This window comes from Sphaerulina musiva, assembly GCF_000320565.1.
Source record: "Sphaerulina musiva SO2202 unplaced genomic scaffold SEPMUscaffold_2, whole genome shotgun sequence".
NCBI lineage: Eukaryota > Fungi > Ascomycota > Dothideomycetes > Mycosphaerellales > Mycosphaerellaceae > Sphaerulina > Sphaerulina musiva.
In genome coordinates this window covers 3,203,381-3,271,512 of record NW_016017384.1, presented here as the reverse complement: position 1 = coordinate 3,271,512, position 68,132 = coordinate 3,203,381, and the positions used below count along the sequence as shown (strand labels likewise).

Here is a 68,132-nt window from a genome sequence, read left to right as displayed (position 1 = left end):
GAGATTCTCACCCGAACCACGAGACCACCGCGGCTACTCTCCCAGTGTACGGGGTGCTACGAGAGACTATAGACTGCGCTCGCGCTCGCCTCTTGCTAGAAACGAAAGAGGAGTTGATCCCAGGACTGTCGACAACTGGAGACGACCGCAGCCTTCGCCAGCACCGCGTCCCGAATACCATGAGTCTGCCGTCAATTCTGGCACCACTTCGCGCAGATCGTCACCTCCTCCGATCCATCCCAGTAGGCTCAGTCACCTTCCAGCAGATGAGAGAGCTCCCCTGGGCAGAGGCTCTCCTCGCGATTCCTACGATCCCAGAGAGCCATACCGTGCTTCCGACCCAGAGCCTGCGCGTAATACGCCGCAGACGAGAGATGTAGGCTATGGTGATAGTGAGTACGAGAGAGAGCGAGAAGTTCCGCCACCGCGCGAACCACGCCGGGATGATGACGGGCCAGTTCCGGCGCGAGTACCGCCCACAGGCCCGAGTAGCCAGCGCGCTCCACAAACTGCAATGGCGCCTCCCACTGGCCCTGCTGCGACTGTTAGCGCTCCGTCTGGACCTCGTGGTACAGCTGCCCCACCATCTGGTCCACGCGGAGCACCGGCTATAAGAGGAGATTTCGCCTCTCGTGTGAGAGGTGGATTCAGTACGGAATTTACGCCTAGGGGCCGGGGCGGCTTTGGCACTGGCTTTCGAGGAGGCCGGGGCGGTGGATTTGGGCGAGGTGGACTGGACGCAGGGTTTGGGCGCGGCGGAGGAGACGCGGGATTCGGTCGGAGTGGCACCGAAAACGGATATGGCGCGTCTCGCAGCGTGAGTGAGCAGGTCTTCAGTCCCCCAACCGGGCCATCTGCAGCAATTGGCCAGCCCCCTTCTGGACCCAGAAATTCCTTCTCTGGAGCTCAGCCACCTGCGTTTCCTCGCCAAGCAAGCGCGAGCGCTATCAACCCATACCAGCGCACTCAACGCTTTGGCAGTATGACCAATACCAATGGCAGCAACAATGACACTGCCATGACAGATATTCCCACAGGACCTAAGGGTGCACGTCGTCTGACTGACGCTGTGGCTGTTACCCCCGCTGCGAATAGAGTTCATCCAGCTATCGCAGAGTTGCCAAAGGTCATTGAAGGTGGCCAGAGAGCTGAGCCTGCCGTTGATAGATCCAAGCTCAAGAAGCTGGAAGAGGACGCAGAGAGACTGAGGAGACAAGTGGAAGAAAAGGAGACGCGTAACAGGAAAAGCATGCGAGACTGGGACCGAGGACAACGAGAGATGGAAGTTGCTGGCCTGAGAAGCGAGTTGGCCGAGGAGGCTCTCAGGGCATTGAATGGGGAGGCGGAGGGTCAGGCAGCTTTCTAGTAGGCAGCTTGCTCGTACCTTGCCGTCATTCGTCGACTCTCTCAAGATTGCCTGAAGGACAGAGGGTGGGCTGGGCAGAAACACTGCGATGCATATGCTGGTGGCAAAATGCAAAAGTGACTAATGGAAAGGGCAGATGGTGTCGTCGTGGTGCATTCTTTCGGCTATGCAGATTCTACTACCTACTTACAGCTTGAGTAAATTAGTAAGTAGGTCCTGCCGAGGAAAAGAGTCTTGGGAGGTGATGATGTGGTATTCAAAAATGAAGAGATCAGAGGTTTCTGCATAGTAGGTACTAGTTAAGTTACTACAACTACTACCACCACTACAGCTACCACTATTACGATTTCTTTGATTTCTTTTCTGTTGTTTTTTCTTTTCTTTTCTGTTTTTACTCCTCTCTCGGGAATTCATCAGCAAGCTGCAAGCTCGCTTTGACATTCATACTCATCAATTCCTGAATGAGCAATTTCGCAGCATATGGCATCGTCATCCTCACGACGGATCGACTACTCGAGCAGCTCTGACACCAATTGTTGTAACCCATCATGCCACACGTTTGGCAGACGTCCACGTCGTGCGCGTCCGAGGAAATCATGAGTCTCTCGAGGAGCAATTGACTGGCTCCGTAGGCAATCAAACAATCACGTTCCATTTCTCCCAGGCGAAGTCCACCTTGTCGGGATCGACCTTCGGTGGGTTGACGGGTGAGGATGGCGCGAGGTCCTGTTGCTCGAGCGTGCATTTTGTCTTGGACCATGTGTTTGAGTTTTTGGTAGTAGATGGGGCCGAAGAAGACGTAAAATGGGAGACTCTCGCCGGTGATGCCGGATGTGAGACAGTCTTTTCCGGAATAGGAGAAGCCGTGTTTGATGAGGACTGCGCCCATGTCTTCGACTTTGCTGCCGCCAAAGGCGGTTCCGTATTCTTGTTTCCCTGCGAGCACGCCTGCTTTTCCAGAGACGAGCTCGAGCATTTTGCCGACTGTCATGCGGGAGGGAAAACCGTGGGGGTTCATGATGATGTCGGGTACGACGCCTTGATCCGAAAAGGGCATGTCTGCTTGTTCGGCGAGGAGACCGACGACACCCTTTTGGCCGTGGCGCGAAGAGAATTTGTCGCCGATTTCTGGGCGCCGCGTTTGACGGGTTTGGATTTTGAGGATGGTGTCGTTGCGGTCGTTGGCGGTGATGACGACTTTGTCGGCGTAGCAAGGATCGGGTGTTTTATAGGACATATGTGCTGGAGACCAGCGCTGCTGACTATTGGGGATGGTTTGAACTTGATTAATGGGTGCTTCTTTGAGCATGTACGTGTCGCCGTTATCGAGTTCGGATCCGACTTCGACCAAACCGTCTTTGCCAATCTTGCGATGTCGAGCATTATTCGGATCACGGTCGGCCAGACGATCGGTGTAGCCGTTTTGGTAGCTCTTCAGTGGCATGCTAACTTTCTTAAAGACCTGGCAGCGGCCAAAGCCGCGGTCGCAGGACGCCTTGTTGAGAACGAGAGCATCCTCGATATCGTACCCGGAGTATGACATGACTGCAACGACGGCGTTCTGTCCAGCAGGCAGCTTGTCATATTTAACCAACTCGATGGTCCGCGTCGTGACCATGGGCTTCTGTGGATATACCATGAGGTACAACAGCGTGTCGATGCGAGTAAACTGGTTGTAAGCAATAGCGCCGATGGCTTGCTTACCCATGGCGCACTAATGGGACACAAGTCAGCAGCTGTCTCAAGACACGTCGTGGGGGTAATGTTCGGTCAATCCATACCTGATATGTGTTACGAGGCGACTGGTTGTGGTGAGGATATGGGATCAAGCCGGCGACTGCACCTAATATAGTAAAAGGCTCAATTTCCAGATGTGTGTGACTATCGTTGATGTCTTTCTCGTAGACTGCTATATTCGAGTCATTCTCCTCATTGACGTCGAGATATTCAACAATACCGCGGGACAGGGCATCGTCGAAGGTCATTGTTCCTTTTCGCAGTGATTCAAGAAAGCGTGCTGTCACCTTGGATTTGGCTTTCTCCACGACTATCATCGGCCGACAAACGCGACCTTCATCAGTGGCAATGTGCACACCATTATGGTGATGGTTGATGAAGATGCTGACGAACTCGGAGATTCTGCCCATGCGTCGGAATTTTCGGAATCCAAGCAGAAATTGCTTGGGCTGCCTGGTCAGTGCCGCTGGCGTACCATTGATGAAGATGATGTATGCACCAGCACCGTATATCTCCGTGCCAGATGCTGAAGTAACATCCTCAGCTCCCAGCACGTACATCATTTTCCGTACTGGGCCTTCGTCGTCGGCAGTAGTAATGTGTGTCATGAGCGCCAGGTTCTTGACAAGACCGCATGCTTCTCCTTCCGGCGTATCTGATGTGCATAACATGCCGAACTGGGATGGCTGTAGAGCACGAGGTCCAGAAACCTTTCTAGTTTTCTCGAATTGTGAAGAGATTCGAGTCATCATGCCGAGAGCGCTGATGTAACTCAGTCTGCTGAGTACATGCGTCACGCCAGCGCGATCCATACGGAAACGCTTTAGTGTCCAATTACCGGTTGATATTGCACGCTCCATGCCACTGGTGATTCGAGACTCAATTTGCTCCACAATACGGACAGGATCGAACTCGGACGTGGGATTGTGCTTTTGAAGCATCTTGTCCATCGTCATCTGAATCTGTCGAATAGAATCCTTGAACAGGTCTTCAAACAGCAAGGATAACATTTGCCCGGCCAGCTCCAGACGCTTATTGCCCACGTAGTCGCGATCGTCGACCAATTTGGGATCGTTGATGGCCATGAGCACTCGTCTTGTCATGTGCGCAATGTAGAGCGCTTTCGGGCGGAAGTTGAGGCCCTCTACTTCGACATGCGGAATGATGGTACCTGCAAGCTTCTCCAGCGCCTGCTGCTTGGGTGTCTTGAACTCCTTGTGCTTGTTAATGAATCTATCGGGCTTGAGCCGAGCGGCAATGAAATCAAGGGCCTGTTCTTGAGTGAAGACACCTTCCAGCGCTGCCAACTCGAGATTGGGGGCAAACTCGTCCTGGTACTGAGCATCGTTTCCAGCGGCCAGTAGTAGAATCTCGTGATCGGACTGCACTCCCATGGCGCGCATAATGATCGCGACCGGGACGTCCTCGACCAGAGAGTTGTGCTTGAGGTAAAGATGACCCTTTTTGACCAGCACATAGGTCTTCGTCTTGATGTTGGCCGTATGGCTAGTGACCGAAGCCTGAATGACGCCCTTGAAAGATTCCACAATGACACGGTTCTTGCTCAGTTGCTCTTGAACGAGAATAACCTTCTCTTGGCCACGAACGATAAAGTAGCCTCCGGGATCCACGGCGCATTCGTTCAAAAAGGACATTTCTGACTCTGAGCGGCCATGCAGCACACATTTCGAACTCCGGAGCATCATAGGCACACGTCCGATAAGAACGTCGGTTTTCCTGACGTTTCCCGATTGCCTTGGATACACAAAATCCACGTATATTGGGGCCGAGTAAGTCATGTCTCGCAATCGGCACTCGTTAGGCGTGACTTCCGTCTGCACGTAGCCGGCACGGGCATCCTCAATACGCGAGGGCTTGCCAATGCGGATGTCGGTGAACCTGATCCATTTTTCGGCCTTGACTTGGGAGTGGATCATGGAGTTTGCCTGGACAATCTTTTTCATCTCCACGTCGATGAAATAATCGAAGGAGTCTGTGTGTTGCTTGATGAGTCCTTTGACTTGCAAAAAGGCCGGTAGAAGGTTCCATTTGTCGCGAGCGGTGTTGATGGGGTCGGTCAAGGACTTGTTGTAGTAGAATGGCCGCAGCAACGCATCGATGTCGTGCCCGCTGGCAGATTTCTTCGCGGGACGACTACTAGCATGACTGGAAGCAGCTTTCGCGGTCGGTGCCGCAGCAGCAGCGGTCGTGGATGCTGGTGGTCCATCATCTTGCGCTGGCTCCTTCACTGGTGCCGTCGTGGCCTTCTTCTTGGGTGGTGCTTTGGGCGCAGTGGCCTTCACGTATGAGGTCAGCTGGGCTCTTTTTCTATTTTGTGTATATTTTTTTTTTCTTCTCTTTCATTTCCAGTGGTGGAGGATGGGTGGTGGCGTCGATACTTTTGGGGCACTACTGCTACTGACCACTGTCGGTCCAGTAGTCTTCTTGGCTCTCGGAGGCATGATGACGCATCACCGAGACAGATGCTGGTGGCTTGCGTAGATGTATGTTGATGATCGCTCGAGCAGGCGTGAGAGTGAGGTGGTACCAGGTTTGATGTGCCGGTGAATTTGATATTTGACCGGGCTAAACCTGGTTGGGAGGTGGTCGCGCGACTCGCGCGTTATGGAGGCCTTGGAGCCTGATCTGTGGACAAATCGCTGGCAGGAGCGAAGCACCCAACTGCAAACTGCCACTGCCACTGCCGCTGCCAGCAACCAGCAGCCCGACCTCAATGCCTGACATCAGACACGTGCACGCACAGAATCAAATTCAAGTGCCAAGGCAAAAAAGCGCAGAGGAGTGTCAGTGGACACGCGAGAGTCAAGGGACAGGACGATCTCAAAGGACGATTCGGAATGACTAAGCATATGTGGTAGGCATCCGGATGACTAAGCACGTATGAGTCACAGCGCAGCGTGTGAGTTATAGCTCGGCGCGGAGTAACGTAGTTCCGGTTGACCTTACTTGCTATATAGACTTTTCCTACAATACCTACGATACCTATAATACCGAATATCTTTACTTCGACGTACCGACATGTATATATATACCTCTCTAATTGCTTCTATATACTTACACTAACACTATACTGCGAAAATTACTAGATTCGGCCTACAAATGCGCAAGATACGGCTCTTAGCTTATAAGTACTATAACGAACTACGAAATAATAGCTACGAACGACCCGAACGGCCTAAATAATACCTTATTTGTCGACGACGACGACGATACTAATACGAGCTTCTAGCTACTAGATCTATCTTTACTATTTACTATACTACCGAGCGGCTTCCGCCGTATTAAGACATTAGAAGAGCTATTCTCTAATCGACCTACTAATTAAGAGGAGGACAGTTACGATCTAGCGTAGAATAATACTAGTATACTTAATAAGTTACCTATACTAGACGCGCCGGACGATCCGATTAGTCTATAGATATAGCTATACTAAGGTAAGTATACCTCTAATACTATTACAATCGACGATACTATAGTCGACAACAACGCCGGCAACGCCGGTAACGCTAGTAACGCCGGTAACGCCGGTAACGCCGGCGCTAAGTTATTGCTACCTAAACACCCTACCTTATAGTAGCAGCCGGAGCCGGCCGCTATAGAAGTAACCGTCGACAAAGGACGTAGCGGCAAGAAGGTTAAGTTTTACTTACTATCTGTCTTCTATATAGAACTGCCGGTACTACGGTCCTATCTAACGTAGATTCTATATTCACTGCTTGCCGAGAGCCGTATACCGGCTATCCGCGAGTTTATCGATACTATAGATCTATACTATTATAAGTATCTATATACTAGTAAGATATTCCGAAATCCGGACTATTATAAGGCTAGGCTATAGGATTACGCGTTTAGACTTTAGGCCTCATTATAGGTACAACCTACCCTAGTAGGTATATAGGGTAGGTTAGGTATTGGCAATACCTAATAGGTATAGGTATTTAGCTAGGTAAACCCAACCTATCGGGTTAGGTACAAACCTAGTAGGTATTACGATACCTAGTAGGTATTGCGTACCTATTCGGTATTGATTTTTCGTAAACAGAAAGAAAAAGCCTAGAAACCGAGTACCCTAAGAGCAAGTTATTTGAACTAGGTATTAGAAAAGAAACTGTATATAAGCCCGATATAGATAAGAGGAGAAAGAGAGTAGTTAGATTGAATGAATAAATATAGAAGAATATATACGCTAGATTACAGCTTGTAATATTTTGAAACTTAAGTACTATAGTCGGTAAATATAGTCAGTAGGTAAACTTTATATAAGCTTAAACCAAGCTCGCTATAATCGTCTTATAGTATCCTAGAGGTACTCTTACGCAAGCTTGAAGCTTAGGCGTACCGATCGCCTTAGCTCCTCTACCCTATCTCCCTTATTATCGCTAATTGTATCTAAGTTACTAATCCGTTCTATAAGATCTTTTGTCTACTCTCGGTCTTTACTTAGAATCTCCTATAAAGTTAGAGTACTAATAAGCGCTTAAGTAGCCTCTATAGCCTTATAGGCGATAAGAACTCTAGTATTGTACTTATCGTCGCGGTAGCGGAAACAGGATACTATTAGTTTAGAGAATATTAATACGGAGTATTAGCGATTAAAACGACTTTAGTGTCGAGCGATACTGAAATCGCGCTTATATCTAACTCCGGCCGTAGGAATACAGAGAATATCCCGTACTATTAGTACGAGAGTAGGGTACTTAAGCTTAAGCGAAGACTATATCTTTAGTACCTCGAATAGATCCCCTTTATCTATATTAGCGTCTAGATAGTCGGCAAGCTCGTTACCCTTACGAGTGCTACGTCGTTAAGTTTAAGAAGACTCTATACTCCTACTAAGAGTAAAGTCGATCTAGCCCTTATACCGACTACTTCTACTACGTAACTCGTAGGTAGAAGTATTCGATAATAGACGATAGCTCTTCTCCTACTCTGTTCTTAGCTTACCCTTATAATACTCGTAGTAGCTTTTATCCCCGAAGTTATCGCGTACCTAGAACTTCCGCTTAAGGTAGGGGGTAAGGAGGATACTAATGCCGTAGTAATTGCTAAATCGATCCTAGGTATCTCGATAATATTTCTTAAGCTTAGCCTAAGTAGCCTCGTATACCTAATATACATCCTTCTTCTAAGGTATCCTCTTATTCTTAAGTCGCTTTATCGCCTCCTCTAGAATATCGAAAAGCTAGTTGTAGTATACGAGGACAAGGTAGATAGTCGGACCTTTCGTTGTTCCGATCGTTGCTATCGCCGCTACGAATAGTTTCGTAAGGTCGATAAGGTACTTAACCCTTTACTACTCTTCGGAATCGATACCTATATCTTTACTTAGGTCGAGTCGATCGATATAAGATTCGATAACTCTTTATAGTCTGCTAAAGCGATCGAGTATTAACGTTATTAAGGACTACCTTGTCTTTACGTCTTAAACGACCCTTAGGATCCGATCTTGAACGCTATTCTACCGACGGTACTTTACAAATAGCTCCTTCTTTTAAAGTATCTCTTTCTATAGGTCGATAAACTGCTCGAACCTTTAAGAGCTCGAGTTAATAAAGACGCAAAGTTTCCGGATCTAGGGATCGAAATTAGCGAAGGGAATCTCGAGTGCCGACTATAATTGCCGACTACGAGAGCCGACTACACTTTGAAAATAGGAAGGTTAATAGGCGATAGGCCGTAGAGACTAATCTTACCTTTAGAAGGAGGTAAGGTATACTATTAGCTTAAGGGCGGCTAATCTGCTTACTCTGTTTTCTCCTCCTCTATAATATCTGCCGATCTTTCTCGTAATTCTAGTATTCGGAAAGGTCGTTAGTCGGACAGAGCCCTAGGCGGTCGAAAAAGGCCTTTAAGGGAAGCTAGGCAGTATATACAAAGTAGGGAAATCGCTCGGGACGGCTAGCTCGATTATACTCCGCGATTGCCTTCTCCTTATCCTCTCCTATCTCCGAGTCGGGACTACTCTCCGTACCTTCCTCTAAGCTCGTTACTAGCCTCCTAGCCGTTATACTATACCTCTCTTAATAAGTATTAATCGCTAAAACACTATAGAATATTAGAAGGAAGTAGGAAGAGTAAAGCAAGTAGTCTTATATCGTATTGTATAGGGTCTTATTGTTCGAGGTATTGTCGTACGTAATTACAGTTAATCGGTACTTAATCTCGAACTCTTGTAAGATTTCGAATAGTATCTCCGTAAGGTAATTACTAGTATAACGGCTAGTAATATATAGAAAGTTAAGCATCCCTTCGTACTAGACCTAGTAGTCGTCAATCTAGTAGACCCGGATAGTAAGGAATAAGGTTTTTATACCTCTGGATTACTAGCTATTATACGTAATAGCTATCTTGAATCTACTAGTAAGATAGGTCTTAAGGGATTTAGTAGACTCTTGAACCTTAGTACCGAGTATCCTATAGTATATCGAGGCGGATTTGAACTAAATTGTCTTGACCTATCCTAGGAGTAGGGCTATATAAGTCTGTTTTACTAACGGTCGTTTAAAGAACTAGAATAGTAGACTATTGTCAATAATTATCTCGAAGGATAAGTATAGGAAATCGTCCGGTATATAGCCTAGGTCCCTTGTCTATCGCGGATTGCTTATAGTCTAGAGATAAAGTTTTAGTATAGTTACTTAGACGTAGTCGGTAGATATAGTCGGTAGGTATAGTCAGCAGGTCTGGTCGTCGGTAGTTAGTACTTACTTATCGATGCTTTGCGGTTACAAACATCTCCTTCGTAAACCCTTGCTTATCTTGTTTCTTCTAGTAGTTCGAGGAGTCTAGATACTTCTCGACAGACGTTATACCGGTATTTAGTATAGGATGTTTTAGTATAGCGTTATAGTACCTATATACGACTTTAGGTGTCGTATCTTCTTAAAGCATTCCCTCCTCTAGGAAATCCTATACCTAAGATATCCGAGACTTACTCCTCTAGGTAATTAGGGACCGATTAAATATAGTACGACCGTTCCGCTTTTTGAGCCGCTTCCTAGTATAGTTCTACTAGCGTACCTCGTACTACTTCTTAAAGTTCTCCTTATACTTAAACCTCTATAGCTAGTAGTTAGCCTTAATATCCTACTCCCCGATATAGTCCGGCTTAACGGAGAGTACTAGAGAGGAATCTAGATCTTCTTCTACTATAGTCGGCCGTCTTGTACGACGCTTACAAACCTCTGTTCTACGTCGGCGGTCCTCTAGTATTAGGCTCGGTAGGAGGTTCGTCGCGGAACTATATCGTTAGCGTAAGCGAGCGCTCGATCGTATAGAGGTAGTAGAAGAGCTTCCTAGCTACGAGGAGGATTCGAATCGGGAGCTTCCGACTCCTAGAGAGGAAGTAAAGGAAGACGAAAATATAGTATTTCAGACTCCGACGTCGTAAATCCGTTACGAGAGGATAGAGGAGAGGGAATATAGGAATTAAAAGGAGGGAAAGTAGGAATTTTAGAATCCTAGTACGCTACCCTATAGGGGTTGAGCGAATAGAATTCGCAGGCCTACTTCCGGCTACGAGCTAATCTATTAGATAGTCTGATTCTTACTACTAACCCTCCTACCCTTTCTTCTATCCCTCTTTGTCTTCTTGAAATAGGCGAGGCTCCTAGTCCTCCGAGTCTGAAATCTCGAACCCTCTAACAAAGTTGCGAATATAGAGTCCTTCGTAAGTACCTTCTCGATTCCCGAAGATACTAGGTATAGTTTATCTTCTCGTAGTAGTAGGAGTAGAAAGGCCTCTAGAGTAATCCTATTATACTCTTTAATATTGTACTCGATAAGGGCAGCTATTATCTTAGGCTAGAGAGTCTGTTCGCGGCTTAGAGTATTCTCCCTCTTATAGAGCTTATATACTATCTTCGCGAGGTGCTTCTCCCCTTTTAAGCTTACTAATAGAAGGAAACTATTAGCGGAGTAGTTATAATTTTCTAGTATTAGCTAGGAGGGTCTAGGAAGACTACTTAAATAAGCCCTTTAGGCTATAATATCCTAGGCAAGGATACTACGGCAGACTGCGCGCTCGATTAGGCTAAAAATCTCGTATAGTAGTAGGAGTCGTACTTCTCTAACGCAGATCTAGGATTATTAGAAAATGGTCGGTAGGTATAGTCGGTAGATAAGCTTACCTTTTTAGTCTCGCTATCGACAATTTGTAAAATCTGCTTTATAGCTACCTTGTTAGGGAGAACTAGACTCTCTAGAGCAACAAGTTTGTTCTAGAACTTCCGGATCGAGCGATACTATTAGTTATAAGCAGTCGCAAAAGTAGAAGAGGCTACCTAAAAGGCAAAAGTTCTAATAGAGTTCGCTATCTCCTTATCAATCTCTTTTAATAACAAAGGATTAAGAATCGTTTCTTAAGGAAGGCATTCGTTGCTAAGGCCCCTAAGTGCTTTATCGTATCGTTTACTAAGGGTAAGGGTATCCTATTCCTACTTAACCTAATCCTCCTTTTGAAATGTTATCTTTAATTTGCTTTTACTATCTCTAAGCTTAAGGAACCAGTTAGCTTTATCGATTTCGGCCTATTCGTCGGGTAAGAGAGCTAGATTAGTCTCTACTTACTTCTTAGTACTAGAGAAGTTAGCCTTTAATAGGAAGTAGGAATACCGACCGCAGATGCCGACTATAGACGCCGACTACAAAACTTACGCTTTCTAGTTATATTCTGCTATATATATCGATCTCTATTCCTTAACTAGGGCAGCTTAACGGTCCCTACTCAGCTCGCTAAACTCGCTAGACTACTTAATCTAAGCCTTCTTAAACCGTATAAACGATTTATTACGAGCCTTTCTGTATCGATCCTAAGCTCTCTTCTCTTCGTCTATAGCGGTAGTACGCTCGCGGTCCCGTAGGGTATTCGGCTTTAGAGAGTATTCTTTAAGTAACTTCGTAGCTGCCCCGAGCCTAGTACGCTTATTTTCTAGCGCCTCTAGCGTAACATTCTTCCGTTTCGGTATAGTAGTATCGGTACGGAGGTAGGTACGGACGTAGGTAGGGATATAGGTACGGAGGTAGGTACGGTACTAGTAGTACGTACGGTAGTACGTACGGAGGTAGATACGTAGGATAGAAGCGCTTTAAGAAATAAAATTTCTCTTATCTAAGAGATTTAAGGTTTAGGCAGTAGCCGGAACCCTATCCCGTAACCCCGAGCACCGACACTACCCTCTATAACAATATTATACTTCCGCGCCTATACTGACGCTCCTCTGCTACTACTATTATCGTCGATTTCCTAAGTGCCCCCCCCCTACCTAAATTTTATTTCGAATATAAGTTGTTGTCGCTTCATTCGCTATTACTAGGACAACTGCTATAGGGTATTATATATAAATACTATATTATCTAGAGAAATAGTTAGACTACTAGCTTCTTAAGGTATCGTAGTACTTTCTAGTAAAAAAGTAAAATCTCGTAGCTAGAGTAGAACGTATTCGGCAGACGTAGTCGGCGTATAAACTATATAACATAATATGAAATATACTAGTATAGATATATATAGAACCCCTGTCCTAATTACTAATTACCTTCCTACGCGATCCGATATACTCGAGAGATAAGCGGCTTAGCGATTTCCGGGTCTTCCTTATACCTACTAACTTATCCTCTCTTGCTTTTTTCTTATCCTATATATTCCTACTAAGTCGAAACTCTTAAAATGCCTAATATAGACATATAATCTCTCTCTTCCTACGTCTCTTCCTCTCTTCCTAACGACGACGACGACTAGGAAAGAAGAGATAGTCCGCGTTAAAAAGAAACGAAGGCTAAAGCACTCCCGAAGGCTGCCTACGATAGCAGAAGTAATAAGAGGACTCGACAGTAGTTAGATTAGACGGTTAAGCCGACGGAGGAGAGGCAGACGGAGGAGAGGCAGACGGAGGAGAGGTAGGTAGATAGAGGTATAGGTTAAGTTAATAATAATAAGACGAACGAAGATTTAGACCTGCCGACTAAGCGGCGTAGTCGAGACGGGGTAGTATCGGTTTAACCAAAGGGGCTATATGTTATCTATAATAGATTAGACCGACAGCTCTCTAATACAGCTTCCCCTCGACTAAGTCTCGCCGTAAGGAGACTAGGACGTACGAAAAAAGTAGTACAGAAGACCTATCCTAGTAATAAGAGACTACTAGGAAGTTAACGACTATAGAAAAAGCCTATTGTTCGAAAGGCGCCTAAAGCGAGAAGACGAACGAAGGCTAGTATAGCCGCTCTCCGAGAAATTAGGAAATACTAGAAGTCTACGGAGCTTTTAATACGCCGACTTCTATTCTTAAGGATTTGTCGAGAGATTACGATAGATTTGGCAACTAATACTAGCAATAGTATATACCGTTTTCAAGCTAAGGCTCTACTTTGCTTATAGGAAGTAACGGAAGCTTTTCTTATATAGGAGTTCGAAGTCTCTAATATACTAGCGATTTACGCAAAACGGGTAACCTTATAACAGAAGGATATAAAACTTTATCGCTAGATTCGGAAGCGCTTCGTAGGAGAAGCGAATTTAAGTACCGAGCTTTGATCTTATAGTAATACGCCGACTACGTCTACCGACTATATACTCCTAATATCGTTTTCGAGGCTAGTACTTAAAGAATTAGTACTAGATATATAAGATAACCCGAAAACGAGCTTCCGTAAGATGTTGTCTCCCGTACTAATTATATCTATATAAATCTCTAGGTCTCTTGTTTACGGGCTAGGCACTACTTATACGGTCGTTATATTAATATTTCCTATTTCCGGCGATCTTACTTTACTATTTCTCACTTCTATTGTCCAAAAACGGCAGGTGCCTACCCTACGTAGACAAAGAATCCCTCGCTTCTAATTAGTCGCGCCCCTAGACCCTGAATTCCGCCGCCTTCAAAGGTATTCCCTACTTCTAAAAAAACCTAACTTGCGACATTAACATTGGTTGTTAACCCCCCCCCCCCTCCCCCCCCGCCCCCTACCCGCTATAACCCCTCCTAGCCTCCGCCTACTGCTCTGTCTACTACTCTACCTACTACTCTGCCTACTGCTCTGCCTACTATACCGCCTGCTACTACTATCGTTATAGCGCCGTTACTCGTAGCGTACCGTAAGCTTTCAATCGCTAGAAAGGTACTACAAACATCTGGAAAGAGACTCCCTAGCGCAACGGGTAGGAAAGGGCTTCTATCCGTAGGTATAAAGAAAAATTAAAAAAAGAGAGGCAGTAAGTATACCTAGTCGGTAGACGTAGTCGGTATATATAGTCGGTATATACTAACATTTCTTTTAGAGGGAGCTTTGTAGGAGATCAAAAAATACTAGACGGAGGTTATAAACTATATCCTAAAGCTCGCGTTCGTACGTATCGTTAGGGATGCTATTATCCTTTTTACCGAAGACTACCTCCCTATACGGATCTAAGCGAGCGTACTCGGCATCCTCTAGGAACAGTACGAGAGTATAGTAACGAAAGTCTTTTCGTTAGCTAATCTTCTCGCTATCTACTATAAGCAAGTTATAGTAATAGCGAAAGATCTTGAATGTCTTCGTAGGCTGTTGAAGGAGTAGAATGTCTAGCTAGACAATTACGTAGTTGCTCCCTATAGCTCTAGCCTAGTTAACCCGAGTACGATATATAAGCCTCGATTAAAGACGAAGAAGACGAAATCGAAGCTAACTCTAAAGAAGCCGACTACGAAGAAGAGAAAGAAGACTCCCGCGTCCTTAAGCGAAGACGAGAGCTTAGATAATCCCGATAACCCTAGCGCTTAAACGGGTACTCAAACCGGTACTAGTAGCTAGACAGACGCCAACAATCAAGATCCTCCTAGTACCGATTAGGATAATAGCGACACCGGTAGCTAGACAGACGGGAACAATCAAGATCCTCCTAGTACCGATTAGGATAATAGCGACACCGGTAGTTAGATAGACGGTAACAATCAAGATCCTCCTAGTACCGATTAGGATAATGTAGATACTAGTAGCTAGACAGACGGGAACGATTAAGATCCTCCTAGCGCCGATTAGGATAATACAGATACTAGTAGCTAGATAGACGGAAACGATTAAGATCCTCCTAGCGCCGATTAGGATAATAGGGGTTTGAACGATTTAGACGGTAAGAAGCAGGCGACTATCGTAATTTCGAGCGGTAATAAGAGCTCGGAATACAATTTAGATACTAATCCTAGCGTTCAAACTAGTTATCCTCTAGCTAATAAGGAGAATGCTTAGGACGATAATACGGTACCCCTAACGATAGAGGATAAATATCTCTAGGCTCTCCTCGATTATGTTAATACTTAAGAAGAAGAAGACGAGGAGATAGCTTCCGAGAATTCAGATTTTCCTTTTAGGTAACTAGGTATACCGCTTAGTCAAGCAGATTTTCAGTATAGCGACGAGGATATAGGTACCTAGGATCAAGATATCTCGCTTAGCTAAGACTACAATCCTTTCGATTATCTAGATTTAGAGGAGACGGGTCCTAATTCTCTCTAGGAGAGTCGACTAGATATAGAGAGATATAATGGTTCTATAAGCGTAAGGGTATACGTAACAGAGGTCCGAGGTATAAAAGGTATAAACAATATACGGCTTGCTATCTAAGGCATAATAACTCTGCCCTTCCTTCCTAGAGGAGGGCCCTCGCTATATATACAAGCTATTCTATTGTCTACTCCTCGCTACCGGCACCGCCTCCTCTTAGGTAGCAGCCGATAACCGGTTCCCTTAGGAACCCTCTTGATTCAGAACGTCTCTAATCGGTAGGGCATCCCTTCTATACCGGATCGCCGGGGGTCCGCGAGGGCTTCCCGTCCTGCGCAGTACGCCCCGCCCGCCTCGCCGGGGGTTCGCTAGGGCTTCTCTGCCCTAGCGTATTACAGACGCCCCCTCTTAGAGCTAATGTCCCTAGCAGCGACAGGTTATTAGTCCCCTACGTATTCGCCCTACAAACGGGGGTAGACGTCTGCTCTTACCTAGGTACCGCGTAGAGCTAGCGTACACCTGCGGAATATCTATGCCTTAGTATTAGTAAACATTATATACAAATTCCCTCTTATGTTCGCGCTATCGCGAAGCGTCGCTAAGAATGTTTGCTTATAGTCGCGTCGCGAATTCCGTAGGTAGTAGTCGGGAGTACGCGGTAGTGTCGCTATAGAGATAGAATATTTCAATAGGTTCGTCGCGCGTTCTACGATCCTCTTATTCCTTTCCTATCAATAACCTACTACGTACCAACATCCTTACCCGCCTGCAACTCTATTACTACTACCGTATCCAGATAGCTATACTTCTACTTCTCGTTCTTCGTTTACTCTTATAGCCCCGTATTGTCCTTTAGTTTCCCTCGCCGGCTCCGCCGCTTTATTAGGCCCCTTCGACCTTTATAGCGTTTACCCGGGGGTACGTAACGATTCCTTTCTCCGCTGCGTATATAAAGGACGTAGTGCCTAATAACTAGGACTATAGCTAGTCGGACGCCGACTAAGACGAAACCGGGTACGTAGCTATATACCTGCGGTACGCAAAGTCGATCGCTATAGAGCGAGTGTATAATACGCCTGTACACTACGTATACGACAGCTACGCGAATAACAACAAAGTAGGATATAATAGTATAGGAAGGGTAAGTGTCCGTCCGCCTCGCTAGGGGTTCGCCTTACTAACGAGTTTGTATACAGACCGTACTAAGACTCTTAAACAAGGTAATCGCCGTCTAACGCTAGAAGGATGCCTATAATAAGATCTAGAGAGAGATTACAGCTAGTTACCCGGCAAGCTCTATAGAGGACGCGCGCGCCCTTATAGAGGGCGACGAGGAGTACTGTCGCTAGGTAGTACGCCTCTATCTTATAGCGCGAACCCTTAATAGAGAGATCTATACTATTGAGGTAGCGTGCTACCGTACGGGGACTACCGTAGGTAGGCCTACTCTCGCGCTACGGTCGACCTAAGACTACTAAGGCTTGCTGCTCTTAGAGCAATTGCGTTCGCTAGGACGCTATCCTATATAGGGACCCTTAGAACGCCTCTAAGGGTCGTTGGCGGTAAGTCTTTAACGACACTTCCCGTTCTCGGGAACTAGCTAACTATATCGTAGCGTCCCTCTACTACCGCGGCAGACGCCTTTAACTAGACGTATACGAGGTTCTACTAGGTAGTGCCTACCGTAGTATTACGCCTAGACGAAGCCCCGGCGGTTCCCTACGTATCGCCCCGTCCTTAAGCAACCCTACTAGTACCCCCTATAGGTCGGAGTTACCATCGGGGTAGTCGCCCTATAGTATATTCGTCTGACGATAAGGAGCTTCTAGCTACGGTACCGACGCCGGTAACCTCTCGTTAGCGCGGCGAGAAGGTACGCGAGGTTACCCTATCTCTAGAGCGGGGTCCCGTATTACTAGACTTTGTTCGGGAGGCCCTTCCTAGCCTACGTCGACCTAAGGCTAGTATCGTTCCCGTATCGACTAACGATACGCCCTCTCGTCCGCGTAGCGGTCCTACGGCGACTACTCGTCCTACTGCTCGTCCGGCGGTCTCTGTCCGAGACTTACTAGCGCGTACCCCGGCGACTCGTCGCTAACTAGTAGCTCGCGAGACCCCTCGCCGTTCGACGGCCGGTCGTATAGTACCTCGTACGCTATACAGTAGTCGTACTTTAAACACTATATACTCTCTATTACCCGGCTATATAGCTAGGTACGATTTTAATACCCTAGAGGGGATCGCCGTAGCTACCTTAGACCGGGTACTATATCTACGCCGGATACCTAGCCGTCCTGCTCCGATATTACCGTCGTCGCGCTTAATCCGGAGAACTCCCCGATTATTCCGCTATAGCGGTCGCCCTATTAAGAACCCTTAGCTAATACGTCGGTTCGATAATAGATACGACGAGGAGGATGTTAGCGATAACTAGGAGATAGAGGACGCGCCGCCGCTAGAGGTAGAGGCCCTATAGGATAGGGACCTCCTTATAACGGGCGCCCTCCGAAGTGAATCCCCGGCGCCCGTAGCACTATCGGTTACTATCGCGCCGCCCGTTCTAGCCTCTCCTCGCGTCTCTAGGGCGCCGTTATTTCGAGGCTTCTCGCCCTTACCTACAGAGCGCGAGGCTTCTCGAAGCCTATTACGCCTAGTATTATATCCGGCGATTCCCTTTCGCTTTACTAACCCTCTTTCTCGAGAGTCTGTCCGCGCCTCTCCCTTAGCGACTATACTACTATTGCGTCTGTTACCTCCCGCCGCCTTCAGAACCGCGCCGTCGTCGCTAACTCGTCGGCAATTAAGCCCGACGGCCGAAACTTACCCTAGCCCGCCTTTGTTTATATCGCCTCGCCGCGAGGTTAAGTCCTCTCTCGACCCGGAGGAGTAGGGTCGGGATATCGACCTTAGCGGGGACTAGATTCCTAATATCGATCCGCGGTCGATATCGAATATAGGTTATAACGGGTTAGTAGCTATCCTAAGGGACATTCGTCGCTTTCTTCTAGACGCGGAAGTCCCGGTACTACTACGTAAGATTTATCGGTTGCCTCTATACCGGGCCCGCTAATAGGCTATAATATAGGCAGATTACGGGTTCTAGCGAGAGGAATACCTAAACAATTACAAGTTCGGAGGTCTTGTTCGGTACGCGGCGCCTAAGGCCTCGGAGGGTACCCGGGACCCTACGCCGGTACTAGTAAGCGACTACGCTATAGCCGAAGCGCCTTCGGCAGAGGGTAGCGTCGGTAGTTCGCGTATAAGGAGCGGAATATTTAGCATATTTAGTAGGAGGTAGCCGGGGGTCTACTAGGGTTATAATAGTTTGTCTTATACTATATACTTTTCTTTTATCTGCTACTTGCTCCCTTAGGGGATGCCTGCGATAATCTCTACTTATCTAGTAGCTCGTTTATGTTTTCGAAGTTGTCCTTAGGTTCCTAAGTATTAAAGTCCTTATCGTACCCTTTCTACCTAAGTCGGTATTCCGTCTCTCTCTTCCTTTTCCTTTCGTCTACTATCTTGTCTACTTCCTATACTTCGGTACTATCGGCGGCGATATCGGGGGACGCTACGTTCGCTAGCGGAGCGCCGGGCCTTTCGTAGAAGGGTCGTAGGAGGAAGATATAGAACACCGGGTATATATAGTAGGTGTTTAGTAGGATTAGTCGGTATGCCTACTAGCTGTCGCCGACTACCTTATTAACCCGGAATAGGCCTAGGAATTTGAAGGACAGCTTCTTACTAGACTAAGTCAGTTTTAAGTTCTTTGTACTTAGGAGTACTAGATCTCCCTTAGCGAAAGTCTATAGAGTATAGTAGTCGTTATACTAGCGCTACTGTCGCTTCTGCGCTTACTGTATACGAGTCGCCGCTTCCGCTCGTACCCGCTCTAGCAGCTAGACTTTGTCCGATACTACCGGCGCCTCCCCTTTATAGTAGACGTCTATATCTAATACGGACTACCGGGGATGTTTCCTATATACTATTATAAACGGCGTCTCGCCGGTAGTCGCGTATACCGTATTGTTGTATACGAATTCCGCGTATAGTAGGAGGGACGCCTAGTCGTCCTGTCTATTAGACGTAAATATCCGAAGGTAAGCTTCTATCGTCTAATTCTAGCGTTCCGTCTACCTGTCTGTTTAGGGATAGTATACAGTGCTTAGCCGTTGTTTTATCTAGTATTAGTAACAAATCTCGGTCTAGAATGCCGAGGTAAAGAGTATACCTCGGTCGCTAACGATTCCCTTAGGGAGTCCGAATTTAGTACCTATATATATTATAAACACTTTAGCAAAGTCCCTTACGGTCTACGTTTCTTAGGCTAGAATGTATAATAACATCTTCGACAGCCTGTCGACAATAACTAAGATAGAGTCGTACGTTACCCTACGGTATTTCGCTAGGGATAGCTTAGTAATAAAATCTAGAGAGATCTCCTCCTATATATTTCCTAGTACCGGAAGCGATTTCAGCTCCCCTAATAGCATCGTCCTAGGTGCCTTAGCCTTTTAGTATATATCGTATATCTTGTAGTATTCTCTTATATCCTATCGGAGCTCCGGCTAATACAACGAGCGGTAGACTAACTTTAGCGTCTTATCTTCGCCGAAGTGTCTAGCGAGGGCGGAGTTATAGAAGTTAGCTATAATTTCTACTCGGACGGCCGGCTTATTTAGGACGTAAAGCCTCCCTTAGTACTATAGTAGGTTCTTGTTATCGAACATCTAGGGGTCTAGCTTACCGTAGCGGGTTCGCTAGGCATCCTTCTACTCGTTCCTCTTATAGGCGACGAACTCGTCCTATTACTACAGCGAGGCTACGAGACTTCTAAAGAGTTGCCCTACGTCGCCGCTTGCAGTCTAGCTCGCAAGTAGAACCCTTACTATTAAGCGTAGTATATAGTATATATATTTACTAGTACTAGCGACCGGAGTTATATCGCGTAACAGCGCCGGGAGTTCGCTAGGCGTATCCGAAATTTCGGTCGTAGACTCCTCGCTACTTGCTATACTAACCTTACCGTTATAGATTTATATAGCTATTACCGCGACACTTAGGTCGGCCAATTTGAGCTTGTACTAGAGGGTTAGTAGCAATTAATTGACTACGTCGTTCTCGGTCTAATAGTCCGCTCGTCTCGAGGGGCTATCTACTAGGTTAGTCTTCTCCGGCCGGTAGTATATCTTAAAGTCGAATTAGCCTAGATATACCGCCTATCGGGCTTATCGCCCGTTTAGCTTCTATACTGTCTAGATACCCCTTAGATTGTTGTAATCGGTATATACCTAAAGCGGGATATATACGTCTGCGAAGAAGTGTCTCTAGACCTTAAAGCTATAGACGACCGCGAGGAGCTCTTAGTCGTACGTTTCGTAGTTTCGCTCCGCCGGCGACATCTTTCTTAACGTAAAGGCGATAGGGTGCTACCGGTCGTTATAGAGCTACGTTAGGATCCCGTATAGGCCGTAGTCGGATACGTCGGTTTCTAGTCGTAGGGGCTTCGCCGGGTCGTAGTAGCGGAGTATAGGGGCGGAAGTGAACATCTGTTTCAATACCTAAAACGCCGCCTCCCCGGCCTCTGTCTACTAAAATTCGCCTTTCTTTAGGAGGTCAGTTATTAGGGCTATTACCTTCGCGTACCTAGCTATAAAGCGGCGGTAGAAGTTAGCGAACCTAAGGAATAACTGCAGTTCCCTTAGGTTAGTCGGCGAGGGCTACTTAGTAATAGTAGCGACCTTCTCGGGGTCGGTATATACGCCCTTACGGTTTACTCGGAATCTAAGGAACGATACCTCGCTTTACGTAAAGGTACACTTCTTTAGGTTAACGAACAATTCCGCCTGTTCTAGCCTAGCGAGTACCCGGCGAACTGCCTCCTAGTACTTTTCGATATTATCGTAGTAGGTATAGATAAGGATGTTATCTAGGTACACTACTAGGATATTATCGAGTAGCCTAGCGAGGGCCCGGTTAACGTACGCCTAAAATGTAGCTAGGGCGTTAGTTAGCCCGAAGGGTATTACCTTATACTCGAAGTGCCTGTATCGCGTTCTGAAAGCGGTCTTCTATTTATCGCCTTCGCGGATACGGATTCGGTAGTACGCGTCCTTAAGATCTAGAGAGGTAAAGTACTTAGCGCTAGTAAGGCGCGTAAGGCTTTCGTCGATAAGGGGAAGCGGGTATTAGTCCTTAATAGTAATCGAATTCAAGGCGCGGTAGTCGACGTATAATCGTAAGGTCCTGTCCTTCTTTAGTACGAACAGTAGCGGAGCCCCGGCGGGGCTAGTACTATATACAATCCGTCCCTACTCTAACTCCTTACGGAGGTATTCCTAGAGGACTTCTAGCTCCTACTAGGAGAGATAGTAGAGGGATCCGAAGGGCGGTTCCTTACTATCTATTAGTTCGATAGTATAGTCAGTTACCTTATAGGCCGGAAGGATCGCTACGGAGTCGTTGTTGAATATATAGCGATATCCTTCTAATACAGCGGGCAGGGAGACTTGTTTTGCCTCGCCTTAGTTAATCGCGTAAATCTAGAAGGTCGAGCCCTAACCTCCCTAGGGGTTCGCTAGGCATAACTACCCTACTATATAGATAGGAGAGGAGTCTTTCTTCGATTCGCGCTTCAACCTCTTTAGGGAGACCCTCTCGAAGCTAGAGATTATAAGTCCCTATCGCTATATACCGGGACCGTTCTAGATATCGATGCCTAGGGTCTTTAAGGAATGCCGGCCTAGGAGGATAGAAGGTCCGTCCTAGTCGATACCGTAGGCGAGAATCTTCGTAGTTCGGGTGTCTATACTAGAGTCGCTAAGTTTTAACTAGAACTCGTAGGCGCCGTAGTAGTAGGTTTCGTAGGTCGACAGCTATCTAAGTAACGGGAGTTAGGCCTCGATTCGGGGTAGGCCTATTTCTACCGCTACCTTCTAGCTAATCGTAGTTACCTAGGCGTACGTATCGAGGGCGACCTGTATAGGTTTTATACCTTCGCTAGTAATAACAGTTCCTACTGTTTCGACAATGTCTCTAGATTTAATAGGTTAGGGCCCCGTTGCGTCCTAAGTGTTCGCGACGAGCCTAATTAGTTTTTTAGCTAGACGGGGGTCTAGTTAGGATTACCGCGCTTTAACGGGCAGTCTAGGCGAATATAACCTATCTTGCTATACTCGTAGCACTTTAGTCCCGAGTAATCCCCTTTGTCTAGAGCGGCTTTCGCGGCTACGCCCGATTTTAGGGCTTTAGCTGCGTTAGTATACGACTCTCTAGCATCCCCCCGGCGATCTCGATCTTTAGATTGCCGTCGTTGTTTCTAGTAATAGTTCTATAGTAAATATACTTATATATAGCTCGGTTTACATTACTAGACGTATAGACAACCGCAAATCCTTTACTAAACGTAGGCCTCGTTATAGGTTAGGTTAGGTATAGGTTAGGTACAACCTAACGTTAATACCCAACCCCGCAAATAAGGTAGGTACCTAGCTTATAAGCTAGGTACAACCTAACGGAAAAAACCTAATAGGTATACCTAATAGGTATTGCGATAGGTATTACGTAAAACCTCTTCTAGATATAGAATAAACATAGTAAGCGCTTCTAGAACAGTAATAAGCCTCGTATATACCGTACTGCCTAAACTCGCTAACAATAGCTGCCGACTATACCTACCGACTACGAGAATTAGGAAAAAGCAAATTAATTCAGGAGTTTACAGTAAGTACTTCGATATCTCCTTCTATAGCTAATAATACCTGCCGACTATACCTACCGACTACGAAAATTAGAAAAACCAAATTACTTCAGATCTTAGGCTTATAGTAAATACTTCAACATCTCCTTCTCTAGCCTAGCTAGAACGCGTATCTAGTGTTTAAACCGACTTTCGGTTACTATATACTACTGCCTTACTCTCTAGGCCTTATGTATCTCTATTCTTCGCTAGGCCGCTTAGAAAGCCGGCTCCGTCCTTATTAATAATAGGGTCCTTAAACAAGTAGCTCTAAGGATAAAGCGAGCTGAAATTTCTGTCTCTAGTCTATCTCGTTCGGTAATAGGCTCTTCTATAAGTATACTTAGTATCTTGTCGATACTTCCCCTAGCTACGAATTCTTACGTACCCTAATTATTCGCTTAATCTATAGCTACCGTATACGCTGCCCTTGCTATATCCTCTAATTCTGTTATCTCCTCGTTAAACTCCTACTACGACTCCTCTTCTTTATCCTCTCTCTTATAACACGCTAGGGCAGAGAAGCTCTAGCGAACCCCCGGCGAGGCGGGCGGGGCGTGCCGCGCGGGACGGGAAGCCCTCGCGGACCCCCGGCGATCTAGTATAGAAGGGATGCCCTACCGATCGGAGACGTTCTAAATCAAGAGGGTTCCTAAGGGAACCGGTTATCGGCTGCTGCCTAAGAGGAGGCGGTGCCGGTAGCGAGGAGTAGACAATAGAATAGCTTATATATATAGCGAGGGCCCTCCTCTAGGAAGGAAGGGCAGAGTTATTATACCTTAGATAGCAAGCCGTATATTATTTATACCTTTTATACCTCGGACCTCTGTTACGTATACCCTTACGCTTACAGAACTATTATATAATAACTCTCGTATCTTAACTATAAGGGAAAGGTCCGAACAATAGTAGGAGGACGTTCTACTAGACAGAATCCTAGCGACTCGCCGGGGAACCCCTCTGTACTAGAATAGGCCTCTACTAAACGATCTTCCTCTACGGATGTCGAAGTAGGACGAGTTTAGGAACTGCTCGACTAGGAGGAATCTATAGAAGCTCTTGCTAGTATCTAGCTAGAAGACGCGAACGATTCCGAGCTAGAAATTATTATCGAACGCGAGGAGCTAAGCGACCTTTAGAAAGACATCGCCCGCCTATAGGCGGAAAAGGAACGTCTGCTACTAATCTAAGAAGTAGCTAACCTCTAGAGTAGCCGCGGTTATAAGCGGTATACTATAGAAACCGATATTGCCCTCCTTCCTAAACGCTCGGTAAAAGCCCCTAGCGAATACGAGGGGAGGTCCTTAAAAGAATATAGCGACTTCGTAATATCGTACGAAGTCGTATTCCTCTAGAATCTACGATCCTTCTAACGGGAAGCTAAGAAGTATACCTAGGCAATATAGTACCTCTCTAAGGGGTATACTCCGAGGGACCGCTAGTATATATACTAGTAGCGGATAACCGAGGCCGAGCGTAAGGATACGACTTAGGATAACTTTAAGCAGTTCCTACTTAACCTCCTAGACGATCCTAACGCTCGACTGCTTTAGGCTTACCTAGACTATATGTCTGCTAAACAATATACTAACTAGTCTCTAAGGGAGTTCCTAATATATCTAGAGACTCTCGAGGTATAGCTAGAACGGTATACTCTAGAGTAGTAGCTATACTAGTTCTTCGCCCGGTTGTACCCGGAGACCCGCCGACGGATCGTCGATTATAATTCTATCCCTAAAACACGGGACGAGTTAGTTAACCTAGCGACCTAGATCGAGAAGAACTACCCGAGGACCTAAGGCGGTAAAGGGCAGACTAGTAGTAATAAGCCAATTCGACGATTATATAGGTAATAGCAACGACGAATTACTTACTCTACGCGTCCGTAACGCGAGAAACGTACGATAGCGGGGGTACGGTTAGAACTACCGACTAGGTTACGTATAAGTAAGGTAAGGCACGACGGTTAAACAGTAGTAGCTAATTGTTAATTTACTCGACTATATATACGAATTAGCGCTAAATCCATCCGTTTACACTGTCTACGAGATACGTATACCTAGCTTCGGTAAAGCTATAGCGTATACTGCGTAGTATCGACTTACGAACGAATTATATAGTACTATATACTAATAGCTCTTGCTTTACGAACTCTAACTCAATCGCAAACGTTACTATAACCTAGCTAAGGGTAATACGTTTAGTAGCTCCGGCGACGCCGATACCGTTATTAACGTATTGCTTAGTATTCTCGTTACTTCCGGATTCGAATATAAAGGCCGTTAGTCGTTTACTACTAATCTATAGACTAGTAGTACTACGTAGGTATTACTTAAGCAGCTTGTTTACTAGTAGTAACGTATAGCGCGCTTTACTATACGATTCGTACTAGATTATAGCTTCTAGGTAGACGCTACGTTTAGTACTAATCGTACCGGCCTATTACTCGGCGTATTTATAGGGGTTACTAATACCGGACGGTTATTTCCGATATATTATTTACTAATAAAGTCAGAGAGTAAAGAGGATTAGCTGTTTATACTACTTGTTGTATTTAACAACTATCTACGTAACTGTCGACTTAATAAAGTAATTATCTTAGATACCGGAGCCGGCCTTGTCGCGGCTATTCCGGAGTTACTATTTTAGCGCTGTATTCAGTAATTCTGTTAATAGTACGCGGCTTAAAACCTTTACAAGCGTATCGATAAGGGTACTGTACGCGTAGTATATACTAAGGCCGCCGATAGTAAGGTACGCTAGGCTACTATTGTAGCTACTAACGACGAACCGACCGTACCGACTAAATCTACTATACGAATCGACGCGCTAAGACGTATACGAGCTCGTAAACTAGGCTATACTACCGAGTAGAAGACGGAATTAAAAGCGCTTATATAGCTATAGCTATAAGCGGATATAGCCGAAGCCGCCGAATCCCGATAAACTTAAGGCAGCTATTCTCGACGGATTGACTATAGAGGATACCGAATATTTCTGTAATACCTACGTCGTTATTAAGCAGCGACTAGTAACGTATTATATTAAGTATCTACCGAATAATAGGGCTCGCTCGTTATAGCGCGCGGAAGGCGGCAATCGTAGTATAAAGGGGTATCTACCGCCGTACTTGTTACTAGAATAGTACGTTAAAGGTATTAAGCAGTATCTGGATAAGCTGTTTAATAATTTAGAACGGTTAGAAGAAAACACATATATTAGGTTACCCCTATAGGCCGTAGCGGCTAATAATCTCGGTTATTTCGTATAACTTAATAGCTAAGTAACGATATAGACAATCGATAGGCTACTTACTTTATAGTATAACGCTCTCGGTATTAAACGTACAGTAGACAAGGCCAATTATACGCGCTCGGTAGTAATAGTAGAGCCGTATCCGACACGCGATTACTATATAGATTATAGTAAAGTTGAATAGTACAGACTACTATATACTTATATACTACTACCTACGGTAATTAAACGGAAGGCAATTGCTCGTAGTATACTATACCCTCGTTACTTTGCGCGCAATCGTTCCGTTTACGCTAGTAACGCCGTCTAGTAGATACCGAACTAGTAGAATTAATACAACGCTATAACGGATAGACTATAGAAGGTATTACTATAACGTACGGACAGTTATAATCGTATATAGGCTTCTATACTACGCTAGTTAAGTTGCTTACTATTACTACGAGCCGCAGACTATAATACCTATATAGACAAGCTCGAAGCGTTTGAAGCCGTTTACTTAACTAGTATATAGACTACTTAACGCGACCGTTTACTACTAGAAGCGATTCTATTTATAGTACCTATAAAGCCGGCTTAGTATCTACTACTACTACAGTTACCGAAGCGTAGTAATAAGACGACTAATAGGCTTATAACGAGTATAGAGGTAGCTAGTAAAGATATAGTATTAGCTAAGAAGGCTACTACCGTTACGTTACGCTCCGAATTCGTAGCTTAGTAGCGTACTATTGTAGCCGACGTACTATAGACGGCCGAAAGTAATAAGTTAGCAGCGGTTAATACTACTAAGCTAGTATATAGCTATAGCTATAGACATAGACGTAGATAGCCGTATAGCCGAGGCCGCGGCCGCAGTATTATATATAGTGAATCTAACGACTTAGGGTTATATAACGGGCCCTATATAGTCGAGACTAAGAGTAACGGAACTAGGGGTCGTTAAACGCGCTTTATAGGCCGTAAAGTAGTAGATTATACAGTGTTGAATAGTGCTTTACGTAGGTAGTTAATATATATATATATAAGTGATGTTCAGCCGGAGCTTACGTTGATCCGCGCCGAAGCTTAGTCATCCGGATGCCCACCACACGTGCTTAGTCATTCCGAATCGTCCTTTGAGATCGTCCTGTCCCTTGACTCTCGCAGTGGACACCACACCTCAGTACCTACCTCCCTCCCACAGTAGGACCCCGTTTCACTGCAGGTACCGAGCCTGACGGGCGGGCACCTTCAGAACTCTACGCCGCTCTCGTGGCTTGCGGACCACATCCTTCGAATGGTAGCGAATCGCAACATTGAACGGGGTGACTCAAAAGCAGACAAGGCCCTTGCAGACCGCTCTTTACCTTCACTTTCTTCAAATGACCTGTACCTTGGTTGTCCAGCCCGCAAGGCGCAAGGGAGAGGGATGGGCACTCGTCATATCGATTCAACGCAGCAGGCTACCACGAGCACTTTGTTGTCTGTTGAGAGGCTATATGGGGGATTAGTGCCTCAATGCTAGAGCTAAAGGAGGTAGATGCTACTGCCGGCGGCTAAGAGACAGCAGCTCGCGGCCACGTTTGCGCACTGGGGCACCCTTTGTGACATGGGGCCATAGGCACAGGCTGACCTCGTCTGTGAAACTGTGAAACAGCGAGACACGCCATTCGTTTGCATGGAAGCGTCTGGTCTCTGCAGACGCGAGCCAGGATGTGGTGGCGGCTATCCCCCAGGCAGTTAGCCGTGCTAGTACTACTCAGACGGGGAAGCTGATGGAGCCCGAGAGAGGGTCCGCATCATCAACAGCTGTGAGGCTGTGAGCTGTAGCCTGTAGGAGGTAGGTGAGGTGGTCGGTGGCCTGTCGCCTGTGAGGAGGCCACGGCAACACAAGCCAGGCCGGCGGGGGTCACATAATCAACACGCATTGGCACCCACTTCCCAGCGCGCTCGAGAGGTTGGCCGCTGTGCTGGACAGAACTGGGATAGCAATGGGATGGCGATTGGAGGGAGGGATGGGGTGAATGGATGGATGGAGGGATGGAGGGAGCCTCCACGTCCCGGTGGCGGCGGTGGTCGTGCTGCTGGTTGATTTCGGGAGAGTCGAATTTGGCTCGTGGGCTTCTCTGTCCATCCACCACGGCCGGCTTCTTCTCCTCCGCTATTCTAGGTACGGACGGACCACGACCGACCAGAAGGACACCCCGCTACCTCCCACCTAGCACACTATTCTAGCGCCATTATTCTACTACACTACTACGGGGTCTTGAGTTCTGAGCGCTGCATACCGTACCTCTTTTGTCTTCTTTACCGACCTAACTTACCACCCGACCTCCTCTTGTCTTGCAACTTCGCAGCAAGCAGCTTCGAATGTCTGTCCCTCCAGCCTAACAAACTACATTCTTTGTGCCCGTCTTTTCCCGATCCCTCGCACTGCTTGCTCTCGCAAAAAGGGCAGCTGCCAGCCCGAGTCCGACCCTTTGACGCATTGCAAAGGTACGCTGACAAACGTCGTCGAGCTGTGCTGCTCCGCTCTGCAACGAGCCCTCCTGGCCACGGAGCAGGATCCCATGCTGACCCCTAGCCTGTACAGATGGCGTATTATCGCGGAGCGCAATCGCCCCGTGACGAGCAGCAGCAGTACACCACCAACCCACTGTCTCCGCCGTCCCAGCGCAATCCCAATCGATGGTCGGCGAACATGGCGACCACCAACGACGTGCGTGGAGCGTTGACGAGGAGGTTCACCACAAATACAGTGCCCACGCTGTCGCCGATCGGGCAGCAGCGAAGGCAGGCTGCCGGGGACACGCATACGGTAAGTCCAGACGAGCCCCACGACATGATGGAGCGAGCATGAACGGCACAGCGGTTGAAGAGCGTGGGAAAGGCGACAGATGGGAGGCAAAGAGGATAGATATCTTGTGTCACATGGCTGGTATGCGAACAGCTCGGGGTGCAGCACCACTCTGCCATTTGCCGGCCCACTTTCCGCGAAACCCACTGGTTGTGCCACATGCCGGATGTCGAGGCACCCATTCTTGATAGGGGTTTCGAAGGGAAAAAGTGCATTTGAGAAGCGGGCTGTGTTTGCAATCCTCTGTTCTACTGTTGGGTCCTGCGTTTGGTCCAAGAAACAGCAGCTAATTAGACGTGCAGACCACCACATCGCAGAACAGGATGACTCCAGTAAGACCTCCCTACACTTCATTTGCCTCCTGTCTGGCAGCGTGCGCGCAAAGGCGGATGTGACCATGTGCCTTGCGCTGTAGTTCACAGTCTTGGGCTGCATAGAAAGAAGAGCGTGCGTGCTCATATGTGTCTGGTCGTCTTGTGGCCGAGTCCGCAAGGCTGCTGGCTCAGAACGTGTCTGGTGTTGCAAATAGGCCATGCAGTGTGCTAATTATTGAGGCACAGTCTGAACGTGCAGCACGCCATTATGAGACGCTGCTTCAAGCTCAGCGCAAGATCCAGGAAGAGCTCGAGAAAGTCGATGCTGATACCCGCCGTGAGGTTGATGAGAATATTCGCCACGAGCATTCAGTTACACAGCTCTTCGCGCAGAGCGAGCCGACGACACCGCCCGAGTACCAGAACGCCTTCCCCAACAATCTTTCGCGGCCAAACCGCTATTCAGCGGCGAGCTTGATGTCGCCACCAGGCACAGGCATCACCACGAGATCAAACAGAGCGAGCACTCATCTCACATCGCCCCCTGCCGGCTTCGCACGACCATACACAGCCAACAACAATCCTAGTCTGCCATCGCAATCTGTGCCTGGTTCACGACGACAATCGGACGACGAAGACGACAATGACTTCGTCTACGGTTTCGATAGCACGATACGTCGTGCTGGCGCAAAGTGAGTGCATTGTTGTTATTCCATCTACTTCTCACCTGTTCACCGCCTTGCTCGCGTCACATATGTATATCATGCACGTGCCTCATTCACTTCCCTTATTGTTGCATCGTCAATTGCACAATAGGCATTGACGCCACGCCTTGACAATCACGACAATTGTAACAAGCAGCTTCCTGCCATTGTCGCACACCGCTTCGTGGCATACTTAAACACTCTTCTTTTTACTGAACGAACTGAACTGACCTTCATCACCACAGTCCGAACCGCAACTCCATGCCAATCACTTCGTACGACCGCAGCAAGCGCAACACAACCGACCTCGTCTTCGGCCCTCTCAACACCACTGGTTTCCTCTTTCACGACGACGACAAGCTCACTTCATTGTCTCAGTCTAACCAAACCTCACCACCTGACAGCAAGACCTACCTGCAGGTACAGCATACTGCTGACGGCTTTCCGAAACTCATCAGGCGTGAAGAAAACGGCGATTTGTCGTTCTCTCCTGTTTCTGCAGCCCTTGATCTCGCTTCAACTACCTCAGAAGCAGATCCGCCGCAGGTTGCCGACCGTGCAACGCTCAATCGTCACCGTATCTCCTTGCCACCGAGTGCTTTGAGTGGCACTTCGGGTATTGCTCCACTAAACAGCATCTTGGCCAACGCAAACGACAGTCGCCCCTCAAACAACCGTCGCTCAATGGAGGTCACTTTCGCTGCTGAGACGAAGCGCCCAGCGCTCCTGGCCACACCACCTCGGGGTCTGACAAACGGTTCCCTCATGCCTCAGTCATCCTACTCCACCAATGACATTCCGACGCTCAAGAGCATCAACGGCGACTCTCACGATGGTGGCGTTTCCATTCTGTCTCCCCAGAACCAGCAAGCCAATCTTGCCAACGTGAACGCCGCCTCGCCCAAGCAAAACCATGCTGCTGCACTTCAGAGCCTCTTGTCCTCTCCTCATCGCCAGAACCACGATTACTCCCTCATGCTCTCTCAAGACGACAACCACAACAACGACTTCAACCATCATCAACCAGCGCTCCACGCCGGTGCTGCTCCCTTCAACGTCGCTTCCGACCACGGTTCTGCTGCGGCCTACACTAGCCCAAATATGACACCATATGCTCCGGCATACTATGGCGGCTACACCATGCAGATGATGGGCAACGGGTTCGCCAACATGAACATCAGTGGTGGCAATGGCTTCAACAACTCTCAAGCTCCATGGCCAAACCAGTTCAACAGCAGCCCATACGCTCAACAGCAAGGTGTCTACGGCGGCTTCCAACAGTTTCCGCCTAACGGGCAAGCTGGCGCAGGCGCTGGTCGCTTTGAGAACAGCAACAACCACAACAACCCTCGCAACACGCAGCAGCAGCGCAAGCAGGTCGCCGAAGAAGCTCAGGCAAAGTACAATTCCATCAAGGTTGAGCAGCTCACTGGCGAGATCTACAATCTGTGCAAGGACCAGCATGGCTGCCGCTTCTTGCAGAGAAAGTTAGAGGAGCGCAACGAGAAGACCGTGCAGGTCATTTTCGATGAGGTCAAAGAGCATATGATCGAGCTTATGGTCGATCCATTCGGCAACTACTTGTGCCAGAAGCTGCTTGAGAGCGCCAATGACAACCAGCGCACCATCTTGATTGAGAATGCATCGCCATCCATGACCAAGATCGCTCTCAACCAGCACGGCACTCGCGCACTTCAGAAGATGATTGAGTATATCTCCACTCCAGAGCAGATTCAGCTCATCGTGAAGGCACTCGGCAACGACGTCGTCGTCCTCATTCAAGACCTCAATGGCAACCACGTTATTCAGAAGTGCCTGAACCACCTCTCGTCGATCGACGCTTCCTTCATCTTCGAGGCTGTCGGCGCTCACTGCATCACTGTGGGCACTCATCGTCACGGCTGCTGTGTGCTCCAGCGTTGCATCGATCACGCTGATGGTCTGCAAAAGGGTCAGATGGTCGATCACGTCATCCGCAATGCATATGCTCTCGTGCAAGACCCATTCGGCAACTATGTCGTCCAGTACATTCTCGACCTGTCCGAGCCGTGCTTCACCGAGCCCCTTTGCCGTGCTTTCTACGGCGAGGTCCCGGCCCTGTCCCGGCAGAAGTTCAGCTCCAACGTGATTGAGAAGTGCATTCGATGCTCGAGCAATGAGACGCGTCGCGAACTCATCCGCGAGCTCATGGTCCCGCAAGTGCTCGAGAAACTCCTTCGTGATGGCTTCGCCAACTATGTTGTTCAGACCGCCATGGAGTTCTCCGACGACGAGCTCAAGCCGACGCTGTACGAGAATGTTCGCATGATCATCCCAGGCATCCGCAACACTCCTCACGGTCGTCGCATTGCCAGCAAGATCCAAGAGTATGATAGTCGCATGGCCAATGGCAACACGTCCATCCTCTCTCCTCTCGAGTCTGGTACGGTGCCTTCCACCAGCGGTCCATACAACTCCGCCCAGCACACTCCCAACCGCCAGAACCGTCAAGGTATGATTGGTGCTCCGGTGCAGTGGGCCAACAGTGGCGCTGCATTCGGCTCTGGCGGCTTCGATGTCGGCAACTTTGGTGCCAATGGCTACCCCAGCGACACTATGACCTCTCCAACTGCTCAGCGCGGCCCTCAGAATCCATATTCCAGCTACGCCAACGGCTTTGGCGCTGCCGCTTTCGTCTCTCCCGGCGCTCAGCAGCCATACGGCCACTTTTAGGCAAACATCCTTCCAAACTTTCGAGTTTGACCATCACTGTAACACTATCGCGGCGCGATCGATCTTGGTCACTCTTGGACATGTGCAGACTGTTACCTGAAACAGTCAGGATATCTCAGCACTTGCACTCTCTCACACACACGCACACTCACACGCACACACTCACACGTCATCTTCTCAGCATCAGCTACGACACTTGACACGGCCGGCATGTAATTTACGCGACAGAGGTGTGACACATTTTGTTTTCTCTACCCTTTTACTTCAACAACAGATCTGACACCCGGCGTGGTCGTCAGTGGCTCCCATCCAGCATTTTCCACCCAAGATTTTGCATGCAGACGGCGCGCTGCGGACATCTCACTGATGCTCCTGTACCACTACCGACCACATTGCATCATCTTCGGCGCAGTCTTTCTGAGTTTCCCGAGGACCTTTCGATACTACTACTTCCTTACTACTTTTTTCATTTGTTCGCAACGACATAAGGGGGCGGGCGGGGGGTTAGCAGCATCATACGAACACACTTCATGGCACGATACGAGATGACATTTAGCCTGTAACAAAAAAGAAACCAGCTTGCATAACCAAGCCCGGAGGCTACGAATCGTTGGCTTTTGGTATATGGCACGAGATGGGCCGTCACGAGAGCGAACTTTTGGGTAGGTAGCGCACATGGCAATTTTTGGCTAGCTTGTATGATAGTTGCATCAAAAATATAAGCTGGCTCTATGGTCTTTTCCTATTTCTTCTTCTTCTTCTTCTTCTTTTGTTTATATTACTCGTCTTGTTCCTTTTCTTTTTGGTGAAAAAAATAAGAAAAAAATAAAATAAAAGGGTATTGGTGATGGTTGTGGAACTTCACAGGGACAAAGGAAGGTGTGAAGATTGGACAATGGTGGGCGCGCGCAGGTTGTGCCTTGCATGGCTCACCAAGCACATTCCTCGTCAACTCGTTCGTTCACTTTCTGAGGTCAGTTCTCATCAATCGCGCGCATCTTTTCTCGTAACCTGAAATCTTCCAAAGTCTCATTTCATTCACTGATGAGGTAGGGTACGAGTCATACATAGGGCATCGCACTCTCTTCATCGTATATTTTTGGTTGGTCGGCAAACAGACACAGACACACACACACACACACACACATACCTTTGACTACCTAACCAAACTGACTGTACCTTTCGATCCGGAATCAACACACAACTTTCTCTCTGTCTGTCTCTCGACGATGACCAGCAATCCCCATCCCGAACCCGATTCTAGCAACACCACCACCACCACCGCAACATAAGGAAGGAAACAACAAACAAGAGGAAGGAACGACCAACGCACTGCCTCCATAATACTGCGCACAACCGCAACAACATCATCACCACCACTCCAAACCCACCAAACGAAGCAGACAAACAAGACAGACAACTCCAACTCCAACCTCAACCCACACCATGTGCTTCCAATCCCCCCCAACCTACACCGGCTGCGGCTGTCCACGCCTCTCCCGGCCCATTCGATCATGTTCTCTCGTCTGCTCCGTTTCCACTCTCCATCCTCCTCCAACATCATCGTCTTCTCAGCAACAACAGCAACAGCAACAGCAACAACAACAACGAAAGCGCCAAGACGACAGCGACGGAGAAGAATCGGAATTTTGTGAAACCATCTGGGAATTCGAAGAAACCCCTCAGACGCGAGTTTGTGCGAAACATGTGCAAGAGTTGAGACGAGGGTCGGCAGCGTTGATGAGGGAGGTTATGAAGGGGGAGGAAGGGGGGATTTGGTGATGATGATGGAGTTTCTGGTTGGGGATGATAAGAAGGTAGTAGAATGGAAAGAAGGAAGGAAGGAACTGGATAGCGGAATGCTCTTGTCATTGAGTCATATATCTCAAGCCAGCGAGCGAGCGGGTCCACAACTCTTGACGATGAAGACGAAGACGACGACGACGAAGACGACGGGGCGAGAAAGAGAGGAAGAGAGAGGGAAGGCGGGAGAGAGAGAGAAACAGAGGACCACACACATAAGATTACCCATGCATGACGAGACTGCGAGGGAGCGATCCTTCTCGCGCTGAGGTATAAAACGGGTTGTGGACAAGAAGAAAAAGAAGAAGACAAAGAAGGAGTCAGTCGTTCGAGTCAGGCAGGTCTTGACTACCTAGGATGGCAGAAATGTACGCTCGCTCCAATGCTCTGTCTACCTACCTTACCTGATAGATCTTGGTCTCCCCTCCCCCCTCCACCCCTCATGGTCTGAGGAAGGTAGGTTGCCTGCCTAGTCGAGAGGCGCAAATATCGGCCGAGTGAATGAAGTGGTAGCTAGCTAGCCACTGCAGGTATTCTACATCTTTCACGATTCAAGAAACTGTGAATATTAAGGTAGTCGAAGGAAGCTATAGTTGTGCATGCATTGGCGATTTTTCATTCAAAACGAGACACAAAAGAAAAAAAAGTTTCATATACGGAAAAAGAGCTAGTTAGCTAGCTGCATTCAAATTCACCTAGCAGAACCACCCCCGGACCCCCTCACTTAAAAAGTCCATCCATCAGTAATCACAATCTTTCTCCCAGCCCCAACCCCAACATACCACCTCACATCGGCTTATCCAACTCCAAATCCTCATAATACGCATCATTATTCGGCTCACGTCCCAAAAAGTCCGTAATCATTTGCATCAAATCCCCACTTCCTCCCGGCTCCAAAATCAATTTCCGGAATTTTCCTCCCGCCTCGGCGCTAAACGGGTCCGCTTTGAATGCAGTATAAAAGAGATCTTTGCCGTAGATGCGACTCCAGTGGTAGGCGTAATAGGCGCCTTGGTAGGAACTCATGATGTGATGAAAAGTAGATTCCTGGTGAAAACAAAAAAAAACAGACAGGTCAGCTGGTGGTGATGGGAATTATACAACAACAAGGAGGATGTTGCCACTTACTTTATGACCCCAATGGAAACCTTCACCCAACGCCTCTGGTCCCTCGATTTTGATGATGTCGAGGAAGAGCTTGTTGTATATCTCTGTGGGGTCCAGATTCGCAGCATCTTCGTGCGTCGGCAATTCATGGAGCTTCAAGTCATAGTCTGCAAAGAAGACTTGTAGGAGCTCGGCGTAGCTGGTGTATGCATTACGTGCCTTGAGGATTTCGTCGATCAAGTCGTCCGGTAGCTGCTCTGGTGGCTGAACGGCATTGGTATCGTTCTGCTGCTTCTGCCAGGCAGCTTTGCTTTCGTCGGACAAGTATGACCAGTGCTTGCTGAGTTGCTTCAGAACAGCCCTCTCATAGGCCCAATTCTCCATCATCTGAGAGGGCATCTCGTAGAAGTCCGGAGGCGTACTGCTGGGCCCATGCAACCGACCATAGGTGACACGGGACGTCAACTGATGCATGCAGTGTCCGAGTTCATGGAGGATAGCCTCCACGTCGCCACGGTCGAAGAGGGAAGGAGTATCTGTGGCAGACTCCTTGATGTTGGTGACGAGCACCGCTAGCCTAAATGTACATCAAAAGTCAGCAATGATCGCGAGGTCAGCATACCATCGACTCTGAACGGAAGAAAAAAAGAGGAGAGCGATTGCTTCCCACAACAACGTACGGATAGTGGCGAGAGCCGTCCTTGGTCACAAAGCCCGGTTCCATAGATAGTGAGTATTCATCGGGAGCCTTGCCTTCCCGCTGGTAGAGGTCGAGATACAGATAGCCAACAAACTCGCCCTCGTCACGCTTGGTCTGGGTGCTGTAACTATCGTCATTCCACACCGCATAGATCTCCACATCTTCTTGCCACGTGATGTCTTCTCCTTTGCCAGTCGGAGACAGGTCGTCTCGATCCTTCCCTTCAATTTTGACAAAGTGCAGATGAAACAGGCCAGCATAGAGGTCTAGGAGTGCCTTTATGGTCGAGAGTGCAGGAAAGTACTGCTTGATTTTGTCCTTGTCAACCTGGTATTCTTGTTCCGTCGACATGGTCTGATAGAAGTTGCTATCCCACAGGAAAAAGTGGTCTGCATTGCCGGTGTCGTTCTTTTTCAGCTCCTTCAAATGATCGAGCTTCTTCAACCAATAGGGAGTCACTTTTGCTTGAACGTCATCCAGAAGTTTGTGCACAGCCTCGGGTGTTTGGGCCAAATTTGACGCGATGACGCTCGCAGCGAAATTGGCGTCTCCCAGCAACCGCGCGAGTTCGTCGCGGAGGCCAGCTGCTTTCTTGAGTCGCTCCGGGTTGTCGGGGGCTCGATTCGCGCTCGCGATTGTCAAGGCCTTTCGAGTAGTCTCATTCGTGCAATGAGTCGATATCGCGAGCAGGTCGGAGTCGATCTGAAAATCCACCTTCAATTTTCCTTCATTCTCCCCCGTTCCCTTCTCCAGAGTACTGAGGGTATCGTCTCTCGTTCCATTTAGCTCGTCCTTCGTAAACCATAGCACCGTTTTGTCGTCAACCAGTGCCTGCGCGAAGGCGTCCTGGAGATCTTCCAACTCGTTGCTGGCATTCTGGTACCGGTCTCGTTTCTCCCCTTTCTCCACAGCCAGCCCGGTTCCTGCAAACTGGCCCCAGAAGGACCCCAGTAAATTGCGCGACTCGAGGGACAGATTCGTGTCGTTGACTTGTTTGTAGTAGGTCGCGTTGACGCGTTCGAAGAGATCCTCGTTCAGATAGGTCGCCTGTGTGATGTCGCCGATCTGTCCGGTGACATTATCAGCGGCATCCCTCAGCTCTGGCTTCTGAGAAACATAGGTGTATAATCCAACGTTGGACAAGAATAGTGTGTCCTGGTCCTCATGCTGCATGTATGGCACGACGGTGTTCTCAAAGGTCGCATCCTCCGGCTTCACATTCGTGATGATGTCTTGGACAACGCTATCCTCCCTCGACTGCACACCTGCCACGATCTCCTGCAAGGACTCGGCCGTGTCGTTGAAGATACGCGGTGCTTGAGGAGGTCTCTTGGCGCCCGAGCTGAGCGTATCGGATTGCCTGAGCACGAGAGAAGCAGCATCGGTAAGCGAGGCGAGCAGGACGGTCAAGAGCACCATCATGCGCAGCCATGGGATGAACTGTGGCGGCGGCGCCGCCGCCGCGTGCTGGTGCATTGCAAAGAAGGGCTTGCCAACACGCAGGAAGAGGAGTCAGGCCCGTCGACGGCGGTCACATCCAGATATTAATAAATAGAATGCCCCCTAAGGTAGGTAAGTAGGACACTGTGGTCTGTAGGTGTACTGTATAGACACGGGCACAGTGGCACTGCAGCGTGCCAGCGCCCTCTCATCCAGGCCTCGCATGGTGTTGGAACCACACACCACACTAGTGCCCAATTGAGAAGATTGATGGAATACCAATCAATAAGTGGATTAATTGAGGTCCGAGGTCTGACCTCTCAAGAAAAGAAAGGAGGGGGGTGGGTATTCCCAACTCTATATACAAACGCCAAGGAATCAGTGGCCCCTGTTATCCATATGACTCATATCACATGATGCCAGGGCACCCATGTCCTTTTGTCCAAACACACCTCCCTCAGCTTGATTACATAAGAAAAGCTGAAATACCAGACATGGTGACCGTCCATCTCAATCCAATAATCGACCATGCCCACTTACCTGAGCCCCAGGCTCGTCCGGAATGACTGGAATGACCCCTTTGGGAGGTTCTTTGTGAAGCTATCAGCTCGTTGCTTGGCAGTCCCAATCCATTCTACGGTCAATCGTCCTGCCATAGTTTCCTGCCTTACCCAGTGTTGATAGATATCCACATGTCTCAAAGCCGTATTGAGTAAACCATACTTGTGATTGGCGATATCCACTGCTCGTTGGTTGTCACAGAAAACCTTGGTTCTACCTATAGTTCCATCCTTGACAGGCTCCCCAGATAGCTTATTTCTAGGTGGAGGTGGAAATACCTTGTCAAATTCAGAGAAAAGTCGAGTCCACCAGTACCCATTACCTGCAATTGATGAGAGTGCTAGCAACTCTGCCTCTGCGGTTAATTTGGTAACTGTCTTCTGCTTAGTTGCTTGCCAATCAATAGCACCACTATACATCATCATCAAGAATCCCTGTGAACTCTTCCTGTCCGGGTTGTTACCAAATGAAGCATCCACATACAGCTCCATCTTAGGCTTGTCCCTATGGAAGTGCAACTTCATGTCCTTGGTACTATAGAGGTAGGCAATCAGGTGATTGGCAGCTTCTATATAAGCTTGGCTTGGATTCTTCAGAAATTGAGAAAGAGTAGCATGTGCCTTTGCCATATCCGGCCTTGCCAAAACAGCTGCATGACCAATTGAACCAACCTTCATCTAATATCCTTTGATAAAGTCAGGCCTGGCTGTATCAGTAGCAGGTTCCAGGTTTCCAGTAGGAAGTGGTGTATCTGGGAATCGAGTCCTCTTATGAACACCAAATTTGATACCAATCTTTGTTAGGTAGGCAGACTGGCACATAGTCAGGGTTTCCTAGTCTAGTAATTCCAGGACTTCTGTGCCCAGAAAGAAGGATAGCTCTTTCTAAGTAACCTCAAAGTTGGAAAGCAGGTACTGGTTGAACAGGATGGCTTGATCCTCCCTGTCCCTCTCATAAATCAACCTGATATCATCCACATAGAATATCATAAGCAGGTAGAGATCCATGTTCACTATCAGACAGTCAATTCCAGGAACCAGCTCAAAGCTATAGTCTTCCATCCTCATAACAAACAGGTCATACCACAGGCGAGGTGATTCAGCCAATCCATAGAGTGCTTTCTCAAGGATAAAGCAGGCATCTGGTCCAAATCCATACTCCTCTATCCCTTCAGGGATTGAACAATACACAGTGTAAGGAATAGTAGCATTTGGGAAGGCATTCACCACATCCTATTGCCGGGTTTTCAGATTCCTTGCAAAGGCCAGGGCAGTGATAGCCCTAAATACCTTGTAACCAAGTGTGGCAGCATAGGTTTCATGGGTTGATAGCAATTGAAGATCCCTACGGACACAGAGTCTGGCCTTGTACCTAAGAATCTCACTAGTTGATAGGTCTGTTTTGTAGGCAAATACCCAAACCAATAGTACTTTGTAGCCCTTGTAACCAAAGAATACCCTGAATGTCCTCTTGCCCATAAGCTTTCCAGCTTCATCAAATGCTGCTTGCCTGAACTGTTGGTGATAGACATGCCTTTCCATCTCTTTCCAGTTGGCAGGGGGTAACAGTGAACTCGTTACTTAATAAGGATCCTTGAGGTTGGGTAGAGTATAGGCTTGGAGTGAAGCTACAGCAGCAGAACTCAGTTCATCCAACCGTCCAATTCTATAGTCGATCCATCGTCCATAGTTGTCCACACTATACCAATAGGTACTTTCTTCCACCTCCCCATCTAAGGCAGGGTACTAATAAGAGACCGAAAAAGCGGAGGGTAATAAAGAAGCGGGTGTACCCGGTGAGGCCCCCGGGGCCTGACTATTATCTCTAGCAGGTGTTTCTGGCGGCGTTAGGTATAATGACTCCTGTTCCTATTGTAGCCCTTCACCTCCCTACTGTTTACTACCTCCCTAAGGTTGGACAGCAAAAGTCGGAATATTTGTAGCCAGGAAAGGGTCATCCATAGAACCATCAGAATTTGGCTCTTCAGGCATTGAGATTGAGTCAATCACAGTCTGGTAAATAGCAGCAGGAACCAACTCTCCAAGTGTCTGCCCATTAATATCCAGCGGATTGTATCTCTTATTATCCTTGAAGACCACATCTCTTGTCCTGATCACCTTATTGAGTAAAGGAATCCAGATCCAAAAAATATTGGTAGAGGCATACCCAATCAGGTACCCAATATGAGCTCTCTCTTCTATCTTGTCTCTCTTGGCAATGTCTCTACGAAGAGCGAAGGCCTTGCAACCAATAGGGTAGAGATAGCCAAGGAAGGGCTTCTTAGTTGTAACTTTCTCAAATGGAGTCATCCAATTGAGTTTGGCAGTAGGGGTCCTGTTGAGTAGGTAAACAGCTGAATCCATAAGCTATAGCCAGAGTGTCTTTAGTAGTCGACCATCAATCCTGAGAGTCCTGGATTTGGTAACAATCTCTCTTCCAGCAACCTCACTTGCTCTATTCTGAGCAGGGGTACCAGTAGCAGTAGGTAGAGTATTGATCCCCTGCCTGGTAATGGCTTTGCCAGCATCCTTTCCTATAGTTGCTTCCATATCACAGCGAACTAGGATAGTTTTGGCACCAAAGGACACTTCCATCTTCTTGAAATGTCCTGGAAATTTGGCAATTGCTTGTGGCTTAGTTGCCACAGGATCACCAACATAATAGCCCTCCTGGTCATAGTACCAGTAGCTGTAAAACTTGAAGACCAATCCATTTGGTCCAGGGAGAGAAGGGGTCATATCAATGAGATCCTATGAACAGACAGCCATCTTGGCATTCTCTGCCTCAGGCAGCACCTCTCTATGCTTGTCTTTCCTCCTTAAAATCACTGCTTTGGCCTTGGCCAGCAAGCAGGTATCACAGGTAACACTGTTCAAAACCTCTTAGCCATAGTCTGGGCTAGGTTTCATCTCAATTACCTAGCAACCCTCAGTTGCAGGTTCCAAGTTCTCAATAGCCCTCACAGATAGATGGCCTAGCAACTGATGCTATTAATTAGCTGTTGCTGTCAAAGGTAGGAGTAGTTGGTAACTGGATTGTACAGCAGCAGTAAATCCAGTAGGTGACGTTGAGGCAGGTGAGGTTGACTTCCCCGCATTCTCAGAGTGTGGGGTGCATATTGACTTCACCTCCTCAATTCCAGTGGTTCCAGCAACACTCTCTGTTGCAGGTAACCTTTCAATAATCCAGTGACCGTGTCTGTCGTCACTATGTTCAGGGGTAAGGTATACCCAGAGCCTGGGTTCCTCATAAGGTTGGCCAGTAATCAATCTATCAGGCCAGTTTCTGGTGTTATAGTAAATCCCCTTTTTGTTAAGGATTTGTAGTAAGACCAAGCTTGTGAAGAATCCCGGAATGAGCCTTGCCTTAAGAAGAGTAAGCTTCCTAGTAACTCCATTACCTATATCCAGATTGATAGTAGCATCAACAATTGCCTCAGGTTAGTACCTCTTGTCCCTAGATATCACTGTATCAGAGGAGGTTGGTAACTCAGACCTAACGATCCTTGCCCTTATAGACTCATTGATAATGTGAACATTGGCACCGCCGTCCAGAATCACAGCGTTGTGAAGGCGGGTGTAGTAGCCAATTGAACCAACAGATGCTTCAGGGGTCGATTCTAGGGTAGCAGCGGCAGCAGTGTCCTCGCTTTCTGCGGTCATACCTGACTTGTTCTTAGCTTCTTTGTCCTTCGACCCTTGACCTTAAGCAGCGTTGTAAGCTTGAATTGCTTTGTCCACTCTCTCTTTCAGGTTCTTGTCCTCCTTGAATCTCTTCTCAATCTTCTTCTTTGTATCATCTCTTAGCTTCTATGCCTCAGGCCTCGGGTACTCGGCATTAAGGTAGTAGCATTCCTTCCACATGTGGTTCCTACCACAGAGACATAGTTTGCTTGGTCTTGAAGATAAGGATCGGTTTGAGGACGAAGATGATTCGGTTGCAGCGGCGGTTGAGATGCTGGCGACGGTAGTTCTGTGCTTGCTCTTGAATTTGGTGTCTCTATTATACTGAAAGTAGGACTGCTAGGCTCTCAATTCTGAATGGAGAGTTGTCACCTCCCCATCATTCTGCTTATCAAGCAGCCTCCCTATCCTTGTAGCCATATAGTCTCTATACATTGGAGCCATAGAAGACAACCATACCTGGGTAGATTCATTGTCTGCTTGCTGGCCAACAGCATCTCTCTTTCCATACCAAACGAACCAAAGGTGCATATAGTCATAAATGGACTTTCCATATAGTGGGTAAGAAAGGGTTTCCAACTCTTTCTTCAACAACTGAGTAGCAGCCAGGGTGTTGGGTTTAGTATATTCTAAGAGAGTCTTGAGTGTCTGCCTAATTGTCTCACAATTAATCACCCTATATTGAAGGTCTGCAGAGAGAGACTAGTTAATAATTAATTCAATCTTCTAGTACCCCCTTTGCTTGAGTTCCCATGCATCCTTATTATACCTATACTTGAATTGGGCCAGACTAAGAGCTGTTGGGGTAACATCAGTGGGTAGAGCCGCAAAGTCAAAGACAGGTTGTCCTTTAAGCTATATTGGGTTTTCTGGATCTGGCTTAGCTATCTCTAGGTTGATATCAGCCTATATCTGGAGCTTTACTGCCTCTCTCTTAATATAAGTGATCTACACATTCCAGTCCTACCAGGTGCGCAGCTTGGCAATCGACGTCGTCGTTGATAATAAGGGTTCAGGGGAATCAGCCATAGTGTCTTCGTTGAATTCGTCAAACCACTCTTGATGCCCAGGACACGAGCTACTAGGTGTTTCTTCAACCTCTTGAAACTCAGGGCTCGGGGATCGGTCGATTGTAAGCTGATCTGATAGGCTCTCTTCTCTTTGTCTAGATGAACGGGTTTAGGCCGGCATTCAAGTGATAGTGTGCGGTCCTTGGTTGTTGTCTTGATACAGCGGAATTTAACCAATCTTAGGTGATTCTAGGAGATATCAGGTAACTCTGAATATCCAGTAACCAACTGATTCCTTTGATTGATCAAGCAGAGCTAGCCGGGCTCATAACTGTTGGAACCACACACCACACTAGTGCCCAATTGAGAAGATTGATAGAATACCAATCAATAAGTGGATTAATTGAGGTCCGAGGTCTGACCTCTCAAGAAAAGAAAGGAGGGGGGTGGGTATTCCCAACTCTACATACAAACGCCAAGGAATCAGTGGCCCCTGTTATCCATATGACTCATATCACATGATGCCAGGGCACCCATGTCCTTTTGTCCAAACACATGGCCATACCAGGCCCATACCTGGACAGGCTGAAGCGAGCAGGAGGGCTTGAATGCAGTCTCAGCATCCTGTTGGTCAATTTCATGATATATTGACGATGCAATGGAAATGGACAAATCTGCTATTCCCAGTCGGACAAGGAGTCCAGGACGAGGGTGAGGTAGATAGAGGTCGAGAGGTCTGGGGTGAGAGATCGCTGACCTTGCCTTCCGGTCTCCCGCTGTGGTGCTGCTTCTCCATCCTATTGGACGATGTCTTGTGATTCAAGTGAAAGCGTCAAAAGCAATTTACAGTAGGAGGTACTGTACAGTAGACTTGCTAGGGGCCGCTAGGGCAGGGTGTATGAAGACTAATGAAGTGAACTATCTCGGTCTATCTACCCTACTACCTGTACCTTTTAGGTGAAGAGACCTTTACTATTACGGTCGACTGTACTCCCATAATAAACATAAACGAAAACTACAGTAAGATACCTACGTCACATTGCTCTCCCCCCATCTTCCACACACATGGTCCCATGGACACCCATCAATATCGACAGCAACCGCAGTAGACGAGTAAAACAGCCTCAAGTTTCAACCCCAGCAAACATAAAACAAGAAAAGCAAACATAAAACAAGAAAAGCAAACATAAAACAAGAAAAACCCCCCCCCCCCGAAAGAAATGACCGTCCTCTCCCCCATCCGCTCCAGCCTTTTTCGTATCCACCACCACCAATACCGCCTTCTCATCCACCAGCACCAGCAGCAGCAGCATCCACAGCGATTCACCCGCCAAAGGTCCTTCTCCTCCCACGCACCCCTCCACGCGCGAAACAGGATCTACCCGGTCCGGATCCGCAACGAATCCGAACTCCACACTCTCATTCTCAGCAGCGCCAGCAGCCGCATTCCCCTCCTAACCCTCTGGATGACCACCTGGGACGCCCACAGCGACACCATCTCGTCACTGATCAAAACTCTGCTCGAAACTGAAGGAGTCGGCGAAGACCAAGGTAGTGTCAGTTATGTGGAAGTGGAAATGGATAGTCCGGATTTAGGAGGGGTGTCTGCGGGAATTGCGCAGAGGTATTTGATTACTGCGATTCCCACTTTGTTGGCTTTTGATCGTCAGGAGCCTCAGGTCGAGACTAAGGTGAGTCGGGTGGAGGATTTGAAGAGTGAGGAGTTTTTGAGGTCGTGGATTGAGAGGGAGGCGGCGAGGCATGGGAAGGGGGGCGCTGGAGGGAGGTTGGGGGGTTTGTTTGGGAGGTGATGATGGTGATGATACGATAAGTGATATGTGCGCGTTGTGTGTGGAGCTGGATCTCCCATGACATTGTGCTCCTGTGTTAATATGAATGATCATATGAGACCACCACCGCTACTACAGGGCATGAAGTCCCGTAAAGAATTCGTGTAATTTCAAAGTGGACTGTAAAGGTTTTGAAGTCGTGGATATTGTAGTTGAAACAATACAGGACTTCAATCATGCATTCAAATCATAGGAAGATACGCCCTTCACCCAGAGCTTTCTCAATGCCTTTTTCTTTTCTTAATTCCCTCATGATTCCCCACCACACCTCATGCCCCTTCTGATGTTTTTCTGCCAGGAAACTCCACGCTAATCACAAATCACGATGCTTTTTGTATTTCCTCCTCTCTTGACTTCTACGAATTCTCCTGTGCAAAATCCTGCAAATACTTGGCCAACTTCTCCGCCGCAGACACCGGCACAGCATTATAATTACTGATGCGAATTCCACCCACGCTGCGATGGCCTTTCAAACCCAGCAGACCTCTGTTCTCTGCACCTTTCAAAAACGCCTTTTCGGCATCTGCATCGCCCCCTTTGACGCGGAAACAGAGGTTCATTCTGCTGCGGACACTCTTGTCGGGTACGACCTGATAGACTTTCTCGTTGCTGTCGAGCGTGTGGTATAGGAGTTGGGCTTTCTGGTTGCTTTCCTGGGCTTGGCCTGCAATACGTTGTTGTTGTTGGCCGTCTTGTTCGGATTGGGGATGAAGTTGCAGTAATCGTTGCATGACCTGTCCTGCGATCCAGACGTCGAAGATTGGTAAGGTGTTGTATAGACTGTTGTTTTTCGCAATGGTGGGATAGTCAAAGACAATGGGTCCAATGGGTAAACCCAGCTTGCGAAGCAGTTCCGGTTTGGCGTATTCTGCGTGAGGGGGTAAGAACGCATTGGAGACGATTGCGATGGTCACACCGGTGGTTCCAATGTTCTTCTGTGCTCCGCCAAAGATGACTGCGTGTTTTCGTACGTCGACTGGGCGTGACAGGAAGTTACTGCTCAGATCAGCAACGAGGTTAGTTCCAGTTGGCGTGGATTGGAATTCAACTCCATCGACAGTTTCGTTGTCGCAGTAGTACGTCAAGGCTGGTTCGGAGGAAGAGGAGGCAGTCCAAGTGGATGAATCAGGAATGACACCAAATTTACCCTCGCGAGATTTCCGTGCATCTGTCACGATGTTCACATATTCGCCTCCCACGAGTCGAGCAGCTTCTTGGGAGGCTTTCAGCGACCAGGATCCGGTGACGAAGTAGTCCAGCTTCAGCTGACTTTGGACAATCTGCTTCAACTTCTCCTCGTCGCCATTGACAGCCTTGAGTTGCTTGGCGACCCATACGCTGACGAGGTTGGAGACTACGGCGCTGAATTCTCCACTTCCGCCGCCTTGGAGGAAGAGAATCTGGTAGCCTTCTGGCCCGTCGGATTCGGGAATGTCCAAGAGTTCTCGGAGAGCTTGTTGGGCGGTCGCGAGGACTTCATTGGCATCGGCACTGCGGTGGGAGATTTCAGTGATGCCGATTCCCGTGTTTTTGTAGTTGAGTAGCACGCGGGAGGCTTCTTCGAGAACGGGTGTTGGCAGTGGGGCAGGTCCTGCTCCGAAGTAGTGGATTTCTTCTCTGGACGGCATATTGGCGGGAAGAGGCGTGAAGTTGCTTAAGGTACCTATATGCTGGAGTATGTCTTGCAGTTCGAGGCAGAAGTCAAGATGTATTATATTACCTTCTAGGAGGTATGACCGTGACTGTGTTCGAAGCAGGTTTGTCGCCGATGTCGGGCCTCAAATTTGGTGTTTTGCATCGACTTGACGATTACCACGCTTTTCATTGGCTGCCATTGAGATGTATACCATCATTCAAACACCATCCGCAGGCGACATTCATTGATTGATTGTCTTTTCACTGATGGTGGCTGGTATTTGCTGAAAGAGGGACAAAGAGTCAGTCATGGCGGCGCTCAGAGCGGCAGGCGGGAGAGGAGGGCTTCAAAGGCTGCTGGCCAGGAGCGTGAGTGGGACCAGAACGAGCAGACTGCAGACGACAGGAAGCACAGCAGCAAGACTCTCACTATCACCAAAATGTCTTCCGGCTGCCTCGCATCTACGCCCACGATACATCTCGACGACACGAACAGCACGCTTAGCGGACGTGACAGAGGCTTTCTCCTCCCAGCTCGAGCATGCGCCTGCAGACATTCTCGCGAAACCCACGGGGGCGTCCACGACACCACAGACGTTGACGGAAAAGATTGTGCAGAGATACTCGCAGGGCTTGCCAGATGGCAAGTTTGTCAAGGCTGGCGACTATGTCACGCTATCACCACACCACTGCATGACGCACGACAACTCATGGCCTGTGGCGACCAAGTTCATGAGCATTGGTGCGACCAAGATCCATGACACGAAGCAGGTGGTCATGACCCTCGATCACGATGTACAGAATAAGAGCGCGAAGAATCTGGAAAAGTACGACAAGATCGAGTCCTTTGCGAAGACGCAGGGCGTAGACTTCTATCCAGCGGGACGAGGCATTGGACATCAGATCATGGTAGAGGAGGGATATGCGTGGCCGGGAACGATGGCAGTAGCCAGCGACAGTCACTCCAACATGTATGGAGGCGTGGGATGCCTGGGCACACCAGTCGTGAGGACTGATGCTGCGAGTATCTGGGCGACGGGAAGGACATGGTGGCAGATTCCTCCAATTGCAAAGGTTACTTTTACTGGCATTCTGCCCGAAGGTGTGACCGGAAAGGATGTAATTGTGGCGCTGGCTGGCCTGTTCAACAACGATGAGGTGCTGAACCACGCCATTGAGTTTACAGGATCGACCAATACCATGCGCAGTCTGCCCGTCGACGACAGACTCGCCATTGCCAACATGACTACCGAGTGGGGTGCGCTATCTGGACTCTTCCCCATCGACGACGTGCTCAAAGCATGGCTGCGGTATAAGGCGACGGAAGCCAGCATGTACCGGGAACCTTCTCCAACTTCGAGTCTGACCACTGATCGCTTCAATCACGAAAGACTGGATGAACTGTTTGCGACTCCTCTTGCTGCAGACAAAGGCGCTGGTTATGCCAAGGAGCTGTTCCTCGATCTTTCAACACTATGCCCCTATGTTGCTGGGCCGAACTCTGTGAAAGTGGCAACGCCACTCAATGAGCTCGAAGCGCAGAACATTCCGGTGAATAAAGCGTACCTCGTATCTTGCACCAACTCTCGAAGATCTGACATTCAGGCCGCTGCCAATGTATTTCGAGCAGCAACCGGCACAGATGGCAAGACGCCGAGAATTGCGGATGGGGTGAAGTTTTACATCGCAGCAGCATCCATTCCTGAGCAGAAAGCTGCAGAAGAGCAGGGTGATTGGCAAGTACTGCTGGATGCCGGTGCAGAGCCCTTGCCTTCTGGATGTGGACCATGTATTGGTCTAGGCACAGGATTGCTTGAACCTGGTGAAGTGGGCATCTCAGCGAGTAATCGCAACTTCAAAGGGCGGATGGGCAGCACAGAAGCCAAAGCATACCTGGGTAGTCCGGAAGTGGTAGCCGCTAGTGCATTGAGTGGCAAGCTCTCCGGTCCCGGTTGGTACGCAAAGCCCGAAGGCTGGGCGGGCGTGCGTCGTGGTGAGGGGGACGGTGTTGCAGAAGAAGATCGCATGATCAGCATCGAGGACGCACTCGACAAGCTTGTCCGCGAGGCGGAAGAAACGATTCAAGAAGCCGAGCAGAGACTATCTGGAGCTCCAGCTGCAGCCCAACCCGAAGAGACATCGACCGGACTCACAGAGATTCTGCCTGGCTTTCCCGAAAAGGTCTCGGGCGAGATCATTTGGTGCGATGGCGACAACATCAACACCGATGGCATTTACCCGGGCAAGTACACCTACGATGATGCGTTCAGTGCCGACCCGGCGAAGATGGCGACGGTAGTGATGGAGAATTACGATAAAAAGTTCGCCTCCATCGCCAAGGCAGGAGACATTCTCGTGACCGGCTACAACTTTGGCTGTGGATCGTCCAGAGAACAAGCCGCTACTGCGATCCTCGCCAAGGGCATCCCCCTCACCGTCGCCGGCAGTTTCGGCAACATCTTCCAGCGCAACTCCATCAACAACGCATTAATGGGCGTCGAAGTCCCCAAACTCATCGAACGACTCCGAGCCTCTTTCGGCCACTCCGCATCGAACACCACAGCAAACACCCCCGCCGCCATCACCGAGCCGAGCAAGAACGCCGAAAGCTTAGATTCCCCTCCCCCTGCCCCCACCGCCAAACCCGCCGACAAGGGAGAACTTACAGTCCGCACAGGCTGGACCTTCACATGGGATGTGCGACGCAGCCAAGTCGTGATCCAAGAGGGCGCGGGCGGCGAATCTTGGACACAGAAAGTGGGAGAGCTGCCGCCGAATGTTCAAGATATTATCGCCAAGGGGGGACTGGAAAAGTGGGTTCAAGCCCAGATTGCAAGTAGTTTGTAAAAAGTATTTTCAGGTAAAATATATATGTATACCTATGTATGTCGCTTTTTCCCTCGTGGTTACTGAGAGAGGGATGCGATGTCTCCCAATCAAGGTTGGTGGTGGTAGTGATGGTAGTTGTGGAAGAGAGGAAATGATACCCCTTAGATAAAGGAGGAGGAGGGAGGAGGAGGAGGTGGAAGAACCAAAAAAAAAGTCACTTTCTTGTTGTATATATATATACACATAAACATATTTGTATTGTTATGCAAAAAATTCCACAACACCTCAGCTATCCAAGTAAAGCTACCTAGGTACCCTATCCTACCCTACCCTACTACCCTAGGTATCATTGAAGAAGAAGACTATATTTATACTTTGACTGTTGCTTCTTCTTCTTCTTATACTGTTGTTCTTGTTCTTGCATCTCCTTATCCTTCGACCCTCCTCGTCTTCCCATTCCATTTCCATTTCCTCTTCTTCTTCCTCCTATCGCAGTAAAGCCAAAAATAAATTTAAAACTCAAACTGATAAGAAGTCCAACGAAGCTAATGAGGAGAATATCGATATTGGTGAGTTTGAAAGAGAAATTTTTTCCTTCTTCTTTTTCTTCCCCTTGTTGTGAATTATTGCTGACACCTTTGTCTTCATCATCATCACGATTCATCCCTCTCAAATCTATCAAATCCGAAGTTCCGAGTACGTTATCATCGCGATCAAGTGCGGCAACTCGCACGAAACGTGTTTTGTGAGAAATGGCCTCTGAAGAAGAAGAAATGCGAGAAATCGTTTCAAAGCCTTCTTTAGCCACCAGAGAAATTTTTTCGACGGAATTGTTTCTGTGGTTGATTTGTGAATGTCGTTTTCTTCGTCTCGTCGTTTCCTTTTCTTCATCATCGCTATTCTCAAACCCCTCCAATAACCACCTCGAAACCTCGGTGGCGCCGTTCCAACTCATATAGAGCTTCACATCCCCCGATGGTGATGATGATGATGATGATGATGATGATCCATCAAACTCACCCACCAGCCTCGGTTTCGTATCCCTTGGAAATCCCGTCCAATTGAATCTCAAATTCCGATAACTCTGTACATCTCCCGTATCAAATCGGCTCGAAGGCTGGAAAAGCATGGAGCACAACAATTCCCCCGTTTCCGAGAACTCGGCCATGGCGGCGTTGAATCCATATCCGAGGACAATGTGGCCGTTGGGGAGAGTTTGGTAGGAGCCTTGCGAAGAGCTGAGGATGGGTCGGGTGGTAGTGGTGGTGGAGGAGTTGGAGGTGGAAAGGCTCAGGTCGAGGCGAGCGGTCATGTCGTCGAGGGAGATTTCGATTCGGGCGCCTTTGGATTGGATGTCGGTGGTGTTGTCCCAATCGGCGTTGTTGTTGAAGAAGGTGATGAAATGGGTTTTCTTTGCATGGTTGTGCGAATCCTCATGCTCGAGAATGTCAGCGTCGTGTTGGCCGAGAAATTTCGTGGCTGTTCCATTTGAGAGGTCGTGGAATGAATTGTCTTTTCCTCCAAGTTGCCAGAGGACTTTTCCTGTTATACCGTCGATGTATAGGACCGCTCGGAGGTATCGACTGGATACGAGAAAGTTGCCGAGAGTGTCTTTTCTGACGGAATTGATGTGATATACGTCCCGTGGATCGCTTTCTTCCATTTCGCCTATGGGGTGATAGGATTTGGATACATCGATGTGGTCACTGGCGCGCCATTCGAAGATTGCCTCGCCTGTTTGCAAGTCCAGCTCCTGAAAGACCGAATCCCAAATCCAGCCTTTTCGATGATAGCCAGGCATGCTTTCGACGTCTGCAAATTTTTTGTCGTAAATGGAAATGAGCGCCGTATCGTTCGCCGTAATCGTGAAGGCATGGAGATCGGCCCCTAAACCGTTCGCAGCTTTGATGCGATACTGCTCGCGATACTGCTGATCCAACATGTAATGGGTCCCTACACCATGTCCGCCAACAGTGTCATCGCCTGCCCAGAACGTGAGATACTCCTGGCCTTTGTATGACTGCACTTGAAGGTTATAGACTTGGCCATACTTTTTGGTTGCAGCCCATACTAGACTTCCATTGACATCCAGAATCATCGGTGTAGACTCTGCCACTTTCCCTCGAGGAGTGATTAACAAGTAGGATCCGTCATCGCATCGAGTAAAAGGCTCCATAAAGTTGACTACCGGTACGCCTGTGACCTGAGGACTTGATTTGAAGGTTTGGGTAACGTAGAAACCATATTCTGCATCGTTGTATTTGGAGTCCGCGGAAAAGGGCGCTTGGTCAGCCTGACATGGTATTGCCACCAGAGCAAGAAGTGCTGTTAGAGGAACGAGACGCATTTTTAGATGGACGAGGGAGTTGTCACCACTCGCGTAGTGTACAGAAGCAATAGCAAAACCCAGACAGAAGAGAGCAGACACTCAGTATGAAGACATTGCTCGAAAGCTGTAGTACTTGTTGGTGACGTTGACCACGTACGCGGTGTACACGTCCTGGATATTCCAACGACCACCAGTGCCGATATGCGTAAGTGCTCGCATGTCACGGATAAGGACGATGAGGTGAGGGTATTCCCTAGTCTTCAATAGTCCAGAGCTGCAACAGATACAAAGGACGTGCCATTCACTCACTTGAGGTCCAGTGTCAATACCTCCTAGGAGGTAGCGTCTTGAAATATACATTGCTTCACTATTACCAATAGACTTAATGACAAGCAGTCTTGCCGGTACCGAAGTGATAAGAAGTCTCTGGGTGGCTTGCACGCTTAGGTATGCATCCTTCTCGCCAGAGCCATCCAGGATTCCTCAATCGGGGTAGAAGCTCGGAGACATTATTGATGATGTGTCAATATAAAGGCTGCGGGACGGGACCACATCCTCCATCTCATCCTCTAGCTTGTCGTGTCATTCTGGCTGTTTTCCTGTCTGAACGTCGGAGACTGTCGTCGTCAGCGCGGTATGAGTAGCAAGCAAGTGAATGTTCGCCAGTGGCAAGACATCGCTCGCAATCAATCTATTGCAGGCTCGGCAAAGGAGCGATAAGGCTCAGTATGTAGTGTGTGTGTATACGAAGGTGCATGTACCTCCTAAGGTAGGAGGTCAAAAGATGCATTTTCGAGGACATAAAGTCATAAACTAACAGGTTCCGCCGTTCCGGCGTTCCGCCCAGAAAAAGCAAGATAATGACGCTAATTAGGTTATATACCATTAATAATCTCGTCCCCCTCGTCCCCCTTACAACTTTCTACATTTTTTCTCCTACCCAAACCGTCTCAAACGCAGGTACAAAAGCATATATACCTTCATCGTCAGAACTTTCTCCACTCGAAGATACGAAGAGACTGCTGTTTTCGGAGAAGGCTAGGATAGACGCGGATCTTGCATAAGGAGGTTCGTTTTTCAAAACTATATAAACATACACATAAGCGAAAATGCGGTAGGTAATGAAAATGACGCCAAATGCGATATTTGTCCTCGAAACAGCTGCTTTCTGGCTTTCTAGCAAGCTTATGGATAAATTCTCCTACTTGCTTTGCTGCCTCATTGGATTCTGGCGTTGCTGTTGATAAAGTGGGATACCGGGCTCGAATCCAGCGAAGTGGATTTGGGTATTGACCGATAGAGAGAGCCTCAGCACAAAGGTCGATTCGCGGTGTCCATAAGTAGATAGATAACTTTTCCCGAGAGGCGAAAGAGGTTTGGACTGATGCCGCTGGGGACCACCAGGCAGGACATTTCTTTTCGCAAGGACGCCCGCCGTGATGAGGAGACTTGCAGGCATATATCAAAACTTCTTGCGTGTAGCCGTTGCGTCCAGAAAAGGCTCTGACTGCGTCGGATGTCCACTTCGACCGGCACGAAGAGTGATGATGACTTGGTTTGTAGTCGTTACAGCTTGCAACGCGGCCTTCGCCAGAACGCTTGAGGTATGGTCGGTCCCACAACATTCTGTGCTCTCTACTTCCATTTCCTGTCCAATCCCTCGATTTCCCCCCTCATCTTCCTTTCCTTTTAGCCTCAGACTGAGACATTCACCACCACTACACTTGAAAGACGATGCAGTCGCTCAATCCGGACGCGAAACAAGAAGAAACTGCGCGATCAAAAGGCGCTGCCGGGATCTTGTACTGTTTCCAAATGGCTTTCCATTCCTGCTATTCCCTTCCTCCCCCCTCTTCCCAACGAAACACTCTTCCGGAGAGTGTCCAATTCATTGTCGCATTGCTCGTAAGATCATCGTCGCGCTGGCGCTTCGGCTACATGTAATCGTACTTCCAAGTTTTTGGTTATGCTTTCTTTTCTTGTCCCAGGCCAGCTTTCATCAGACGGACATAATAGACGACTGCGTCATAGCGGTGGAATGATATCGCTCGGGATATCTGCTATGATAACCATACTTGGCTTGCAGGCTTTCTTGATTGCGAAGTCGAACGATTCGCATGTATTGCGCTTGAGTCATGCCGTCTTCGGGATTGATGTTGCCTTGCGGTGTTGGTTGCGGGCTGGGCTCGAAGAAGTGCCGGAAGAGGGCATAGCAGCACAAGAGCAAGGCGCCAGCACCGAGCAAGCACAGTACAATGACTGCTGCGGGCGGAATTGCTGGCGCATCTCCGTCCTTGGCCATGCTGTTTGATCTGATGAAATGTCGCAGACGGTGGATGATCGAGGATGGTCTGAGAGGGTGTTGGGTCACGTCGCGGGTGGTAGATGGCACTCAGCAGGGGAACGAAGGTGTGCGAGGGGATGCGGTCTCGTCAGCAGTAGCACCACAGGTACAACAAGTACAGGTTCCTGCAAGCCACGCAGGAGAACTTGTGCGCAGGCGACGGTACATATTGCAAGCAAGCGAACGAGGCGCGAGTGAGGAGTCCGGTAGTTATTACCTCCTCTCACGTCTGACAACACGTGCCGGCCCTGCTGCTGCAATCGCTCCGGTGAGCCAGTGAGCTCATCGGGGTCGGGGTCGTCAACGCAGCAGACGTTTGACAATGCGATGATTGCGATCCGGATCACGGCCAGGCTGGGCGTATACATAAGCTGCATTACGCGTTCTGCATGTGAGACGTGGGTATGGCAGTTGGAACTGCATTCCCCAGGGTCTCCAGAACTCTATTTACAGCGCCAATCGACACAGATGATGGTCTCCTGGCAAGGATCCAATGCCCACGTGAGACAGAGTATGGATCGAATAAGTCCTTGCGCTCCGTAACCAGCCTCTCCGTTCATACCCGTCCCTCCATCACGCCTCGTTGTGCTTCGTAGCCTTCGCTGCTTAGTAGGAGAACTTACTCCGACTGTCGCAATCAAGCTTTACACTTCCCCCGTCTCTATTGCTCTTACCACCGAGAAGTGAACCAAATGCCACATCTCACCTGCTGTAAATGCACTCTGAATAACGCTCCAGCACTAATTTCAATGGGTAGGTAACGATGTCTCGGCAAGCAGCAAAAGTGGCAGTACCGAGGAACACCTGTTCGCGGTAGCGTCGAGAGGCTGTGATTCGCTGTCGTTCGCATGGCGTCGTTGTGGGATGATCCTTCTTCTGGCGAATGTTTCGATGGACGCATCCAACAATGCGATGATGCCGAGCGGTTCCAATTACGCGACATTTGCTCATGCTCTGAGCTTCTTCTTGCCGTCGCCGCAAATTGAACATTCGGAACCCCGATGCTATACTCTGCTCGATAGGCGAAGCAAGGCAAAGATGGATCATGTATGAGCAGCGTAGTTCGCTGTCAACGTGTTGCTAGTGTCGGAGGAACTCACTAGTGCCATTGTGACAGATGTTTGTTCTCATCTTCACGTTCCAGCAAATCGTCATATGTCTTCCACTGACGACAGATTTCAACATGTACGATAGCGAGGTGGCGCACCAAAGCAATGTCACCTCCCCAGTAGTCAAGTCAGGTCGATTGAGCATAGGGAGAGAGCATGGGGGCTCGCCACGGATTGCATTCGTGAGGCGCCTGAATCGCGAGCTCGGTGGCCAAGGCTTCGACTATGTGCACAATCGACAGCGCAGGTGCTCATTCCGGGGTGATAGTTCAGAACACCCGCATGCCGCAGACACGCACGCCATTGTCCACGATAACAGCATCCCGATGGAACCACGTCTGCAGCATATCCTTAACAAACAGCCTATCAGGCTCACTCCAAGAGTCGAGCCCCATAGCACGAAGATCGTTGCTACCGAATGGTATCTCATTCTCTTCCACTCCCTCTTCTGTATCGTCATCTGCAGCCTCCACAATGCTCGCCATCGGACGCAGTATGCTTTCAGTGACGTTTCGGAAATATGCCACGAGGAGCGTAGCAGCGGCGCGCGCGTACTCGGACTCCCCGCGTAGACCACTTTCTTCGGCCAATATGCCACCAATGTCAGGCATATCGAAGAGGAGCTCTTCGTCGGCTTTGGCATCGTCGTTCTCCCATGCAGTAACATCGCCTGCTGATGCCCACCACATGAAGCCTCGATATGCCATGGCGGACCATGTGGGTGGCTCTACTACGTCCGTGCTATCGCGGTCAAGGAATTCGACATCATTCACATCGTCTCTACTAGTGTTCCGACGTTCGAGGAGAGGACGCCGATCGTTCTCGTTCGTGGTTGGCGACTCATCTACGAATGCGGTTACAGCCTGCCGTCTCAGCCTGCCCATCTCTCGGCGCAAGAGATTCCATCGCTGCAGATCGCGCTGCGACGCTTTCACAACCCTACCGGTAGCAGTCCTTAGCTCTGGCCAAGACCAGCTAGAAGCAGCTTGCGGAGGCAGCCTGACAAGCAGATCATAGAGGTTCTTCTTGTCTCCAAGGATGCCATCCGTAGTAGTCGCGATCCAGCCACCATTATCGCCACTGCGTTTCGTCAAGTCGGGAATGTCGTGGATGCCAATGCTGAATAATGGCGAACTTCGGAAAATGGGCTCAGCTTCTGTTGGTAAGGACTCTGCCAGCTCTTTTGTGATGGATGACAGTACAGATGCCATGTAGACTAGGTTAGTATTGTTTTGTACCGAGGGACTGCCCAGTAGTAAAATGCGGCTCCTAGACAATGCAGCGCGATGCAGCGGGAATAGCAGCGGCCCGAACGTCTCGAGCATGGCGGGCACTTGCAAGGCAGGATGATCTGAAGGCCACGCTCCGTCGGTATGCAGGCCCATGGTGGTCTCTGAAGCAGCGCGCTTGCGCCTCGCTTGATGCTCACTACCACCATTGTCACGGTTCGCCAGGAGCGGCGCAGGCAAGCTCCCAGCTGAATTATCTGCCCGATGGGTTTCCCAGAAAGCTTCCAGTGCATCCATATGAGCAGTGTTCTTCACAGCATCTTTGCCCATACTTCTTAGCTCTTCCGCATGAGTCCAACTGCGCCCCAGCTGTCCATAGCCTGATGGCACCAATGCGCCAACAGCTACAAAGCTCGCATTACGATGCCTGGCATCTGCCTCTTCTTGTACGAATGCACTCACGCCGGCATGAGCGCCATGCAGAAAGAACACGAGATCTTCCTTGACAGCATGCAAGCCAGAAGGCAGACTCTTAAACTCCACTCCATCGAGGTCGACGTCGTCCAGGCTACGGCTCCAGGCAATGGTATATCTGTTGTGCGATCGGTCAGCTATCGTGGGGAGCTTCCACCGACGAGTCAGTATGGATGGGGGGCTGATCTTACCCTACCTTCTGATCGAAGACTACAAGGAAGACGGCGACGACTGGCGGTTTGTCGCGTCCGCTCATGATGTATGCTCGCTGCCTTGGATCCCGAACAGCAGTATCACCTAGGGACGCGACGTAGTGCGACGGCCAGATTGCCATCCATTGCCGTGAGCGCACGTAAGCAACATCTCGCACGAAGCTCGGGCGGCTGTATTTTCGTCAAGATTCCCGGTACCTAGGTACAGGTACATCATACATGTACCTTTGCGATTTCACTTCAAACATCCTCATCATCAGCAACATCACCGTCATCACCATCGCGCCATCGCCATCGCCGTCGCCTTTGCCATCACCGTCATCGTCATCGTCAGCAGTAGCAGCAGCAGCAGTAGTTCACACACTGGCCTGGATGCAACCATGTCCCCCTGCCATGCTCGCGGCACCCTCGGTCCGCGGCGACGAAGCAGTGTATCCCCCGAAGCACTTCACCACAAGAAGAATCGTTGCAATTCACTGGTCAGACATACTAATCTGCGCACATGCAACAATCTCCCAAAACTCCGCTGTCACGAGCGTTGCAATTATAGTCGGGCCTCCAGCTTGAAGGGGAAGGTCGCCTTTTGAATAATCGATACCTTTCAATCAGTGCTGAATTGCTGATCAATCGCCTGATCCACTCATCGCCTGCAGTGCCTCGACTAGAGAGTGTCTCGACCACGGACGCTGGATCGGCAAAACTATGGCATAGGGCGTGCAAAACGTGGCTAGCTATCCGCCTTGTTCCTGGCTTACCGTCAAAACAAGCACCAGTAGCTGCGATCAAGCGCCATTCCACGGCTTCGAAATTCTCTTCTTGCCTATTTCGTTTCTTGCCTTTTGTGCCGAACCTAGAACACACCGTCTTGGCACGTCGTAGTTCACCTGCCAGCGCGAATCGGATGCACACGACTTCCTACTGGACATGCTTCCCGACCCGATTTGCTGCCAGGCAATGTTCACAGCTCCGGGATACTCTGTCAAGACGCTATTCACACTACTTCCCGGAAGTGCCAATGGTATTCTTGGCATACCGTGGTTTCGCCGTTGACCGATGATGGAAAGAATTCCACCTCGCATATGTCATCACTCTAAGACGACGGTCATGCTATGCTAATCATCTCCCTTGGCTGGAACGAGACATTGAAACGGTAGATGCCCTATATATGGGCTCAAGGTGAGCACGTCCTGGGATTTTTTTGTCCCATCCTCAAGTCTCTCTACCCTTTCTTCTCTCAACATCATAACCATGTCGCGAAGCATCGCCGGGCTTGCGCTTGTCGCTGCGGCACTCGCTGCACCAGCAGCACTTCCAAGAGCAGCCAGCGAGTACGACTTTATCGTGATCGGAGGTGGTACTTCAGGACTCGTCGTTGCCAACCGACTGAGCGAGGACCCCAACGTATCTGTGGCAGTCATTGAGGCTGGTGGATCTGTCTACGACAACCCAAATGTCACTAGCACCACGGGCTATGGCCTTGCCTTTGATACCCCCATCGATTTCGCCTACCAAAGTGAGCCTCAGCCATATGCAGGAAACAAGACGCAAGTCATGCGAGCGGCCAAGGCTCTGGGCGGCACCAGCACGATCAATGGTAAGTGAGCTTCAGTCTTCCATTCCTCTGGATCTTGCTGACATCTCTCGCCACAGGAATGACTTACATGCGTGCTGAGACGGGTCAGATTGACGCCTGGGCAAAGCTCGGCAACAACATCACCTGGGACTCTCTTCTGCCGTACTACAAGAAGGCCGAGTCGTTTGAGAAACCATCGTCGGCCCAGGTCGAGGACGGCGCATCATACAAGGCTGATGCTCATGGATTCACTGGTCCATTGGCCGTCGGCTGGCCAGCTACCATGGTCGGCGACAACTTTGCCGGCATCCTCAACAGCACCTTTGACGCCCTTGGCCTTCCGTGGAACGGCGAGCCCAATGCTGGTTACATGCATGGATACAACATCTTCCCCAAGACGTTGAACACCTCTGCCGACATTCGCGAGGATGCAGCTCGCGCATACTATTTCCCATACGAGTCGAGATCGAACCTTCATGTCTACTTCAACTCTCATGCCAACCGCTTGACCTGGGCCAATGCTTCTTCCGACTCCAAGCCTTTCGCAAACGGCGTGGAGTACACGGATGCTTCAGGAGCATCTCAAACCCTCTGCGCCAAGAAGGAAGTCGTCATCTCTGCAGGTAGTTTGCGATCTTCCGTGATTCTCGAGTACTCGGGAATTGGCAACCCAACGTGAGTGTCATCCGTTCCTGAAAGAAGTACATGTAACATCTGGCGCTGACGCAACATAGCATCCTGAACAAGTACGACATCGATGTCAAGGTTGACCTTCCTGCCGTTGGCGAGAACCTCCAAGACCAGACCACGACGGATACCGCCTACACCGCGTCCAAGAACTTCACTGGCTCCGGAGGCCACATTGGCTACTTCAACGCTCGCGATGCATACGGAGACGACTTGGACAAGGTCAGCGCTGAAGTCAAAGCCTCGTTCCCCGCCTACGCCAAGACCGTCGTCGACTACACCGGCGGCGTGGTCAACCAATCCGCGCTGGAGACGCTCTTCAACATCCAACACAAGATGATCTTCGAAGACCTCGACGTCATTTGCGAAGTCATCGTCAACGCGCCCTCCTCCGGCGCCGCCTCTCTCCAATACTGGGGTCTCCTCCCCTTCTCGCGCGGAAACATCCACATCAACTCCGCCGACCCAGCCGCCGCATCCTCCATCCAACCCAACTACTTCCAACTCGACTGGGATCTCAAACAACAAATCGCCACCGCCCGCGCCGCCCGCTCCGTCACCACCACCGCCCCCTTCAGCGACATGATTACCGGCGAAACCACCCCCGGTCTCGACCTCGTCCCCGCCGACGCAAGCGACGAAGTCTGGGGTGAGTGGCTCAAGTCGACGTACCGCTCCAACTTCCACTACATTTCCACGGCGGCCATGATGCCCCAGGAGATGGGAGGTGTGGTCGACAGTGACCATGTGGTATATGGAACGGCCAATGTGCGAGTCGTGGATGCTTCGGTGTTGCCTTTCCAGGTGTCGGGTCATTTGACGAGTACGTTGTACGCGCTTGCCGAGAGGGCTGCGGATCGGATTAAGGAGACTTATTAGATAGAGATGTTTCTTTGCAGAAGAAGAAGATAAGATTAGATGAACAGATTTTTTTGTATGATTAGGGTGGAGGGGTTGATAGTGCCCTCGAAAGAAAAAAGTCGAAAAAGAAAAATTCTTGAAATCTGGTGTTTCTTGCTCTCTCTCTCTCTCTCTCTCTCTCATAGGGTCTTGTCCCCTAAATACAGAAGTGTACATCACAACAACAACAACGATAAAGGTTAATACCTGACCTCCCCTTCTCCTTTCCCTTCTCTTCTCTCACTCACTCACACCTCCCCCTCCTTCCCCCCAAACCTCACAACCTCCCTCCTCTCCAACTCCCCCTTCTCCCCACCCCCCAATTCCTCCTCAACCTCCACCTCCCCCCTCTCCCTCCTCATCTGCCTCCCAAACTCCGATTTAGTTCTCCAAGCCGGAATTCCCACATATTTAATCCCCCCTTTTCTTTGCATCTCACTCTCATTTTTATTTGTCTCATAAGACTCAAACATCTCCGTCACCTCCTCCAAAGGTTTCCCCGCAGTTTCCGGAAACAGGAAAAATACGTGTACGGTCATGGCGAGGCAGAAACAGGCGAAGACGAGATAGGTTTTCCATTTGATGGTTACGAAGGCGGGGGGGACGAAGTAACCGAGGGCGAAATTGAAGGCCCAGTTTCCTAGTTGGGGAGATTATTAGGTTTATGGGGGGAGGGAATGGAGGGGGGGGGGAGGGGATCGTACCAGAGGTGGCGAGTGCGACGGCTTTGCCGCGGAGATGGTTGGGATATAATTCGGGAGGATAGATCCAGGAGACGGGGCCCCAGGTGGGTGCGTAGGAGGCGACGAACTAGATGGGTTTTTTGTTAGTTCGGTTGGCTTATGTGGAGTGAAAGTGGAAAAGAGAAGGAAGAAAAATGAAAATGAAAATGAAAAGGTAGGTAGGTAAGAAGGAAGAACTCACCAAGTATGAACAAGCAATGATAGCTTTGGAAGCTGCGCCAGAAACTTGCACAGAAGCTTCTTTGATACCTCCGACACCGTTGGGGCCCGGGTCGGTGCCGTAGACGGCGAGAATTCCTGCGTTGGCAAACAGCCAGGTCGCCATTAGAGTGGATCCGAGTAAGAGGATGGGTCGACGGCCGACGCGATCGATCCAGATTAGACCGGGGATGGTCATGACGACGTTGATGACATATTGAATGGAAGAGGATACTTTGGATTTTTGTTTTCAATCGTCAGCGTGCGCGCTCTGGAGAAATGATATATCACTACTGAGAAATAAGAAAAAAGGATGCAACTCACCCAATAAGGTATTTCCCGTGAGACCGGCCATGGCAAAGACGTAGGTAATGTAGTACATCATAACATTCATTCCCGTCAGTTGACTCCAGATTTGCGTGAACAATCCAATATGCGTCCGATTAATATATTTGGCCGAGAAGAGATCGATATATCGCACCTGGGCACTGGCGCGTTCAATATCGATCCACTCTCTAATCTCCTGAAACTCGCGAGCCACCCACGGACTGTGAGGATCACCTTTCCCGTGCGTGAGAATAAGGACTTGCTCACATTCCTCCCAACGATCCTTGGAGGCGAGCCAGCGCGGAGACTCGGGGAGGACAATCATGCCGAAGAAGAGAATGATGGCGGGGATCATTTGGAGTGCCCAGGGAACTCGGAAAGCGGCGTTACCGTTGATGAAGGAACATCCGTAGGAAATGTAGAACATGATCATGATGCCCCAGGTGATGGCCCATTGTTGCGCGCCGACTAAACGACCGCGTTTCGTGGGTGGTGCAATCTCGGTGATGTAGACGGGGACTTGAGCGGAGCAGATTCCCACGCAGAAGCCATTGATGATACGTCCGACGATCAGCATGGGGATGTTCTGGGCGGCGGAAACGATGATGCAGCCAATAATCCAGATGACGGCACCGATTTGGATGGCAGATTTTCTTCCTGCGAGATGGGAAATAAAAGGTCGAGAGTGAGCAAGATGACCTTTTTGGGGAAGATGGACAAAAAGTGCCTCGGCGAGACATATGTGGAAAGGAGGACGGACATAATGCCTTCTTTCCACCACCACCAAATCTCACTTACCTAAACGATCAGAAATCATGCCACTGAAGAGACTTGCAAGCCACGAGCCACCGGCCATCGAAGCCGTGATGCCGCCCTGAACACTTGTCCTCGGGCCCGAGCACGTGTCTGAATCGTTGAAGCCCGGTCCATTCGGTCCTTGGTTGAAGTAGCACAGATACGGTCGTGTAGCGATAATGGCTGACATGGACGAGATATCGAAGCCGAAAAGGCCACCTCCGCTGATCGACTCGACTCATCAGTATACAAGTCTTTCGATTCTCAGCAGTATAGCGATGATGATGACTTACATGATGGAGATGGCCGCAATGAGATATACATTCCCGTACTGCTTCATGCTGGGCAGACAGGCAAGCAGAATAAGAAAAGAGAAATGTGAGAAATTCGAGCGACTATGTCCCAAGATTCAAAGAAAGCGGGCGGGCGGGCGGCCTTTTTCTTCTTCTTCTCCTTCTTCTTTTTCCTTCCTTTCCATTTCACACAGCGAGTTCCATAGAAGTGGAACCCCATCCCCTGGTAGAAATCCGGCTTGTGACCTTTTTCTTCTTTTGCGGCCCACTTCCTCGGCCCCCCCCCTCCCAAATGTAACGTGCGACAACAGCAGATTGTGATACCGAACCGAGTTACTTTACCATACAATCTCCCCATACTTGTAGGAGAGAAAGGCGGCACTAGTATCAGAAGGAGGTGAAAAAAGGCGGGTCTTGCCCGCTTTGGTGCGCTGTTGTCCTCCACATAGGTAGTTGGTAAGGTAGTGAAGCATATCTCCATTCTCCACTCTCCACCTCCATGGAGACGCTCCATACTTTTTATATTTCCCCCTTTTTTGGGTTCCCTCTTAGTCTAGGCGGATAAGATTGGTTGGGAGGCAAAAGAGGATAAGAAGGCAATTTGTGTCGTCTTACGTACAGTACCGTACCTAAGGTAAGTAGATATACCTTTTTTTTCCCGCTCACGAGGAGTTGCGCGACTGACCCTACACCACTACCTCATCAGTAAGCCTCGATAAGTATACACGAGGGAAGAAACTGTTTTGATACATGCCTCCTCCTCCTCCTGACTTACCTCCAGTAGTCCTCCACGCCTATCTCCCCGCGCTCCACTCTCCTAGAACTACTCCTATCGGTCCTTTCTAACTTCCGATATGCCATGGCCCATGGGGGCATTGAGGAGTACAGTTATCTGCCCCAGTGGAGGAGAGGAGACACAGTAACATTATTCTGCAACATTAAATAAGACTCTTCGGCTACATGAGCTCTGTCGCCTCCGTATATGTAGGTACCTCCTAGGAAGATGACGGGTTGGCTAAGCCAAGCTTTTGGACAAGACATGGCACGGCGGGGCAGGTTTCTTCTTCTTTTTCTTCTTCTTCTGATCCTAATCCTATCTTATTCAATCACGCGACCTCTATTACTTATTTCCAGAGCATACACAACATGTACATGTACTTACCTGAGATTGCCTTAACTTACGTGTACCTCTTTTGTAGAGAGCCACCAAAGATTTTCTTGATGATACGGCTACCTTACAGACTACAGTACCCTTCCCTCCCTCCACTTCCCGAGCTTGACATGGGTGTTGGGGAAAGATTCATTATTATCAGGGCAGGTATCTGCTAGCACATTCACATGTCATCCTCGTCCGTCTATCTACCTTATGATATTTCCAGCTTTCCTTCTCTGAAGATATCGCGTCGCATGTACTGTACACCTCGGTAAGGTATTTCTTGCAAGAAGTACCATCTCTTCTAATAAACTACCAGCTCATCTTCAGCTCTACTTCCAGTCGTACGAGTCGCTGAACGTGGCAGTCATTCCTCAAAAGGCAACACCTTCGAGCATGCTTCTGTCAGCACGAAGGAATCAAGGATCGATTGTCTTGTACGCTCCTGTCTAATGCTACATTTTGTGAGGCACAACCTGACAGGGAGTAGCACAGATCGCGATCAAGATGCTAACATCCGCTAGCGCGACTTTGTGATGTAAGCACCATGTCGTACTCGGAAACCGAGTTTGCCATCTTGTCCCATGAACTGGATGGCATCAGTGGCTTCGGTGACAAGAGAGGTTGATCATTGTGCCTTCTGTTGCTTCTTCCATAGGTCATCGGCATCGGGATGAACCTCTGGCTCGTCGATGTAAGCTCTTCCAGCCGCTTTCTTCTTGTAATCCACTCCAAATCTTCGATCGCGATCTCCCACGAGTCTATCAATCTCCGTCTGGTCATGGCTCGTGAAGCTGGTCATCAACTCTGGCATACCGAGAGGAAGCTTGTCACCTCTGTCCACTTGCCACAGCTGGAAGACTTTGCCATAGAGATGGACGACCTCCTCCATCTCCGCATTCTCTGCCTTTTCCCACACACCCAGAGGCATTCCTGCAGGCGCCGGCATGATGAGCATGCCCGATTTGACCTCGAAGACATGCGAATGCCAGAGCTTCCTCTCCTCTGCATCAAGGGTGTGGTAGACACGTGGCGAGACCATGTACTCTACGCCAATCAGTCTTGCATTCGGCCCCGGGGAGTCGTAGAGAATGCACTGTCGAACATCTTCGTTGACATGAGCACAGTAATGATTGGCTTCCGAGGTCCGAGTGGGCTCGTTGACGTAGACGTGGAAGGCGTTGCTGAGGTGCATGTATGTGAGCGTTGCCATGCTTGTTGCTTGGGTACCTTATCCACGGGGAGACCTACAGATGAGCACAGAGACGCTTGGGAGGGTCGAAGCTCTGCACCATAGAAGCACCCGTCTCAAGAATTTTCTCTTTCATCGACTGGGGCTCTCCAATTGCCTGGTTTGTCACTGGCAAGTGGTCCGGGGTTTCGAATTTCTGATGGGATGCCATGATGGTCCTCGATCTGGTAGCAGACTTCACTCAGACTGTTGTAATCAACCAGGTAGGTATCAGATATTCAAAGACTTGGTTGTGAATGAGAAGCAGGAACAAAAGGTACATGTACTTTCCCTTTTATATTGTATATACCTCTGACCTCTTCCAACATCGCACTGAGCATGATGTCACCATGTGCTCAGAGTGCATTTATTGGTGACGAGCTGGAGAAAAGGTAGCTCGTTCAGTGGTAGGCGATTGCCCGAGTAGGAACATTGACTGAAGGCTTCAAGTTGTCAGAGATGAAGCCCGAGCCCATACAGCGAGTGCCCGGAGGAAGGGGACTACGAAGCATTTGCTACCTCCTAGTGCTCTGCAGACGGCCATGATCTACCAAAGGTCCACAGCCACACACGAATGGCATATTCCTGGTACTTCTACTCCATACCCACGTGCTACGCGTACCGGATTTCACTTCGGAGGTAGCTGTATGTGCGTGGCGTGATTGGACGCGTTCCCAGGCTCTGGAGTCTGCCCTGGCTCTGCTCCCGCACATGCTCCCCTACCTTACCTTATAGTCAGGTACCTGAGGTATTCATTAATACATTAGGTACGTGCATTTGATATGTACAGGCGGTAAGACTGTGATGAGCACGAGAATATATGTCGTGTAGTGACAAAGAGGGTATTGAAAGCGATAGTCTGTACTAATATAGGAACATATAATACGCTAGGGCAGAGAAGCCCTAGCGAACCCCCGGCGAGGCGGGCGGGGCGTGCCGCGCGGGACGGGAAGCCCTCGCGGACCCCCGGCGATCCGGTATAGAAGGGATACCCTACTAATCGGAGACGTTCTAAATTAAGAGGGTTCCTAAGGGAACCGGTTATCGGCTACTGCCTAAGAGGAGGCGGTACCGGTAGCGAGGAGTAGACAATAGAATAGCTTGTATATATAGCGAGGGCCCTCCTCTAGGAAGGAAGGGCAGAGTTATTATACCTTAGTTAGTAAGCCGTATATTGTTTATACCTTTTATACCTTAGACCTCTGTTACGTATACCCTTACACTTACAGAACTATTATATAATAACTCTCGTACCTTAACTATAAGGGAAAGGTCCGAATAATAGTAGGAGGACGTTCTACTAGACAGAATCCTAGCGACTCGCCGGGGAACCCCTCTATACTAGAACAGGCCTCTACTAAACAATCTTCCTCTACGGATATCGAAGTAGGATAAGTTTAGGAACTGCTCGACTAGAAGGAATCTATAGAAGCTCTTACTAGTATCTAGCTAGAAGACGCGAACGATTCCGAGCTAGAAATTATTATCGAACGCGAGGAGCTAAGCGACCTTTAGAAAGATATTACCCGCCTATAGACGGAAAAGGAATATCTACTACTAATTTAAGAAGTAGCCGACCTCTAGAGTAGCCGTAGTTATAAGCGGTATACTATAGAAACCGATATTACCCCTCCTCCTAAACGCTCGGTAAAAGCCCCTAGCGAATACGAGGGGAGGTCCTTAAAAGAATACGGCGACTTCGTAATATCGTACGAAGTCGTATTCCTCTAGAATCTATAATCCTTCTAACGGGAAGCCGAGAAGTATACCTAGGCAATATAGTACCTCTCTAAGGGGTATATCCCGAGGGACCGCTAGTATATATACTAGTAGCGGATAACCGAGGCCGAGCGTAAGGATACGACTTAGGATAACTTTAAGCAGTTCCTACTTAACCTCCTAGACGATCCTAACGCTCGACTGCTTTAGGCTTATCTAGACTATATGTCCGCTAAACAACGTACTAACTAGTCTCTAAGGGAGTTCCTAATATACCTAGAGACTCTCGAGGTATAGCTAGAACAGTATACTCTAGAACAATAGCTATACTAGTTCTTCGCCCGGTTATACCCGGAGACCCGCCGACGGATCGTCGATTACAATTCTATCCCTAAAATATAGGACGAGTTAGTTAACCTAGCGACCTAGATTAAGAAGAACTACCCGAGGACCTAAGGCGGTAAAGGGCGGACTAGTAGCAATAAGCCAAAATCCAAAGATCGAGATCGCCGGGAAGATACTAGGGAACCGCGTACTAACGCGGCTGAAGCCCCGAAATCGGGCGCTACTACAAAAGCCGCCCTAGACAAAGGGGATTACTTAGGACTAAAGTACTATAAGTACAGCAAGATAGGTTACATTCGCCTAGACTGCCCGTTAAAGCGCGGTAATCCTAACTAGACCCCTATCTAGCTAAAAAACTAATTAGGCTCGTCGCGAACACTTAGAACGCGACGGAGCCCCGACCTATTAAATCTAGGGACATTGTCGAAACAGTAGGAACTGTTATTACTAGCGAAGGTATAAAACCTATACGGGTCGCCCTCGATACGTACGCCTAGGTAACTACGATTAGCTAGAAGGTAGCGGTAGAAATAGGCCTACCCCGAATCGAGGCCTAACTCCCGTTACTTAGATAGCTGTCGACCTACGAAACCTACTACTACGGCGCCTACGAGTTCTAGTTGAAACTTAGCGACTCTAGTATAGATACCCGAACTACGAAGATTCTTACCTATAGTGTCGACTAGG

At 48.8% G+C, this 68,132-nt stretch overlaps 14 protein-coding genes across 14 annotated transcripts in view; 5 read left to right on the top strand and 9 right to left on the bottom strand.

Moving 5' to 3' along the window:
- SEPMUDRAFT_81440 (uncharacterized protein) overlaps positions 1-5,235 on the top strand; it is an 8,611-nt gene extending 3,376 nt beyond the window's left edge. The window contains exons 3-4 of the mRNA XM_016910273.1: positions 1-3,080; positions 3,148-5,235. The exon at positions 1-3,080 is cut by the window's left edge and continues 723 nt beyond it. Of these exons, the coding sequence (XP_016764171.1) occupies positions 1-1,366 (1,366 nt within the window). The 3' untranslated portion in view covers positions 1,367-3,080; positions 3,148-5,235. The remainder of the gene's footprint in view (positions 3,081-3,147) is intronic.
- Positions 1,758-5,565, bottom strand: SEPMUDRAFT_115106 (DNA-directed RNA polymerase III subunit RPC2; the record flags this gene model as incomplete). The annotated part of the gene is made up of 3 exons (XM_016901130.1): positions 1,758-3,080; positions 3,148-5,400; positions 5,527-5,565. The coding sequence occupies 3 exons, from the start codon at positions 5,563-5,565 to the stop codon at positions 1,758-1,760; spliced, it is 3,615 nt and encodes a 1,204-aa protein (XP_016764170.1).
- A 23,344-nt stretch (positions 5,566-28,909) lies between these two features.
- Positions 28,910-33,898, top strand: SEPMUDRAFT_147731 (ARM repeat-containing protein). Its single transcript, XM_016904489.1, has 5 exons — positions 28,910-29,075; positions 29,173-29,397; positions 29,739-29,768; positions 29,997-30,442; positions 30,700-33,898. The coding sequence occupies exons 2-5, from the start codon at positions 29,173-29,175 to the stop codon at positions 33,164-33,166; spliced, it is 3,168 nt and encodes a 1,055-aa protein (XP_016764169.1). The 5' UTR covers positions 28,910-29,075; the 3' UTR covers positions 33,167-33,898.
- Positions 33,899-35,629: 1,731 nt separating this feature from the next.
- On the bottom strand, positions 35,630-38,516 carry SEPMUDRAFT_124163 (zinc metallo proteinase). Its single transcript, XM_016901890.1, has 3 exons — positions 36,757-38,516; positions 36,098-36,653; positions 35,630-36,016 (listed from the first exon to the last, which is right to left on the bottom strand). Exons 1-3 carry the CDS (start codon positions 38,193-38,195, stop codon positions 35,756-35,758), a joined length of 2,256 nt encoding a protein of 751 aa, XP_016764168.1. The 5' UTR covers positions 38,196-38,516; the 3' UTR covers positions 35,630-35,755.
- A 1,145-nt stretch (positions 38,517-39,661) lies between these two features.
- SEPMUDRAFT_115102 (uncharacterized protein) lies at positions 39,662-41,515 on the bottom strand (the record flags this gene model as incomplete). Its single annotated transcript, XM_016901129.1, has 2 exons — positions 39,662-39,789; positions 41,227-41,515. 2 exons carry the CDS (start codon positions 41,513-41,515, stop codon positions 39,662-39,664), a joined length of 417 nt encoding a protein of 138 aa, XP_016764167.1.
- Positions 41,516-44,810: 3,295 nt separating this feature from the next.
- Positions 44,811-45,254, top strand: SEPMUDRAFT_18599 (uncharacterized protein; the record flags this gene model as incomplete). Its single annotated transcript, XM_016908307.1, has 1 exon — positions 44,811-45,254. A coding segment is annotated over one exon (444 nt), but the record flags the coding sequence as incomplete, so codon positions are not given.
- Positions 45,255-45,413: 159 nt separating this feature from the next.
- On the bottom strand, positions 45,414-46,980 carry SEPMUDRAFT_147729 (phosphoserine aminotransferase). The gene has a single exon (XM_016904488.1). It carries the CDS (start codon positions 46,946-46,948, stop codon positions 45,677-45,679), a length of 1,272 nt encoding a protein of 423 aa, XP_016764165.1. The 5' UTR covers positions 46,949-46,980; the 3' UTR covers positions 45,414-45,676.
- A 181-nt stretch (positions 46,981-47,161) lies between these two features.
- Positions 47,162-49,941, top strand: SEPMUDRAFT_147728 (homoaconitase). Its single transcript, XM_016904487.1, has one exon. The coding sequence runs from the start codon at positions 47,265-47,267 to the stop codon at positions 49,800-49,802; it is 2,538 nt and encodes an 845-aa protein (XP_016764164.1). The 5' UTR covers positions 47,162-47,264; the 3' UTR covers positions 49,803-49,941.
- Positions 49,942-50,113: 172 nt separating this feature from the next.
- SEPMUDRAFT_147727 (uncharacterized protein) lies at positions 50,114-52,407 on the bottom strand. The gene has a single exon (XM_016904486.1). It carries the CDS (start codon positions 52,129-52,131, stop codon positions 50,131-50,133), a length of 2,001 nt encoding a protein of 666 aa, XP_016764163.1. The 5' UTR covers positions 52,132-52,407; the 3' UTR covers positions 50,114-50,130.
- A 1,705-nt stretch (positions 52,408-54,112) lies between these two features.
- Positions 54,113-54,415, bottom strand: SEPMUDRAFT_115097 (uncharacterized protein; the record flags this gene model as incomplete). Its single annotated transcript, XM_016901128.1, has 1 exon — positions 54,113-54,415. The coding sequence occupies one exon, from the start codon at positions 54,413-54,415 to the stop codon at positions 54,113-54,115; it is 303 nt and encodes a 100-aa protein (XP_016764162.1).
- A 120-nt stretch (positions 54,416-54,535) lies between these two features.
- On the bottom strand, positions 54,536-57,555 carry SEPMUDRAFT_131599 (uncharacterized protein). Its single transcript, XM_016902437.1, has 2 exons — positions 57,461-57,555; positions 54,536-57,387 (listed from the first exon to the last, which is right to left on the bottom strand). The coding sequence occupies exons 1-2, from the start codon at positions 57,523-57,525 to the stop codon at positions 55,836-55,838; spliced, it is 1,617 nt and encodes a 538-aa protein (XP_016764161.1). The 5' UTR covers positions 57,526-57,555; the 3' UTR covers positions 54,536-55,835.
- Positions 57,556-58,729: 1,174 nt separating this feature from the next.
- Positions 58,730-60,620, top strand: SEPMUDRAFT_154708 (alcohol oxidase; the record flags this gene model as incomplete). Its single annotated transcript, XM_016907580.1, has 3 exons — positions 58,730-59,075; positions 59,132-59,729; positions 59,789-60,620. 3 exons carry the CDS (start codon positions 58,730-58,732, stop codon positions 60,618-60,620), a joined length of 1,776 nt encoding a protein of 591 aa, XP_016764160.1.
- A 253-nt stretch (positions 60,621-60,873) lies between these two features.
- Positions 60,874-63,044, bottom strand: SEPMUDRAFT_131597 (MFS glucose transporter; the record flags this gene model as incomplete). The annotated part of the gene is made up of 6 exons (XM_016902436.1): positions 60,874-61,281; positions 61,346-61,451; positions 61,566-61,816; positions 61,907-62,566; positions 62,708-62,928; positions 62,998-63,044. 6 exons carry the CDS (start codon positions 63,042-63,044, stop codon positions 60,890-60,892), a joined length of 1,677 nt encoding a protein of 558 aa, XP_016764159.1. The 3' UTR covers positions 60,874-60,889.
- A 1,734-nt stretch (positions 63,045-64,778) lies between these two features.
- Positions 64,779-65,571, bottom strand: SEPMUDRAFT_154706 (DUF1264-domain-containing protein; the record flags this gene model as incomplete). The annotated part of the gene is made up of 2 exons (XM_016907579.1): positions 65,402-65,571; positions 64,779-65,334 (listed from the first exon to the last, which is right to left on the bottom strand). Exons 1-2 carry the CDS (start codon positions 65,551-65,553, stop codon positions 64,779-64,781), a joined length of 708 nt encoding a protein of 235 aa, XP_016764158.1. The 5' UTR covers positions 65,554-65,571.
- Between the last annotated feature and the right edge of the window lie 2,561 nt (positions 65,572-68,132).

Excerpts from the sequence above, each read along its gene's own strand:
- SEPMUDRAFT_147731 (XM_016904489.1), top strand. The coding sequence starts at position 29,173 with ATGGCGTATTATCGCGGAGCGCAATCGCCCCGTGACGAGCAGCAGCAG. Across the intron at positions 29,769-29,996 it reads CGCAGAACAGGATGACTCCA|TCTGAACGTGCAGCACGCCA; the intron begins GTAAGACCTCCC and ends ATTGAGGCACAG. Across the intron at positions 30,443-30,699 it reads ATACGTCGTGCTGGCGCAAA|TCCGAACCGCAACTCCATGC; the intron begins GTGAGTGCATTG and ends TCATCACCACAG.
- SEPMUDRAFT_124163 (XM_016901890.1), bottom strand. The coding sequence starts at position 38,195 with ATGGTGCTCTTGACCGTCCTGCTCGCCTCGCTTACCGATGCTGCTTCT. Across the intron at positions 36,654-36,756 it reads GACGGCTCTCGCCACTATCC|GCTAGCGGTGCTCGTCACCA; the intron begins GTACGTTGTTGT and ends ATGTACATTTAG. Across the intron at positions 36,017-36,097 it reads GTTTCCATTGGGGTCATAAA|GAATCTACTTTTCATCACAT; the intron begins GTAAGTGGCAAC and ends TGTTTTCACCAG.
- SEPMUDRAFT_147729 (XM_016904488.1), bottom strand. The coding sequence starts at position 46,948 with ATGCCGTCCAGAGAAGAAATCCACTACTTCGGAGCAGGACCTGCCCCA.
- SEPMUDRAFT_147728 (XM_016904487.1), top strand. The coding sequence starts at position 47,265 with ATGGCGGCGCTCAGAGCGGCAGGCGGGAGAGGAGGGCTTCAAAGGCTG.
- SEPMUDRAFT_147727 (XM_016904486.1), bottom strand. The coding sequence starts at position 52,131 with ATGCGTCTCGTTCCTCTAACAGCACTTCTTGCTCTGGTGGCAATACCA.
- SEPMUDRAFT_131599 (XM_016902437.1), bottom strand. The coding sequence starts at position 57,525 with ATGAGCGGACGCGACAAACCGCCAGTCGTCGCCGTCTTCCTTGTAGTC. Across the intron at positions 57,388-57,460 it reads GTCTTCGATCAGAAGGTAGG|ATATACCATTGCCTGGAGCC; the intron begins GTAAGATCAGCC and ends ATCGCACAACAG.